This window comes from Sphaeramia orbicularis, chromosome 12 (assembly GCF_902148855.1).
Source record: "Sphaeramia orbicularis chromosome 12, fSphaOr1.1, whole genome shotgun sequence".
Taxonomy (NCBI): Eukaryota; Metazoa; Chordata; class Actinopteri; order Kurtiformes; family Apogonidae; genus Sphaeramia; species Sphaeramia orbicularis.
Genome location: NC_043968.1, coordinates 74,609,944 through 74,660,785, shown reverse-complemented (window position 1 = coordinate 74,660,785; position 50,842 = coordinate 74,609,944). Strand labels below are relative to the sequence as shown.

At 36.4% G+C, this 50,842-nt stretch overlaps 1 protein-coding gene and 1 long non-coding RNA gene across 4 annotated transcripts; both read left to right on the top strand.

The window, feature by feature from the left end:
- Nucleotides 1-16,037: 16,037 nt before the first annotated feature.
- znf532 (zinc finger protein 532) lies at nt 16,038-43,501 on the top strand. 3 transcript variants are annotated; one of them, XM_030149995.1, is made up of 12 exons: nt 16,038-16,288; nt 16,908-17,289; nt 21,144-21,440; nt 21,471-23,523; nt 25,287-25,468; nt 25,989-26,165; nt 31,520-31,682; nt 32,588-32,902; nt 37,645-37,757; nt 37,933-38,071; nt 40,419-41,024; nt 42,988-43,501. In XM_030149995.1, exons 3-11 carry the CDS (start codon nt 21,175-21,177, stop codon nt 40,944-40,946), a joined length of 3,936 nt encoding a protein of 1,311 aa, XP_030005855.1. In that variant the 5' UTR covers nt 16,038-16,288; nt 16,908-17,289; nt 21,144-21,174; the 3' UTR covers nt 40,947-41,024; nt 42,988-43,501. The 3 variants fall into 3 exon arrangements, with proteins under 3 accessions (XP_030005855.1, XP_030005853.1, XP_030005854.1); XM_030149993.1 differs by adding an exon at nt 17,509-17,545 and having other exon boundaries at nt 21,144-23,523; XM_030149994.1 differs by lacking the exons at nt 16,038-16,288; nt 16,908-17,289 and adding an exon at nt 18,304-18,705 and having other exon boundaries at nt 21,144-23,523.
- A 1,024-nt stretch (nt 43,502-44,525) lies between these two features.
- On the top strand, nt 44,526-47,044 carry LOC115430103 (uncharacterized). The gene is made up of 2 exons (XR_003936872.1): nt 44,526-44,954; nt 46,670-47,044. It is a non-coding gene; the product is annotated as an uncharacterized LOC115430103 (long non-coding RNA).
- The last annotated feature ends 3,798 nt before the right edge of the window (nt 47,045-50,842 follow it).

Here is a 50,842-nt window from a genome sequence, read left to right as displayed (position 1 = left end):
TTTAATTTTTTTGAGCAGATGTTAACTTTCCCTTGACTTCGCCCTGTGGTTCTATTTTGAGGCATGACAAAGTATTGCTGCTATGAACATGTGGGTTTGATTATTTTTACAATGTCTTCCCATTGGAAATAAATGCATTCCCTGTTTTTCACACTATTCTGGACATTTCCACATGTTTCTATGTGGGGGCTTCTATGAAACTGGGTTTATTTTAGTATCTGGGACTTTTCCAGCTTTTTTGACCCAATAATAAAAGGTAAATGTAGACATATTTCCCCCCAGGACGGACCTAATGATGACTTCAGATAAATGCAAAAAAAAAAAAAAAATACTCTTGCTCTGAGCCATCCCATAATTAATGATTTTTTAAAATTTTTTTTTAAATCAAATATTGGGTCCAAAAACAGGACCCAAATATGGACATTAAATCTACCAAGGTGTCAGTGAATTAGATGTGAAAACATGTGTGTAAATGGTCTTCTATAGACTATAAATAAAGACACTGTGTTAAATATGTGGATCCTAGTGGTTTTTCTAATCCACACATGTGGGTTTTTCATCAGTCTCAGTCTAATTCCAGGTTTTGTATGTAACCCACCGTGTCCACTTGGGTTACATGCAGAACCTGCCCATTGAAACACAAATAAATCGCAAATGATTTTGAAACAGCGGTCATTTTTGTCAAACACTCTCCCTTGCATAATTAGTTCAATTCCCAAAATGCACCAGTGAGAGAATAAAGAGATATTAAAAAAATTAGTTGTGTGCAATTTTCGTGTCCTTTTTTACTTGTTACATGTGGATTTTTGTATTAAATACACTGTAAAAAAAACAAAAAACAAAAAACAAAACGTTAAAAAAACAGTAATATTCCAGCAGCAGGGGTGCCGAAAAAATACTGTTAAGTAACAGAAAATAACCATCTCATAAAAATACAGTAATTTTCCATAATTATAATACATTTTTTTGTCCTAACTTTACATGAGATTTTGCTTTTTTTTTTTTTTTTTTTTTTTTTTTTTTTTACTTTTTAATGTTTAATAAAGAATATTTTCATGTATTAAAACAATCAAATTACCTATAAATATATATATATAAATAACTTTCAATGAGACTAAATTGTACAATCCACTGATAAATATATGATATATGATATCAGTGCATATACATGTTATACATTCACAAAAATACATTTATTCAACATTTTTGTTGTGAAACCTCCCATAATTACACAAGATATTTGTTAATTAACAAACAAGTCTTGTTAAACTTACAGAACAAATACTTCTTTTATGGTTAATTGTCAGTAATTTTATCTCTTTTATCATTATTATTATTATTATTATTATTATTATTATTATTATTATTATTATTTATTTTTTTTTTTTTTTTACAATATTAAATTTTAAATTAACAGTTTAATCTCATAAATAGAAAAGAAATATTTTTGAAATTATGATACATTTGCAAATGTATTTTAACTGTATTTTTCTATGAAAAAAGAAACAAATTCTTTTAAAAAATGGAAATTATATGGTTATTCACAGTTACAGGTTTTTTTGTGTTATTTTACATTTAACGTGTAAAATCACAGTCTATTTTTGTCATTTCATTGATATTTTCCTGTATCTTGAAAATACAGGAAAAATCTGTAAAATAAACACTGAACATTCTGTTAAATTATAGATTTTTTTTTTTTACAGTGTATAATGTTAAATAATATAAAAATGTGTGTCTGCAAATATTTATCTGAAAAATAGTTTCTCTTTTATCTCAGCAAATATTTATTTTTAAAATAGACCCAAAGTGCTTCCAAACTTGCTTCATAACATTAGACTACATCTAGGTTGAATTTTTAGCCCCATGTCCTGTTTTTAGGACCAATTTCATAAAAACACGTGTGATTCTTATGTTTTCTCAAACCTTTGAGTTATATGCAGTAATGTTATGAAAAAAAAAAGAACAAGCACATTAAAACCCTTTTTGCAATCATTTGAATAGGGTTGGTGTAATTATATTGCACTATTTGACTAAAAACCTTCCATCTCCTATAATATGCACAATGTAATAGATTTCTGATTCCCTGCAGAGTAAGACGGAAATGTGACCAATTATCCACTTATTCATTAGTAACAATAACAGCCACTTGTGTCTGATTGTCGGCCCTTGATCACCTGCACTAATGACGACTGACATTATTTCAAACATTTCAACTTAAACTCATTAGTTCTTAAGTTGGACCAAACATTATTCGATGTAGAAGTACTTATTACTCAAGAACCGGACTTCATGTACTTATCCTCCTTCCACTGAGATGTGTGTTTGCAGGAGAAAAAGCTGGTAATAGTCTGGTTAAAAGGGCACAGGGTTCAGTCCAGGCAGACAGACATTTAATTATTTATATCACAGGTGTCAAACATGTGGCCCGGGGGCCAAATCCGGCCCGCCAAAGGTTTCAATCTGGCCTTTGAAATGCAAAAATTACACTGAAGACATTAACAATCAAAGATGTTAGAATCATTTTAGGTCAGTTCAATCTAGAGTGGGTCAGAACCAGTAAAATACTATCATAACAAGTGTTCAGACAATGCAAACCTCCGCCAAGCACCCCGAACAGTGTGCATGTGTGGATCGACTACACTGGTCTACAAGGAAAATGCTTCCAGAATAAAAGGAATGAAATTTTACCACATGAGAGTCACTGATAAAGAAAAATCAAGTCAAAAATGCTGGTTGGCTGAACTTTCCAAGATACAGCCTTGGGTCAAAATGTGAAACTCAAGAATTAATGAGAGAATGGGTTTGACTCAAAAGGAATATTTGTCTCAGAGCTACAAGATCTACTTCAAAACACTGCACATTCGAATACATTCACTTTTGTGATTATTGACCATAAACTCTGTTGGAAACCACAAATAGAATATATCAAACGCAAAATGTCCAAGGCTGTTGCGATTCTTTATAAAACTCGCGACTTGTTAAACAAAAAATGTTTGCATATGTTGTACTGTTCACTTGTAATGCCATACATGTCATACTGTGTGGAAATATGGGGCAACGTGTATAAAAGTAATTTAGACCCGATAATTAAACTCCAAAAAAAAGCTATTAGAGTCATAAACAAAGCTGGTTATCTCCAATCAAGTAATCCACTTTTTGTAGAATCTGGTTTACTGAAATTTTTTGATATTGTATATTTAAAAACAATGGAATTTATGTTTCGCGTTAAAAGTAAAAACCTTCCTTTTTGTATTCAGAAAATTTTTAAGTTAAGAGAAGGACATTATAATTTAAGAGGGATGTTTGTGTTTGAAAAATGTAAAGTAAGAACAAACGTTAAATATCACAGTGTTTCAGTTATTGGTGTCAAGCTATGGAACGAATTGAAGGATGAAGTGAAATTGTGTAGCTCACTGTCGAGTTTCAAAAAGAATTTAATTGGTCAAATTCTGAAGGGCTATGAAAGTAATATGATTACAAAATGATTTATAACACTGAGTGTAGTATAATTTGTGTTTAAGTATTTATCTGCTGCAACTACGGGTGTAGACGCGAATTAAGGATGTGAATAGGAGAAGCAGAAATAAGCCTCCAGCTTCAGCTTCTTCCTTTTTCAGTTACAAAATGTGTTAATTTTATGTTTATTTGTTTTTTTTTTTAATATGTATGTGTTTTGTTTTGTTGTTGTTGTTTTGTTTTTGTTTTTTTAATATGTATATGTTTTGTATTTTGTATTAACTGAAATAAACATTCATTCATTCATTCATTCAACTTTACAGGTTCTATTTAGTGGAAGATTTATAAAACTATTATAGAAATGTACATAAACCAATATATATGTGTAATAGCACTTTATCATATACCTTGAAAACATCAGCAAACCGGCACTTTTGTCATTTATTTTCCAATTAATCTTATTAAAATATGTAACATTTAGCACAATGTAATTTAATGTCTGAAGCAAATCATTTCTAAAAAAATTGTAGACCAGTGCTATTTCTTTTTAAATTAAACAGTTTCCAGGTTGTTCCATACAGCAGAAAAAGTTGAAGCTTGGTACCAGTCATGTGTATGTCAAATTAAATTAAATTCCAATCAATATATGTTGAGTTATAATGAAAAATGTGTCATAAATGGGATTTTCAGTGTTAAATGTAAATGTCCACAGAGTCCACATTCCACAGTGGATGTGGACAATTTTGTGCCAGATACAAGATATTGTTCTAAGCTACGGGTGGATCAAATTGGAGGCTAATCGGAGTCGTTTTGAATTTTGATGAATTTTGGAAAATTGCTCAATGATGACAGATAGGAAAATTGTAGATTTTGTGACCTTGCTGTGACCTTGAACTTTGGCCTACTTGGCCCAAAATTTAATGGGTTCATTCCAGGGCCTAGGCCTATCTGTGGGTACAATTTGGTAAAGATGGTTGGAATAGTTGTCCCGTAAAGTTGCTAACAAACAAACAAACAAACAAACAAACAAACAAACACACAAAGCAAAGTAATCACAATACCTACTGGCGGAGGTAATAACCTATAAAAAATGAAAACTGCAAATTTTCCTCTTTGTTTTAGTTACATTTCACAAAAATATTTACATTTGCAGACTAGCCTTTTGCAAAAAATGTGAATAATAGAAATGTCTTAATAGATGTATGTGGAATTTTAAAAATATTCTCCCTGTTATTAAAAGTTGTAGATAAACTGTGATCTGTTCGTCGTGATGCACATGTATAAATGATAAACTGAGGCGTAATATTGTTAACATTGCATTGATTTTACTTACAAATTTTCAGGTTGTTCATATTTGTCCATGTTACGTTCAAGTACAGTTCATAGATTTAAACATTTTCATTACAGAATTTTACTTTTTTCACTCAAAAGTTCTTATCCTATTATTTAAATTATTTTACTGGTCCGGCCCACTTTAGATCATATTAGGCTGGATGTGGCCCCTGAACCAAGGTTATTATCGTTAACGAAAACTAACAAAATGACGAAAAGTAGAATTGTAAAAACATTTTTGTTAAATGAAATAAATAAAAACTATAATTAAAAGAAAAAAATGATAACTAACTGAAACTGTATTGTGCGCTTATAAAACTAAGTGAAACGTATAAAAATTATGGATAAAATTCCCTTCGTTTTCGTCTTTGTCAATGTTGGACTGATACGAAAGCGATTTATTTCGCTCTAGTAATTTAAGTAGCAGCACCATACGACACTTCACAGTCCGTCACTTCTTGTCACTTGTCGTTTAGTCGTCTTCTGGTCCCCACTCTACCGCCAACATGGACTAAAGTTGGGAGAAAGCACCAGAGTCCTGTATGAGATTTATGTGAATACGACAGCGAAGAAGATAAAAGATACAACAAACCTAAAATTAACACTAAAAAAGAAAAAAAAAAGAAACTAATAAAAACTAGCAAACCTGCTCTAAAAACTAATTAAAACTAACTGAATTAGAGAAGAAAAGTCAAAACTAAATAAAACTAAACTAGAATGAAAAATCCAAAACTATTATAACCTTGCCCTGAACTAAAATGAGTTTGACACCCCTGATTTATATTCTGTTTCAATTTTTGGAATAATAATAATAATAATAATAATAATAATAATAATAATAATAATAATAATAATAATAATAATAATAGCTTTATTTATATTACACCTTTTAAAAACAAAGTTTACAAAGTGCTTTTGACAAACAAGTAAAGGGCACAATAGCAAGATACAAGATGTAAGTAAAAACACTAAAACAGAAGCAACACAATAGGAGAGATGTGTACAACAATGCAGAAACATGACACTTCGAATAAATTAAATGAATCGGAATAAAGAGGGCAGGGATGACGTAACATGATGCTGTTAAATCAATGCAAAAATAAAGGCGTGAGATAAAACAGCATCATGTATGAGAATATAAACCAACAATCAAACAGGATAAGATTGAAATTTTAAAAATTTAAAAATTTAAAATTAAAATTAAAAGGGACAAACATCACATAAAAGCAAGTCTATAAAAGTGTGTTTTAAGAAGTGATTTAAAAGATGCCACCGATTCCCCAGGCCTTATCTCCTTCCTCGGGCAGGCCGTTCCAAAGTGGAGGGGCCCTGATGGAAAAGGCCTGGTCACCCTTAGATTTAAGCCTGGACTTTGGAACAGCCAGGAGCCCTCTGCCCCCCCGAGGATCTAAGGCTGCGTGCTGGCTCGTAGGTAACTAACATGTCATCTATACAGGGTGGGGAAGCAAAATTTACAATATTTTGAGGCAGGGATTGAAAGACAGTGTATGACCAATTAGTTTATTGAAAGTCATGAGAATTTATTTGCAACAAGAAAATTTACATAAAAGAAAATGTTTTTATTCTATGTGTCCTCCTTCTTTCTCAATATCTGCCTTCACACGCTTCCTGAAACTTGCGCAAGTGTTCCTCAAATATTCAGGTGACAGCTTCTCCCATTCTTCTTTAATAGTATCTTTAACCCTTTCATGTATACTGGTCACTACAGTGGACAGCTATTCTATAGCTGTTCTCTTGTATATTCATGGATTTTGTTGTTCTTTTCGTTGTGTTTTTTTTTTTTTTTTTTACACATAGCTTTATTAAAGTTTTACGACACTACATATCTTTTCTGACATGAACTGGTAACATTATTTAGATCTCTCCTGAGCATAAAACCCCAGAATCACAAGCCCTCCCCATAGTTTTCATACAATTTATCACTTAATTCATGTTTCTGTGCATCAAAAATTAAACGTGTGGTGTCCAGCTGAGTGGATATTTTTGCAACTTAATGAAAAATAGGTTCATACGAATTTTTTTTTTTCATATATATATTTTTTTAATATATTTTTTATTTTTTAAAATTATTTTTATTTTATTTTATTTTAATTTATTTTTCAGAAGAATTTTTTCAATTGCATTGTTTTTTTCATGCCTAAAGAGGAATAAAAACACTCAGGAAAAAATTTTGATTAAGGTTCTCATAATTCGTGCATGAAAAGGTTAAGAAAGTCTACATTGCTGTGTGATGTTCTATTGGTAGCATGTTCTAAAACGCCCCAAATAGCAGAATCCAGAGGGTTTAGATCTGGGCTAGAAGGCGGCCATAAACATGATTCCCAAAAACTGCTAAAGTTGGATTTGCAGAAATCTTGTATTTTCCTAGCTGTGTGGGCTGGAGCACCATCCTTTGTCCATACAAAATTTCCATCTGGGTAGTTTGCTTTAAGCCATGGCAATACCTGGTATCTCAGAGTCTTGTAGTAAGTATTAACATTGATTTTTTTCAGCAGCTTTGTAGAATTTTATGGCATTTTCTTTCCATCGGAAGCAACAACACCAAAAGCCATAACTTGAGCAGGATGTTTTGTTCTGAATGTCCCCTTAACCTCAGCTTTCAATTTTGCGATAAATCTGTCATTTCTGCGGTTCAGAACAGCATCGACAGTAGGGCTGCTCGATTATAGGAAAAAAAAATAATCATGATTATTTTAGCAATAATTGAAATCACGATTATTAAAAACGATTGTTTTTTAACCTTAAAGTTGTTTATTTTTTTCTTGCAAAACAATGTAAAATATGCTCTTTAAACATAAATAAAGCTTTTAAACACTAAAACAAAGTATGTTCACTTTTGTATGAAACAAAAAGATCTTTGAATGCAAATAAGTGTACTGTAAATTCAAGTATGTTTCCTTTTGTAAATAAATAGTGCACTGTAATTAAACTGCTATAGACTTGCCATAGAACTGTAGCAATAATAAAAAAAAAAACTCACGTAAAGTGCAAATTATAAATTCAAGTATGTTCAATGCAGTATGAAACATAGTAAATTCAGTGGCGTGCCGTGAGGTTTCAGTTAAGGCCTTCTGTATACATCAGCCATCAAGAATACGTACGTTAGGGTTATATGGGTTAGGTTAGGTTAATACGGGAGTTGCAGCGTAAAGAGATTCAGAGACTGAAGATTGCATTGCGGACGAAGTCGTTTTTATGCGTTTTAGTTTTTCATAAGATTATGATAACGGTGGCGGTGGTTAAACTTTAGATGGTTACAAAGGTTTGTTGTGTTACCAGTCGGTGCGGACACAACTACGAAACACTTTTTGCACGTGATGTGTTTTTGCTCTTCGTCTTCTTCATCAAACCCAAAGTGATTCCATACAATTGAATGTGACTTGCCTTTTTTGTTTACCAAGCACTTCTGCTGTGATTCTCCTGCCGTTTGTCCAGACCGCTAGGTACAACTTTCCTCTTGGGGTGGACCTGCCGGCTAGCTGGCAGCAGTAGCTTAGAGGGGGGCGGGGCAGAGCAGCTCATGGTAGCTTGCGTGCGCGTGAATTAAAACGACTCAAAATTAATTATCGTTTTTTCTCGATTACATAATTTTTGTAATCGTTGCGTGTAATAATCGAAATCGTAATTGAATTTCGATTAATTGCACAGCCCTAATCGACAGTGAAGATCTTTTCATCTGAAAAGATCGTTACAATGGAGGACTTTTTCGTGAACCATGTAATAATTTTCTTGCACCTTTCCAATCTCTTTTCCTTCATAGCTGTTGTCAACAAGTGTTTTGGTGTTCTTGTGTAAGATTTTAACTTCAAATCATATTTTACTGCATTTCTAACGGTCTTGTTGTCTACCTCAAGTTCAATTGCCATTTTTCTCATGGATTTGGTTGGATCCTTTAGGATTTTGGATTTGAGAGCTTTAATAAAAGCTTTGGTACATTTTTTTGTTGCTTCCTCCACTTCCAGACTTTCTCGTAATAGTTTTGCTCATAGTCATTCTCTTCTTTCCATTATAAACAGTCTTTATGGACACTCCAACTATTTTTGAAATCTCCTTTGGTGTGACGAGTGCATTCAGCAAATCACACACTCTTTGACGTTTGCTTTCCTGATTACTCATATGGGCAAAAGTTTCTGAAAAGGTATGGATAATAGTGTTAGGTATGATTATGACATCAATATATATTTGGTTTCAAAACAATTGACGTAGTGGCTGCTGAGAAAAAACAACTAAATGTTCATTGTAAATTTTGCTTCCCCACCCTGTATAACTTGGGGCCAGACCCATTCGGGCTTTAAAAGCAATCAGTAAAAAACTGGGGAAAATAAATAAATAAATCTATAAGATAAAGTCCATAATCTGCCCCTTTGTGTGCATCTGCCTGAGAATGTAACGGCTTCACGCACACCTCTGCATGTGTTTTTTGTGTCATCCTGCTGATAAGTGCACTGATTGGACAGATGGATGGACCGACAGCGCTGATCACATAACGTCTCTGATGATCAAACAAAGACCACAGACATGTTGAAGTAATTAAATGAAGAGCAGGATAACACCATCAGTAAAATTAGAAGTGCACTCACAGAGCGCCGTCCACTCTTCTTCTGCCTCCACATTATTAAACCACTAAAAAAAACTACAAATTAAGACCAATATTTTTCTCCATTTTGTAACTTGGTGTTGCTGGTTAGTGTAAATATCTGTAGGAACATGATAATTATTAACCCATAAAGGCCCGGTGTTGTTTTTGTGGCGGCTCTCCAATTAAATTTTCTCTATTTTTAACTTTTCTTAATTAATTCATTACCATTTACTCTGATATTATCCTCTGTAATTTGCATTTTTAAGTGAAAATCAGGTATTTTCTTATATTTAACCCTTTCATGGATACTGGTCACTACAGTGGACAGCTATTCTACAGCTGTTCTCTTGTATATTCATGGATTTTTTTTTTTTTTTTTTTTTTTGTTTGTTTTTTTTTTTTACACAAATCTTTATTAAAGTTTTAAGACACTACATATCTTTTTTGACATGAATTGGTAACCTTGTGTAGATCTCCCCTGAGTATAAACCCCCAGAATCACAAGCCCCCCCCCATAGCTTTCACACAATTTATCAGTAAATACATGTTTCTTTGCTTGAGAAATTAAACGCATGGTGTCCAGCTGATTATTATTATTATTATTATTATTATTATTATTATTATTATTATTATTATTAATAATAATAATAATAATAAATTTTATTGTGTTACTTTTTTATTTTTTAATGTTTTTTTTTTATTTTTATTTATTTTATCTATTTATTTATTTTTTATAAGACATTTTTCAATTACATTGTTTTTTTTTTGTGTGTTTTTTTTTTTCATGTTTAAAGAGAAATGAAAACACGCAGGTAAAAAATCTTGATTACGGTTGTCATAATTCGTTCATGAAAAGGTTAATGTACTGATTATGTAGATCAGGGCTCTCAAACTCATTCTCCCTCATGTTCCACATTCAGCCCAATTTGATCTCCAGTGGGCCAGACCAGTAAAATAATAACATAATAACCTATAAATAATGACAACTCCAAATTTTTTGTCTTTGTTTTAGTGTAAAGAAAAAAAAACCCCATTAAATTATGAAAATACTTACTTTTATAAACTATCAAAAAAAAAAAGAAAAAGATGTGAATAACCTGAAAAAACTGAAATTTCTTCAGAAAAATAAGAGCAATTTTAACAATATTCTGCCTCAACTTATCATTTCTACATGTGCATTATGGATCAGATCTACAAAGACGCTAAACACTGAGTAATAGGAAGGAAATTGTTAAAATTGTGCTTGATTTTCTTTAAACATTTCAGGTTGTTCATATTTGTTCAGGTTATTCACATTTTATTGTTACAGGATCATTTGTAAATGTAAATATTTTCATAATTTAATGTTTGACTTCCTGATGAAGGCTTGAAGCTGAAACGCGTTGAAGTTTTTTTAGGTGTAGATATGACCATGCCATGATAATAAAGGCATTTTAATGTTTAAAGAGAGTGCCTTGGATTTTTCTTCCAGTGTGATTAATATTATTTGTAGGTTATTTTGATAGTATTTCACTGATTTGACCCACTTGAGACAAAAGTAGGGCTTTATATGGTCCCTAAAGTAAAAGGATTGACTGTTAATATCTTCAGTGTAATTTTTGCATTTCACAAATTTATTCAACGGGCCAGATTGGACCCTTTGGAGGGCCGCTTTTGGCCCCCGGACCGTATGTTTGAGACCTGTGATCTACATGATCAGTGAATTAAACACAGGAAAACAGATGATTTTCATTGGAAAAAATGCAAAATTCTCAGGACAATATTATAATAAATGGTGATAAATCACTTTGGAAAGCTTAAATAGAGAGAAAACTGGGAACTGATGCAAAAGTCATTCTGGGTCCTTATGGTTGTTCATGTTATTTACATTTTCTAAGGGATTCTATGTAGATGTAAACACTTTCCTAATGTGATTGTACATTTTTCACTGTTATTATTTTACTGGTTCAGCCCACCTGAGATCATATAGGGCTGAACGTGGAACTGCACTACAATGACTTTGACAGTTCTGATCTGGATGATTGAGAACACACACCAGATGGCGCTGTGGGGCGAATTTAAGAAGCACACAGTCATGTTGTGTTGTATCAGCCACCTCAAGTCTTATGTTTTCACTTTTATAATTACTTTAAAGGGTGTTTTAGAGCTGTTTAGAGATTATGTTTGCATGTATGTATGTAATTTTACTAACAATTACTTATGGCAGTTATTGCAAATCTTCATATTTCAGTAACTTTTCTCATTTTCTGGGGGCACACAAACTAGTCATATGCAAAAATATCTCTTTTCAACTGTAAAAATAATGCCTGTTTTCATTCAGACTATTCATGCTTTTGAAATGTCACATGATACATTAAGTGTTCTGATGGCGGTGTCATGACTGTAATAATATTGTCTTTATGAAAAGTACCATTTATGAGAGAAGCCTTTCAACCAGAGTGTCAATTAAAACAGACACTTGCCCATTATGAGGTCTTTGGTGTTCGTCACAGTTTTTGTCTCAGTCAACTGGAAGCTGTCCAATCAGGAAGCATCCAATCAGCCGTGTCATTCTGTTACGCAACAAGCAGAGAGAAGGACAGGGAATGCAAATGACTTCTATTGTTACTTCTTTTTTTCCCAAGTCCGAGCTATCTGAGGTTGAATTGATTATTTTATTTTATCTGAGAAATGGTCAGAGCTGAAAAGTTGTTCTTTTATTTTATACTTACAGTGTTTCCAGAGATAATCTGAAATATTCACAAATTAAAAACAAAAACAAAAAAAACCAAAAAAAAAAAAATCATCACTAAGTCCATAAATAGTAAAGATAACTCACATTGTTTCAGTTCACACCAGGAAAGTTGTGAATAAACACTCATATTGACCTGAATTAATGTTACCCAGGCCTATGTTTGACCTTTAACCCATAAAGACCCAGTGCTACTTTTGTGACAATTCCCATATGAATTCTTCTCTATTTTAAGGGATTTTTAAAATGTTTTTATTTATTTATTTCGAATATGGAAATGGTACAAGCTTCCTGATTGCTACTAACTGACTTCTTTGCACAACATAATATAGAAAAGAAAATTCAAGGAAACAAAAAATAATAGTACACACACAAAAAAGAAAAAGTCATATTCGAAAAGGAGAGAGAAGAAGCATAACTTATTAGCTCTCATCCCTTTGTCTAAACCAGCAATATGTACTTATATATACACACACACACACACACACTGTGTATGTATGTATATATTTATTTATTTATTTATTTATCACCATTTATTTTACTATTATGCTCTGTTTTTTGCATTTTTAAGTGAAAATCAGATATTTTTCTATTTTTAATTACTGATCATATAGATCAGGGGTCTCAAACTCATTTTCTTCCGGGGGCCACATTCAACCCAATTCAATCTGAAGTGGGCCGAACCAGTAAAATAATAGCGTGACAGCCAATAAATAATGACAACTCCATATTGTTTTAGTGCTAAAAATAACATTCAATTATGCCAATATTTACATTTACAAACTATTCAAACAAAAAAGGATGTGAATAACCTGAAAAAAATGAAATTCATTAAGAAATGTGATTACAATTTTAGCAATATTCTGCCTCGACTTATCATTTATACATATGCATTACAGATCCGATCTACAGAGGCACAAAACATTCAGTAACAGGCAGAATATTGTTAAAATTGCACTTAATTTACTTCAGATATTTCAGGTTATTCACATTTTATTGTTAAACGATAGTTTGTTCATGTAAATATTTTCATAATTTAATGTTTTTTGCCCTAAATCAAAGAGAAAAAATTGGTGTTGTAATTATTTATAGGTTATTATGATATTATTTTTGAGTTTGATGCCCTAACTTGCAAATTCATCCCATGGGCCAGATTGGAACTGTTGGTGGGCCAGTTTGGCCCCCAGGCCACACGTTTGACACCTGTGACACAGATGTTCATAAAAGCTCAGATTAAAATTGAGGGATATTATATCAGAAACAGAGAAAACTGAAGAAAAACTGACTTATTCAGTAAAATCTCTCATTAACTGAACATAAACCCAATGTGTCCATCCACTGTCATTGATCCAACTCCATGGGTTTTACTGGTGAATGAATATTGTAGAAGCTGACGGTGTTTCCACGGTAACTACGGAGCCTTTGAACATCCAAATGGGTCATAAATCTCAAATATCCACATATTTGGGTCTTTATGAGTTAAAATACCTAATTTTAGAGAGTTCAAATGGAAAATTGTCACACGATTTTTCAGGACACCGGAATTAATTTCAAAAATGAACTCTGTGAAATTTAGAGGCTCACTTGGGGAACCACACCCACATATTCTGGACGTGTCCTCAGATCAGACCTTTTTGGGATGATATAATTGTTGCTGTGAACACAGTTTTCAACCAAACATTTTCTAAAGAATTAAAGTTTACTATTTTAGGTGTAATCCCAGAAAGTTTTGAAGGAAATAACCAAAACTAGAAAAACATTCGGAGAGCACAGACCTCCGCCAAGGCAGACCAGTCCCCCACCCCCCCGATCACCACCAAAATTTAATCATTTGTTCCTTGTGCCAGTATCAACATTTCCTGAAGATTTCATCCAAATCTGTCCATAACTTTTTCAGTTATGTTGCTAACTAACCAACAAAAAAAGCACTCAGAGCGCAGACCTCTGCCAAGGTAGATCTGCACCCCCCCTCCGATAACCACCAAAATTTAATCATTTTTTCCTTGTGCCAGTATACACATTTCCTGAAAATTCATGAAAATCCGTCCATAACTTTTTGAGTTATCTTGCTAATTAACCAATAAACCAACCAACCAACCAACAAACAAACAAACCCTGGCAAAAACATAACCTCCTTGACGGAGGTACATACCTCATGCGAATTTTTCTAACGGCAGCCATTAAATGCATCACTATCAAGTGGTTGAAACCTGAACCTCCCACATACAGTAGATGTTAACAGGATTTGGCTACTCTGTATGAATTTTAGTTGAAGTCTGAAGGAGAGCAAAAAACCCTGAATTAAACCCTGATATGGGAGTCTGCAGAGTGGGTCTTGCTTTTTCCTGGTACTTTGAATATCTGGCACCAAACCACATTATTCACCAAGGGGATGTGTGAATCTTGGCACTCTAATCCATGTTGTAAAAATATTGCATCTGGAGTATTAAGTTAGAAGATGATTTCACAGCTTTTTCTTCTCCTTTTTTCTTTGATGATATTTTGCGGCATCCATTGATCACTGCTATACTGTCTCCACACGCAAAACATACAGGCTTTTTATTGATTTCATCATTAACCCTATAACGCCAAACGTATCATATTTGATACATGAGTTTTGAAGCCCTCTACATGATCAGTGTGATATTTATATTCTTGAAAAACCTGATGTATACAATTAGATACATGCAATACACAGATAATCCACCAGGGGGAGGAATTCATTCACCAGAGGCCTTTCCAGTGACACTACAAGACTGTCATTAATGAGGAAGGAGGAAGAACTTTGACAATTTAGAAAAGGAATTAACAATTTGTCAGACATGTTTGTGTAAGATGGCGTCGCACACTGTTGTAGTGGCTCACGGCTCTCCTTTTCAGTGTTCTTTCTCAGTTTTATGCTACTCCTTTTTTATTGAAATCTATCATTTTTATTTTTATTCTATACATATGTTTGCACTGAAAGGAGCTGCTATTTAAAATCTCATTGTACATGTGTATAGTGACAATAAAGCTATTCTATTCTATTCTGTTCTATTCTATTATGTTTTTGTTTGTTCAGAAATAATAATATTTGAGCTTTGAGACCTGATGTTTCAAATATGATACTCCATGATCAATGTGATATTTTTTTCCTGAAATACCTGATGTATACAATTAGATACATGCAATACACAGATGATCCACCAGGAGGAGGAATTCATTCACCAGAGGCCTTTCCAGTGACACTACAAGACTGTCATTAATGAGGAAGGAGGAAGAACTGTGACCATTTAGAAAAGGAATCACCAATTTGTTAGACATGTTTGTGTTATATTATGTCTTTCTTTGTTCAAAAATAATAATATTTGAGCATTGAGACCTGATGTATCAAATATGATACAAAACTGAAACTCATACATGGAAATTGATATTTAAAAATAAAATGTTTTGTGTTGTTCAGAAGGACCAATAAAGGCTCCAGTTTCAAAGAAGTGGAATTTTCTGTCAGTGATTTAATGGTTCAGGCTTTACAGGGTTAAGCATCGCAGTTATTTTTTGGTCGTCTCTTTTGAGGATGCTGTGTTTAGAGGTTGGATGGCTCAGTTTTGGCTCTCGGGCCTTATTTTGCGCGTACGTGATGAATCTATCAATACGATTTAGTATATGAATAACTGACACACATTGAAAATCAGTCTCTCTATGTGATGTTTCCTCTTTCCCTTCAAAGTGTTGAAGCTAATCTCTCAAGTGGTAAACCCAGCGTGCTCCCGTCATCCAGAGGGAATCTGCCAGGTTTTCTCAGCTCTCCTTTGCTGCATACAGACAGCATGAATGGAGGCGAGCTGCCGTCACGTGACCGTGGCTCTGCGAGGGGTGGGGAGCGCAGCAACCTCAGCCTCTTCTCCTGCACTGAATCTGTCACACTGTAGACAGGCAGGAGGCACCATGGGCCTTTATTTTATTACTACATATACATAAATCCTACTGCCTCGCAGTTCATGAAATGCATTTGTGTTGTTTGATGAATAAATCTGGCATGCTTCTTTACATAATGAAGGCTAATTAGTTCATGCTGCAGTATTCATCATGGTTGCCTTTGGTAGGTCTGCCAGATCTATGGAGGACTGGTAGCAGGCCAGAGAGAGCCAGCCTGACCCTGCTGAAAGCCTGCCTCTGCAGTCTACCAGGTAGGTTATGAAAGGATTGATTTGATTGTGTTTGTTTACAACATCCCATCTATGTCACATATTTTTCATATTACTGTATTCATTGTGAATTACCATGTGTTCATTTTCATCATCTGTATTGTTGTGTGTTTAATAATAATAACTGTTAGAATAATCCTGTTCACGTTCATTTATGAAAAAGCGTGTGAGCACTTATAAATATGCAATTGGTTAGATGAAAATATCTTTTGTCTTACATAGCTGTATGTATGTGCAGTTCCAGATCTTTGAAATATAACTATGGATTACCAGCAAAGTATATGACACTCTGATGTTAAACAGCACAATAGATAGAGTAGAAGAGCGAGTAGATGGGCAGACGGACACTGACAGAGGTCAGGCTATTTATAACTGGTGATGTTGATGTGTAATGTTATCCATCCCCATATCAGCAAAATCCCATGTGAAATTTTACCACTTTTTTGTATCATTCTGAAGACCTAAAATGTGAACACAGTGTCCATACCTAGCCCTCATTATCCTCCCCTCCTGCTGCTTATTTCCTTTTCTTCCTCTTCTTTCTCCCCCACCTCCCTCTGTCTCTGTCTCCCTCTCTCTCTCTCTTCCTTCTCTGCACCAGCTGCTGCTGCTGCTCCAGAGCCAGAGTGGAGAGTCCCCTCACCCCCCTGCACAGACAGAGACAAAAGGCCTGATTCGCCTGCTGAACACTGCCCCCTTTCTCCATCCGTCCCTTCATGCACGGCCGTGGTGGTGGTGGAGGAGGTGGTGCTGTTGCTGGTGGTGGTGGCAGCGGGGGCTTCAGGAGAAAAAGAGGCCTGGACTGGGACTAAATCTAGGACTGACCCAGAGAAGGAGAGTGGGAAGAGTGGGAGGGAGGAGGAGGAGGAGGAGGAGGAGGAGGAGGAGGAGGAGGAAGATGGGGGCAAGGCAAGGCAGGTGCTGAGGCCTCCACAGGAAGACTCTCTTTTTCCTGAATATCTGGGGGAAAAAATCTGAAAAGGGTATGCCACATTTACCTCTATATATACATATATATATATATATATACATATATATGCATGGACCTGCATGTTTCTGTGTTTCTCTGTGGCAGCATATTTGGGAAGCAGTAGCATGTGTTTGATGGAGATCTGGGCAGAGGGAGGTGCATGAATGGCCTGTCCCTGCCCATGTCAGACTGTCTGTGTTGGGTTTGTACATCCCTTGTCTTTCTATCACAGCGCTGGAGGTAGAAGTGGAGGGGGAGCTGCATGAAAGGCAAGTTTTTAGTTTTTAATTAGGTGTCATAAATGTACAGTACCAGTGTGTGTGCATGTGTGGATGTGAATATGAAGGAGGTGGGGGGGGGGGGGGTCTTGGTGAGAAAAAAGGTCAAGGGACCAGACAAGAGCTTCTCCCACCACTTTGGACCACTTCCATTCTGTAAATAATCATGTTCTGTTTTCTGCACAAAACTCTTCCTTATATGATCTGAAACGTTTCATCCGCCATAAAATACTTTTGTTTTCAGTCATTTCCTTAACATCATCCGGTGTCCTTCTTCACGTGCATTATGGGTTGTGTCACCGTGGCCTAATCTTCCAGGCAGACAATCTCCTTTAACCTCATTCATCTATAAAATCTTGTGTCACATCAGTACGACTGTTGACGTGTAGCTGTGGTAAAAACATTGCAGTGTTTCCTGTGAGCCGTCTGTGTGTCTAAGGCCGTATTGCAGCGCAGTGCTTTATGCTGGGTGACCGGAACCAGCTGAAACCGGTTTGAGGCAGATGGAGGGCTGACAGGAACAATGCTGTGTCTGTGCTCCACTGAGGAATACAGAGGGGTAGCCCAGGCTCCTCCATGGCAGCCCTTCACAGTTCAGCCTCTGTGGCACAGGCTCAGACCCTGCTGCTGCTGTTGAAGCTGCTGTTGAAGCTGCTGCCGGCGGCGGGATGTCGTCGAGCTCTGCAGCGCGGCTCTCGGCGAGGGGAGCAAGGAGAATTGGGAAGGGATGAGGGCAGGGGGACGTGGCTGGCTGGAAGGCTGGGAGGCTGTGAATCTGCAGGCTAGAGCTTTCCCTGCACACACATACACACACATATACGCACACATATACACTCACACACACACAGGAGCATGATCTATCTGTTTGCATGTCTGAGGGCTGCTAGTGGTTCAGGGAATGACTAAGGAGGATCCAAACCAGGACCATCACCACCACTATTCACCAGATCCCTGGATGTAACCTGACCCTGAATCTGAATTGTGGGCCTTGGTTAGGAAGAAACAGGATTTTTTTTTTTTTTTTTTTCCCAGGCAGGGTGGGGTGGATGGCTTTTTTGTGGGTCAGTAGTGTTGTGACTGTTTGTTACAGGATGGAAGGAAGGAAAGAAGGAAGGTTTGGCTAGTGGCTGGAGAGGGACGGAGGAAACAGGGTGAGGAGTGGCTCATTCAACTGCATGTTTCCACTATTGTTGTTTTGCATTCACTTTACTCAGGTTGTAAAAGTCTTTGCACAGAGTGTGGATTTGAGGCACTAATGTCGCATGTGCATTAAACTGGTCTCGAGGATGGGGTCGCGTGTCGTATATTTGTCATATTTTCAGTGTTTAACCTTCATTTTGTTTCTACGCCAGGCTGCTATGGCTGTCATGGCTGTGACTAGCTGTTCTTTCCACTAGGCCCTCCTCTCCTCCCTGCTGCAGCCTCACACAGCTCAGCAGCCATTTTTCTCCTCACTGCATTCTCTGGCTTGCCCTGTTCTCCTCATGCTATTTTCATGACATTCACATAAACTTACACCATGACTCACTATAAATATCCTCTCATCTGGATATCGAATGATTGCTTATTGAAACCAAAGCTGACTCTAACAAAATATGGGCCAATGTGTATGTGTGTGTGTGTGTGTGTGTGTGTGTGTGTGTGTGTGTGCAGATGTAGCTGCATTTGGATCCATGAGCAGTGAGCTGGTTTAGCTGCACAACAGTTCTGTAGCTGTGTGTGTTTGGTCCCCTTCACCCACATACAGACACACTGCATTTCCATCTGATCATATTTTATTTACAATGCTTGCGTTTAAAAATAGTCTGGCTCATTGCTAAGCAGTGATATCCTTGTAAGTCTTGGGAAATTGTAAGAAACAGACATCATAAAAACTGAGAACATGTCTTGTTTGGTGTGAATAAATACAGTGGATACATGAAACTGTTCATTTTTGGATATTTTTATACCTCCATGATCAGCCCTGTCTCTTTCTCTTCTTCATGTTCATAATCATACTTCATACTAGTATTTCCATGTTATTCTCATGTCCAGAACAAGCTGATCAATATTAAAAATGTCTAAAAATAGACTACTATATTTGATTTGCTTCATATACCAAAAGTGCTCCGTCTGTTTGTCCAGTAGTGATAGGGACCTCAAACGTCATCAAACCTGAGGGTAGGCCATGGCTTTGTTCCAGATGCAGCTTAAAAAAAAAAAAAAGGATTAATTGATTTCTGATACTATTTTTCCTCCTATGTCAGTAATTACGGTGCAACAGTTCAAAGCATGGTAAATTGAAGACAAAAACATGCTTTGTTTAGAGGAGGGTTAATGCCACAAAAATGTCAAATCCATATAGATCAGCATGTGGTTCTCCTGTGTCTCTGTGAAATGTGTCAATAAAGTTGGCCAGCATTTGGAGTGAACAAGATGTATGTACAGTATCCTATACAGAGCCTGTTAATGAGACTTAAACATGGTTTGATTTAAAGTTAAAGGAGGCAAGAACACCCAGTCTGCTAATAAATAAATTAACTATCATGCCCCAGAAATCAGCAACTGGAGATACGCATGGTAAAATAGAAATATACTATAAATATACTACACATAAAATCCACTGGCACAGAAAAGCAGTTTAAACATTTATGGAGCATTACATATGAAATGACTTGCTTAAAATTATACATACATACATATATATATATATATATATATATATATATATATATATATATATATATATATATATATATATATATATATATATATATATGGATATATATGGATATATATATATGGATATATATATATATATATATATATATATATATATATATATATATATATATATATATATATATATATATATATACATATATATATATGTATTTTTTTTTCACCCATTAAGCATTTCACAGTGATACAACAGGATATATTTATAAGAAAATATATCAATAAAAATATGAAAATTAAATGTTTATATATATATATATATATATATATATATATATAACTTATTTATTTAATTATTTATTTATTTTTATTTTAAAAAAAAATTGTAACATTTTCACAACAAAATGTTACGATAGACTCAACACTGATTAACCTCCTATGACCCAGGAAATGTCAGCAAAGTACAAGCTTTTTTTTTTTTTTATTAAATAAGTGCCTATATTGGAAACATCATGATGCAACAGTTTTTTCAGATGTAGTTTTTAAAATTTTTATGGAATGTCTTTTGTGGTGGACAATTTTCTTTTCTTTTCCTTTCTTTTTTTGTATAAAGTTGTGAAACTCTTGTCTACAAATGTAGACAGAAAACCCATAGCTGGGTCTTAGGAGGTTATACCTTTGGAACAAGACAAGATTAGATTAGATTATAATTTACTTTTATCCAAATGCATAACATATAATATTCTTTATATTATTATGATTGTTAGTCTGACTTTCCCCATTAGTTTCCTGTTTGTCATTGTGAGTAAAAATTGTAATGTACCATGAATGGGTTGTTTCAGTTTCATTTTAATCACAGGTGTTATTCCTTGTGCAACTAACTGACTCAGTCAGAGTTCTCATTTTCCCTTCATTTTATCTCTGTTCCCAGGTGATCTCTTCATCGGAATTGGAGCAGGACCATGGGAGATATGAAGACACCAGACTTCGATGACTTGCTGGCAGCCTTCGACATCCCCGACATGGTGGATCCTAAAGCTGCTATTGAATCTGGACATCAAGACGACCATGATGGTCAGCTGAAGCAAACCGGTGGTGCAGTGACTGCCAGTGAAGATGACACCCAAAGCCCTTCAACAGGTCATGATGTAGGTGTTAGCGTTATTGTTAAGAACGTCAGAAACACAGATGCTACTGAACATGGTGGAAGTACTTCAGAGAAAGAAGGACAGTCACACTCTCACCCCCATTCTGTTGCACATGGCAATGGACGTCATAATGGCTTTTTGTCCACCATACCACCTGGTAATCATTACACAAAAAATGGATGGAAGGTTCCCAGGGAGGAAGGGCAATCTGTTAACCCATCATCTACCTTCAATCAGTTCAGCCCAATTTCCAGTGCTGAGGAGTTTGATGATGATGAAAAGATTGAGGTGGATGACCCTGTGGACAAGCAAGGGGGCCAGTCATTCTACAGATCAATTACTGCAAGGGAGGAACAGAATCCAAAATCACCTGTATCAGTGGACAATCTCTCTAAATCAAGAGCAAATGGGGACCTAAAACTTGATCAGAACAACAACAGCAATGAAAATCTGAGTTGTTCCAAGTTGAGCAGCTCACCTCCTGTGGGTACACCTGAGGAGGAAACAAAAGAAGCGGTCCTCAGTGAACAAGAGTGGAATAAAGGTGAAGAGCCACTGGGGCCAGTTAGTATGTCCAATATCTCCCCAGTCAAAACCAAATCTTCTGTTAAACTCTCCTCATGTATAGCAGCAATAGCAGCTCTTAGTGCCAAAAAGGCTAGTGCTGCAGACTCTGGTGTCTTGGATTCTCCAATGGCACGCAAAGAATCTTTACGTGTCAGTCCCCAAAAAGATGCCTGCGAAAGCACTCAAGCTTCAGAGAAGCCACATGATCAGGAGTCAGCACTAGAGATTGCAAAGAGGTTGCTAACAAGACAACCAGACAGCCCATCTAGTATCACAAGCGAGTGTAGCAGCAAAGGATCTCCATGCTCAAGTACAGACACCACCCCAGTAATCCCAAAGGTCAGAATCAAAACAATCAAGACTTCATCAGGACAGATCAAGCGTACTGTCACCCGAGTTCTCCCAGAATTTGAGCCTGATGGCCTGAAAAAAGCAGAAATGTCCAAAAGCCCATCTTTCATAGGGACCACTGGTGCAATTTTCTCATCTCCCACAAGGCATTCTTTGCCAGCGACAGTAGTCACCACCACTGGAGGCTCGTCTAATGAAATCACCAAGCAGATGACAATTAAACCTGTAGCGACTGCTTTCCTGCCAGTTTCAGCAGTCAAGACAGCTGGTTCTCAAGTCATCAACCTTAAGCTGTCAAACAACACCACAGTTAAAGCTACAGTCATCCCTGCTTCATCGGTGCAAAGCGCCAGCAGTGCCATTCTTAAAGCGGCAAATGCCATCCAGCAACAGACTGTCATGATACCTGCCTCTAGTCTGGCTAATGCCAAACTTGTGCCAAAGACAGTCCATTTAAGTAACCTCAATCTTCTGCCTCAAACTGTATCTTCTGCTGCCTGTGATCTCCAGCAGGCCCTCTCCTCATCCAAACAACCCCAGCAATCACAACAAGCCAAACAGCAGACCATTCTCTCTGGTCAGGCCTCAAAGAAAGTTTCGAGGGTTCAAGTGTTCACAAGCTCACAAAGTTCCGTGGTGGATGCCTTCAATAAAGTCCTGAGTAGCATAAATCCTGTTCCTGTGTATGTCCCAAATCTTTCTCCTCCAACCTCAGCCTGCATCTCTCTACCATCTCGTGGCTACAAGTGTCTGGAGTGTGGAGATTCCTTTGCTCTGGAGAAGAGCCTGACCCAGCACTACGAACGTCGGAGTGTGAGGATCGAGGTGACTTGCAACCACTGTGCCAAGAGTCTAGTGTTCTATAACAAATGCAGCTTGTTGTCTCACGCCAGGGGCCACAAAGACAAAGGGGTGGTCATGCAGTGCTCACATCTAATCCTAAAGCCAATTCCCGCTGATCAAATGATCGCCACTTTAGGCTCCCCCAGTATCACCAGTAGTGCCTCCACCTCCCAAGCACAAGCACCTACCAGTCAAATCTCTGGAAAAGTCGCCGGTGGTGGGTCACAAACTGCAGTGATATCAGCTCCATGTAGTGCTCCTGTTGTGGCAGCCATGCCTTTGGAGGATGACGCATCAAAACTCTGCAGGCACAGCCTCAAGTGCTTGGAGTGTAATGAAATGTTTCAGGATGACAGTTCTCTAGCCATGCACTATCAACAGGCACTGGAGTCCAATGGGCAGGTGTGTGGATGAATGTTATAAGATTCTGTTTCATTTACAAAACATTTATGCAGAGGAGCAACAATTTAGTTTGCTTGCTGCCGACACATGTTAACCCTTTAGGCATCAGAGGTTTACGAGGGCCGTTCAATAAGTTCATGGCCTCACCCAGAACAGAACAACACAGACTGATAATTTATATTTTATTTTTCAACATAATCTCCATTTACAGCAATGCACTTAGTCCGTCGATGTTCAAGCATCACTATCCCATCACGAAAGAATGTAACATCCTGTATTATAACAACCAGTATTTCTGGGTGAGGCCATGAACTTATTGAACAGCCCTCGTATACACATTTTTTTTAATATAAAATTTTTATATCAAGATTTCAAAAAGCTGTCTGTTACATTCAGTTATGTTGCTTTTTGCAATATTGCAGCTTTGTCACGTAAAGGGTCAATACGATTCATGGTGCTCTAGAACCAGAATGGTGAAACGTTATTTGAACTAAAATAAAACAGCTCTTTTTACTGGAAGAGTAATGCTACATATTAAAAGAGTCTCCTGACTCTGCAGTTTGCTTCTACAGAGTTTTATTGCATCTTTTAATCTCATTGTTTTTATTTTAAGTCAAGGAACTTTGGCTTACTCTTAGTGCTCCAATCATCATGGTTTCCAACGGTTGCAGGCAAATGTTTCAAGTGAAAAACCTCTAAGGAACTTATTGAACAATGCAGAACATGATAAACAGATGAAGTGAACAGGGGAGCACTGAGCAGGATCAGTTAGTGGAGACCAAAAAGAGAGCTAAAAAGAATTAATCTGGTTATCGGTCTGTTCAACTCTATGGCCAGAAACAGTAACTTGGCAACAAACATGTGGACGTTGCTTGATATGTGGATGAGCTACTGTTTGCTAACATCTTTGCCATATCAGATTTGTAGAATGACAGTATGTTCACATTTTATTTATGGACTGAAACTAAATGATAGTTACCTTTCTGTCATGTCACATTGTTTCATAGGAGCTAATTTAAAAAGTACATATTTAATTAATACTATAATATCAATATAATAGTACTAAAATATATGTAATTTAAAGGGCCTTCAAAGAAAACTAAAGTTAACCCTGTAAAGCCTGAACCATTAAATCATTGACAGAAAATTCCAGCTCTTTGCAACTGGAGCCTTTATTGGTCCTTCTGAACAACCAAAAAAACTTTTTTCAAACATCAATTTCCATGTATGAGTTTAAATTTTGTATCATATTTGATATATCAGGTCTCAATGCTAAAATATAATTATTTTTGAATAAACAAAAACATAATATAACAAACACGTGTAACAAATTGATCATTCCTTTTCTAAATTGTCGAAGTTCTGCCTCCTTCCTCATTAATGACAGTCTTGTAGTGTCACTGGAAAGGCCTCTGGTGAATGAATTCCTCCCCCCTGGTGGATAATTCGTGTATTGCATGTATCTAATTGTATACATCAGGTTTTACAGGAAAAAATATCACACTGATCATGTAGAGGGCTTCAAAAGTCATGTATCAAAAATATATGTTTGGCATTATAGGGTTAAAATTATCTGGAACATATCCCAAATAATAACAAATATTTCTTATAAAGACATGTCCTTGGAGATTTTTCCCAAACTTACATTCACAAACCTCTTCACACAGGTAGGCAGTAGATCTAAATGTGATTGGGTTGGCCTGATGCCTTAACACCCACTCTTAACTACCGATAATAAACCATGTTTTTGTCTGTACCCGCAGAAAACATGCACTATCTGCCAAATGCTCCTCCCGAATCAGTGCAGCTTTCTGTCACACCAGCGAATTCACCAACATAAGTCTCCTTACATCTGCCCTGAATGCGGTGCCAGTTGTCGTTCTGTCCACTTCCAGTCCCACGTCACCAAAAACTGCCTGCACTACACCCGAAGAGTCGGCTATCGGTGAGTCTGCATCAACTCTGTTATTAAAGTCCACTTTGGTAGAAATGACCCAAAAGTACCATTCAGTGAGCGCCATTGCTTTAATCATCACTTATGGCGTCATTTGTAATTCTAGTTATTAAAACACTGTGCACAAATCAGTCTGACAATCACAGTACATTTATTCACAATTACCGTTAGGAGGAAAATTTGAAATGTCATAGTTACAATGATATAAGACATTACTCATTATTTGACTACGTAAGCTGGTCCATCTTCCATGAATGTATTAAAAGAAGATAATGTCCCAAAGTTGAGACGATATCTACTCTGTATGTTCAATGCATAATAATATACATTAAATACTTGTATATCTGACATCACAGGCTGGTCCTTCTTTAATCTCAGACGTACACACAGAATCTGCACAACATCTAATTTTCTCTCCTGGGTTGATGAAGACAGTTCTAAATTAAAAACCGTTTCTGTCAGAGGAATTAGTGTCATCCTTTTCCTTTGTTTGTATCCCTTCTTTTTCCAGCTGTATCCACTGTAGTGTGATCTTTGCTGATGTTGCAACTCTCAAGTCGCACATCCAAAGTACTCACTGTGAGATCTTCTATAAATGTTCCATCTGCCCCATGGCCTTCAAGTCTGCACCTGGAACCCACTCCCACGCCTACACTCAGCATCCAGGAGTGAAGGCAGGAGAACCAAAGTAGGTCTACAAATACTGGATAAGAGCTTTTACTGTTTAGTTTTAAACCTGATAAAAACTACATTCAGTGTCCTGTTTGTTGCATGTGTCTTAAACTACTACAAGTCATCCACTATATGGACAAAAGTATGTGGACATGTGGAATTCAGGTGTTTCTTTTCTAACAGGGGTCTGGAATACAAAACAATAATGAGAAATATCAGAATCAAGATGATTATTATTAACGAAAACTAACAAAATGACGAAATTGAAAAACATTTTTGTTAACTGAAATAAATAAAAACTATAATTAAAAGAAAAATACGACAACTAACTGAAACTGTATTGTGTGCTTACAAAGCTAACTATATAACTATATATTTAAAAATTATGGATAAAATTCCCTTCATTTTCGTCTTTGTCAACGTTGGATTGATACGAAAGCGATTTATTTCGCTCTAGCAGTTTTAGCTAGTGGCACCATATGGTACTTCACGGTCCGTCACTTGTCATCACTTGTGGTTTACAGTCGTCTTCTCGTCCCCACTCTACCATGGAGACTAAAGTTGGGAGAAAACAGTAGAGTTGGTATGGGATTTATTTGAATACGACGGTGAAGAAAATAAAAGATACGACAAAACTAAAATTAATACTAAAACTAGACTAAAACTAAGCATCCATCCATCCATTATCTGCCGCTTATCTGGGGCCTGGTCGCAGGGGCAACAGTCAAAGCAGGGATGCCCGGACTTCCCTCTCCCCAGATACCTCCTCCAGCTCTTCCGGGGGACCCCAAGGTGTTCCCAGGCCAGCCGAGAGACATAGTCTCTCCAGCATGTCCTAGGTCTTCCCCGAGGCCTCCTCCCGGTGGGACATGCCTGGAACACCTCCCCAGGGAGGCGTCCAGGAGGCATCTGAAACAGATGCCCGAGCCACCTCAGCTGGCCCCTCTCGACACGGAGGAGCAGCGGCTCCACTCTGAGCTCCTCCCTGGTGACTGAGCTCCTCACCCTATCCCTAAGGGTGCACCCAGCCACCCTATGGAGGAAACTCATTTTGACCGCTTGTATCCGGGATCTTGTCCTTTCGGTCATGACCCAAAGCTCATGACCATAGGTGAGGGTAGGAACGTAGATTGACCGGTAAATCGAGAGCTTCGCCTCTCGGCTCAGCTCCTTCTTTACCACAACCGACCGGTACAGCGACTGCATCACTGCAGATGCTGCACCGATCCGTTTGTCAATCTCACGCTCCATCCTTCCCTCACTCGTGAACAAGACCCCAAGATACTTAAACTCCTCCACTTGGGGCAAAGACTCTCCGCCGACCCAGAGAGGGCAGACCACCTTTTTCCGGTCGAGAACCATGGCCTCGGATTTGGAGGTGCTGATCCTCATCCCACTCGCTTCACACTCGGCTGCAAACCGCCCCAGGGCACACTGAAGGTCCAGGTTCAATGAGGCCAACAGGACAATGTCATCTGCAAAAAGCAGAGATGAAATCTTGTGGTCCCCAAACCGGACCCCCTCCGGCCCCTGGCTGTGCCTAGAAATTCTGTCCATAAAAATTATGAACAGAACCGGTGACAAAGGGCAGCCCTGCTGGAGTCCATCGTGCACCTGGAACAGGTCTGACTTACTGCCGGCAATGCGAACCAGACTCCTGCTTCGGTCATACAAGGACTGGACTGCCTTCAGCAGAGGGCCCCGGACCCCATACTCCTGAAGCACCCCCCACAGGATACCAAGAGGGACACGGTCTAACGCCTTCTCCAAATCCACAAAACACATGTGGACTGGTTGGGTGAACTCCCATGAACCCTCGAGCACCCGATGGAGAGTGTAGAGCTGGTCCAGCGTTCCGTGACCGGAACGAAAACCGCATTGTTCCTCCTGGATCCGAGGTTCGACAATCGGTCGGATCCTCCTCTCCAGTACCCTGGAATAGACTTTCCCCGGGAGGCTGAGGACTGTGATCCCCCTGTTAAAACTAAGCATTTAGAAAAAAATGAAAACTAATAAAAACTAGCCAACCTGCTCTAAAAACGAATTAAAACTAACTGAATTAGAGAAAAAAAAGTCAAAACTAAATAAAACTAAACTATAATGAAAAATCCAAAACTGTTATAACCTTGGTCAGAATATAGTTTAATATTGGGATCAATATCATTGCATTGGTTAGTTTGGGTTAAATTGTTATCTTTGTTTCCAAAATGCCTCAGAGATGGTTTTTAATTCATTTCTCTCAACACTGATTTTTTTTTATTCATGACTATGACTCTAAATGTTCTTCCTCTAAATTTCTAAAATATTTTTCATGCTCTGACTGAAAACAATAATTGTCTACCACATCTAACCATCTACTTTCTTCACATCTCACTTAATATGAAAAATCTCCCATTAAACTTTAAGAAAATATTAATGTTTGTAAACTATATAGACAAAAATATTGGGACACATCATGTCTACAGCTGTAAGTTGTCCTGTTCATGATTTCTGATATATAAACATTAATATTAATAATTAATATGATATTTATCCCAATATAAAACTACTTTATGATATTTGTCATTATTGTTTTGTATCCCAGACCCCTGTTAGAAAAGAAACACGTGTCCACATACTTTTGTCCATATAGTGTATGACTTGGGCAATTATGCTATGAGGCTAACGATATGAAAACATTTACATGTATTTTTAATTCCGGTGTGTGAACCTTAAAAATTGCCATCTTCTCTGACTTTCTTTTACCCATGTAGGTTTATTTTTCAAACATGCAGGGTAGCCAGATTGGGATTTAAAAAAAAACTTTGCTTAGGGTTGGAAAAACAGACTAGAAAGGGTGAAAATCAAACAGATAAAGAATGGAAACATACTCATCAGTTTTACCTCTTGTTGGATATTTAACCTAGCCCTAAACCTGACCTCCTTCTAATGTTGTCTGTTTAGTTACATCACCTGTATTGTGTGACCTATTTCCTTTGTTTGTGGAGTTTTGTTGAGTTTTATCTGGAACGCTGATCGCTAAATGATTACTCACAACACTGACAATTTCCTCAAAGGGCTTACGACCAAATCTGCAAAGATGGGCTTGATAACAACCTTTAGACTGATGTTTTTGTGGAGGATTTAGGCTGAATTTTCTGTGAAAATCCTAAAGGTAGCATTTATACTCAGTGCTTTCAACACCAGTTTCTGTCAACTTAGAACTGTGTTTTTCAACCTTGGGGTCGGGACCCCACGTGAGGTCGCCTGGAATTCAGTGAGGTCGCCTGAAATTCCTGGTAATTGAAAAAAATAAAAAATAAAAAAAATCAACTTACTAATAAAAAATATATGGTGAGTTGAGAGAGACATTCACAATACATAAAAGACATGACAAACTGTGAGTGTGAAACTGAAGCACTGTGGTACTGTTTATCTGTCAAATGTTCATTGTGGTCAGTTTCAGATGCTGCAGCTCTTTCTTTTTTTTTTCTTTTTTTCTTTTTTATGGGCTCAGCTGGCCGACAGGCAGCTGTCTGTACTGATAAGGCAGCAGCTGACACCAACTGTACTCCCTAATTTAAAGTTTATATAAACCAAGAACACATGGAATAACTGTATGTTGTTTTTGTCAGTTAGCTTAAACCAAGGATGCACTGGTTGGAGAGTTATGTAGACTTGGCTGTGAAAATATCCCAAGATGCACTTCGTACTACTCTTGAATGCTACAGCGGCTTCTGATAACTTAATTACCTCCGCCAAGTGTGGAGGTTATGTTTTCTTCAGACAAACAATACTGTTTCGGGACTTTAGGGCAGTGATTTTCAACTTTGGGGTCAGGACCCCATATGGGGTTGCCTGAAATTTCAAATAATTCATAAAAAAAACAAAACAAAACTAAAACTTACTAATAAAAAATATATGGTGAGTTGAGAGAGACAGTCACAATATATAAAAGACATGACAAACTGTGAGTCTGAAACTGAAGCACTGTGGTTCTGTTTATCTGTCAAATGTTCATTGTGGTCGGTTTCAGATGCTGCAGCTCTTTCATAATTCATAGTCTGAGTTCTTGTTTGTTCAGTATTAATTGTCAGCCTTGTAAATCCAAGTTGGACTGACTGTACATATCCTGACCAAGGAAAATCAAATTCTCACTTTGTGCAGTAATCTACACCTGGCTTTTCTGCCTCCGTCCAGAATAATATACATTATACAGACTAAATGTCCTCTAAAATTAACGTCTATTTGCAACATATTATGGCAAACATGATTAACAATTAATTTCTGCAAAAAAAAAAAAAAGAGTCTCCGTTCTGGGGTGACCAAAAATTTGTGACGTTGAAATGGGGTCACGAACCGAAAAAGGTTGGAACCACTGGGTTAGAAATACAGCGTGTCAACAGTTCCCAGTACAGTACAAATAATAGACTGTTTAAGCACATGGACAAACAGAAATCTGACACAATGGACCATTAATCTGGGACTTTTGATGTTATGCATAAAATGTAAAAGTTTATTTTAAATACGCTTCTATATGTTAGCATACCACGCACGTCTTGAAAAATTACTACCTTACATAGAAAACGAAACACAAGTATGCTCATCTTTTCACACAGTTACACAGTAACGTTACCCAACACCCATGTCTAATGAATTTTCTGAGAACAATCATTTTTGCTGCTCCGTCAGTAGAAGGATTTGGGGATTTTAGACATGGTGGCTTTACTTGAGATTGTTTTTTTCCATTTGGCAACCTTTAACTGACATCCATCATCAGCACAACAGATAATTCAGGTGTTCAGGAGCAGGTGTTCACTGTGGGTCGGGCCCTGGGTTAGCTCTAATGAAAGTCAAATTATGGATTACACTGGTCTACAAGGAAAATGCTTCCAGAATAAAAGGAATGAAATTTTACCACATGAGAGTCATCGATAAAGAAAAATCAAGTCAAAAATGCTGGTTGGCTGAACTTTCCAAGATACAGCCTTGGGTCAAAATGTGAAATTCAAGAATTAACGAGAGAATGGGTTTGACTCAAAAGGAATATTTGTCTCAGAGCTACAAGATCTACTTCAAAACACTGTCTGCACATTAGAATTCATTCACTTTACAGGTTCTATTTAGTGGAAGATTTATAAAACTATTATAGAAATGTACATAAACCAATATATATGTGTAATAACACTTAATCATATACCTTGAAAACATCAGCAAACCGGCACTTTTGTCATTTATTTTCCAATTAATCTTATTAAAATACATAACATTTAGCACATTTAATCTCTGAAGCAAATCATTTCTAAAAAATTGTAGACCAGTGTTATCTCACAAAACACTTATTCATTTGATGATTCATGTCCTTTTTTTGTTCTTTTGTCTGTTTTTCAGGGTGATCTACAAGTGTTCTATGTGTGACACTGTGTTCACTCTACAGTCTCTGCTCTACACTCACTTCGACCAGCACGTCATTAATCATAAAGTTTCAGTGTTTAAATGCCCGGACTGCTCCATGCATTATGCACAGAAACAACTCATGTTGGACCATATAAAGGTAGGAATAAAGCAGCTATTTAGGCTTAGTTTGATAAACAAGGCCATTTAGAAAAAAAATAAAAGCTTGGGTGGAAAATTGTGAGCATCTAATTTATTGAAAGTTAATCTCATGAATTTATTTTTGGTAAAGTGTTATTATTATTATTATTATTATTATTATTATTATTATTATTATTATTATTATTATTATTATTATTATACAGATTTTTTTGTGATCTGGCATTATATAAATAAAATTTGATTGATTGAGTGATTTAATTGGTTTTCCCCTGTAAGTCGCTTTGGAAAAAAGCGTTTGCTAAATGCATAAACATAAACATTATTATTATTATTATTATTATTATTATTATTATTATTATTACCTCCGCCAAGGAGGTTATGTTTTTGCCGGTGTTGGTTTCTCTGTTTGTGTGCAAGATAACTCAAAAAGTTAGGGACGGACTTGGATGAAATTTTCAGGAAATGTTGATTCTGGCACAAGGAACAAATGATTAAATTTTGGTGGTGATCGGGGGTGGGCCCACTGATCGGCCTTGGAGGAGGTCTGTGCTCTCCGCATGCTTTTCTAGAAAAGAGAGCGCAGACCTCCGCCAAGGCAGATCAGTGCCCCCCCCCCCCCCCCCCCCCCCGATCATCACCAAATTTTAATCATTTGTTCCTTGTGCCAGTATCAACATTTCCTTAAATTTTCATCCAAATCCATCCAAAACTTTCTGAGTTATCTTGCACACGGAGAGACGGACAAACAAACAGATAGACAAACCTCGGGGGGGGGGGCACTGATCTGCCTTGGCAGAGGTCTGTGTTCTCCGAGTGCTTTTCTAGTTATTATTATTATTATTATTATTATTACAATTTTCATGCTAATCAGATTCTAAATTCTGCCTCACGGCGCCTTTTCAGACTATTCATGGTACCCTGAAGACCATCGAGGGACCACCAAATTTGGGCATCAACCTGCCCCTCAGCACCAAGCCCACTAATAACAGCACCTGCAGCAACAGCCCTACTAATAATAGCAACAAAGACGGAGGAAGCATAAATGGTCAGGACAAGGGGGAAAAGAGGTCATCTCCCTCACGACTAAAAAAACCCAACAGTAACTGCCCGGCGGAGGCGAAAACCCCTCCCAGCACAGGATACACATGTGCAGACTGCAGCACCGTCTTCAGCTCCAGGGAAGTGTACGTGGCACACATGAGGCGCGAGCACGGCAAGGTACATGTTTGGAACTGTGATTCTGTTTGTCATGTAACTCCAGTGGATTCTGTTTGTATTAAAGGCTCAGGTCATAGTCTTTAGTGGCATCTAGAGGTGAACTTGTAGAGTGCAACCAAATAAACACCCCTCACCTCATTCCAACTACCGGTGGCCGTTAAGGTGTTTGCTCCTGGAGGATTCTGTAAATTGGCTGAAGAGTCAAGTTTAGACCAGCTCTAAATGTAAAGTGTCATAAGATAAGTTTTGTTATGATGTGACACAATATAAATGAAATTATATTTGAATTGATTTGATTTAAAACACAGAAAAATCCTCTTTAGTCTTTGGCCCAATCCCAATTCACCCCTTGGCCCCTCCCCTTACCCCAACCCCTACCCCTTCGGCCCTTGCACTTGGCACTACCCTTTGAAATGGAACTGCAAGGGGTAGGGGTTGAAACATTCCCCTATGAAATGGGATAACCCTTCGCGACCTGTTACGTCATCAGCAGTCATTGACGCCGCAATTAACAGATGCGACAACTTTGTTTCTGAAAGTATTCATCATGCCGTTAGTAGCTCTGTTGCATAGCCATTGGGCATCTTTTTACGGCTATCAACTATAAATCGCAGAAATACGTATATTTGTGTGTTTCTTTCATCACACTGCTGCACTGTTTTTGCTGTGTTTTTGCTCCATCTTGCCATTGATTTGAACAGCATTATGGGAAATTTCTCCTACCCCTCCGTTCGTATTGTGGTCCTGGAAAATCTCCATTTCGAAGCCCAAACAGCCCTCCACTTTAGCCCTTCCCCTCCAACTAATTGAGAATCAGGACAACACTACCCCTTCACCTGAATGTGCTAAAAGGAGGGGGAGGGGTTAGGGGGAGGGGCCAGGGGGTGAATTGGGATTGGGCCAAATTCTTGTCTTGTTTTGTCTTGATGGGGTGGCCATGGCTCAGATGGTAGAGCGGGTCGTTCAATAACTGAAGGGTTGGCGATTCGAATCCCGCTCTGTCCCAGTCATGTTTTGTGTCCTTGGGCAAGACACTTCACCCTCCTTGCCTCCAGTGCTGCTACGAATGTATGAAGGAGGGGCTGCAGACGTGAATTGGCAGCCACGCTTCTGTCAGTCTGCCTCAGGGCAGCTGTGGTTACATATGTGGTTTACCACCACCAGAGGGAGAATGTGAGAGTGAATGAATAATGGATCCACTGTGCATGCTTTGAGTATGCATTCATAGAAAAGTGCTTTATAAATCTAATCCATTACACTGGTCAACAACAAATTTATTGTTTAAGTTTTTTGAGCTGATTTAGGATAATTTTGGTGTGCTGAATCCAAAAATCACATTAATTTCGCTCAATCAGGTCAACTTTCTGAACTATGCTACATATTGGCTTTTTAACATTTTTGCTTACATTTATGGGCATTTTCACATCATATGACACAAAATTTTTTCATATTTCTTGCAATAAACGAGTTCTGAAGATTTTACTTTTGCCAATTTATGATTAATGTTTTTTTTAATATTACAGGTGAATGAAATGGCTTCGACTAGAAGATCTTGCAAAAATAAGCCTGACGTATTCTGCTACATCTGCGGTGAATACACCATTGTACCTAACAGCAATCAAGTCACAAGTTTCATAAAGTGTGCTTACCAATCTTATTTTGGTATTAAACTTGGTGACCAAGATAAAGTTTGTGCGCAGATTGTGAGAAGATCAAATTTTTCAAAATCAAATTAGCAAAAAAAACTTGACCTGATTGAGAAAAACAGATGTCATTTTTGGATTTAGCGGTGCAAAATGGTCCTAATTCAGTTGAAAAAACCTAGACAACTTGCAAAAAACATTTTTTTGTGACCCAGTGTTATTATTATTATCTGTTCAGAGTGACTGCATTGTGCTATATGTGTCATAATATTTAAGGTGTCTTGTGGCCGGCATGACGCTGTGACTCAGGAGATAGAGCAGGTTGTTTATGAACCCAAGAGTTGGTGGTTCAGACTCTGGTCCACATGGGGAGATATCGGGCATATACTAAAATTTGTGAGCATTTCGGAGGCAGTGTTTTCTCTTCCCTTTACTGAAGAGTTATTATGTTAACTCAGTAGTTCCCACTCTTTTTTGGCTCGTGACCTCATTTTAACATCACAAATTTCTAGGTGACTCCACATTTTTTTTTGCTAAAATTAATTTGTTTTTTAGTATGTAATAGTTTGCTATACTATGATGCAAATAAATGTTAATTTTAGAAGACATTTAGGCTATATAATATAATGTATATAATGCACCTTTTTGGTGTCTGCTTCTCAGTTTCTCCTAGATGTCTTAGTGGGGCCAGGTGGGCGAAGAAATCTTTCCATACTTTGTTCGGTCCAGTTTTCTGACTGTGACTGTGGCAGGTTGAAGCATAGTAATGCGCGTGGTCACATGATTGGGTCAATCAAGATATGCCCTCTCAGATATTATATCCCGCATTTTATTTGAATTTAATTTTTTATTAGGAAAAGTGTGCAGTGTTGAAATATATATTGAATCATTAAAAAATATTTTTTATTAGTAATTTTTTTAAATCAATGACTAGAAATTTCACGCGACCATAATTGAATTCCAGGTGACCCCACGTGAAGTTGTGATGTTAAGGTTGAAAAACACTATTAACTAGTCACAAAATGTTTCTGTTGCGTCATCATCGTCATCTTCCTCTTATCCGGGTCTGGGTCTTGCGGGCAGCAGCCTCAGCAGAGGAACCCAGACAGCCCTCCTCCTCAGCCACTTCCACCAGCTCTTCTGGGGGAATCCTGAGGTGTTCCCAGGCCAGCCCAGAGATAGAAACCCTCCAGCGTGTCCTCGATCAGCCTCGAGGGAGGCGTCTGGGAGGCATCCTCACTAGATGCCTGAACCACCTTTACTGGCTCCTCTGGATGTGGAGGAGCAGTGGCCCTACTCTGAGTCCTTCCCACGTGTCTGAGCTCCTCCCCTTATCTCTAAGGCTGAACCCGGCCAACCTGTGGAGGAAACTCATTTCGGCCGCTTGTTTTCTCAACCTTGTTCTTTTGGTCACTACCCAGAGCTCATGACTATAGGTGAAAGTCAGAACATCAGTAAGCTCCCTCTAGTTGTACGCCAAATATGCCTTTCAGTTGTCAATATAGAGTCATAATATGTTTGTTATTGTTGGATTTTTCAGCTTCTGTGAGCACAGACACTTTCTGTGTGATTTAGTCGACTGCGTGACTGAATATTTTTATTGAAAAATCAAACAGGAATAAAAAGTTCATATGTCAATATACATTTAGAAAATTTTGTTAGTGTCATAAATTGATGTAATATTTGGAAATTGAAGTGATAGTAACATGTGATATACTAGAAGTACTTAGAGAGCGCAGACCTCAGCCAAGGCAGATCAGAGCCCCGGATTTGGATGAAAATTTCAGGAAATGTTGATACTGGCACAAGGAAGAAATGATTAAATTTTGGTGGTGATAAGGGTGGGGGGCACTGATCTGCCTTGGTGGAGGTCTGCGCTGTCTTTTCTAGAAAAGCATTCGGAGAGCGCAGACCTCGGCAGATCAGTGGCCCCCCACCCCTGATCACCACCAAAATTTAATTATTTCTTCCTTGTGCCAGTATCAACATTTCCTGAAATTTTCATCCAAATCCGTCCGTAACTTTTTGAGTTATCTTGCACACAGACAGACAGACAAACTAACGCTGGACAAAACATAACCTCCTTGGCGGTGGTAATAACGTACATTATAATAATTAACATGGTTAACAACTAACAAAAACAACAGTACATTTTACTATAGACAATATATAATTAGAATAGACATGAAAACACTGTTTCAGAGATGCTCACAAATGATTGCAACTTTTGGTATCCGCTGAGATGTCGAACTGTCTTTGAGCAAGACACTGACCCAAAGCTGCTGTGACTGACTGTTGTGTGTTTGTGTGTGTTTGTGTGTGCAGTGGGTGAATGTGCCATCAAGGTACAAAAGCCCTACAGAAACCCAAGTCCATTTACCATCAAATGAATATAATTTACCACTAAATGTCAGTGATTTTATTGAGGTGTATCTTACTGAAATGCTCTAAGTTCACTCCCACAGTGTGGTTTATATGTTTAATGCTTTCATAGTTTTTAGCAAAAACAGAATTGCTGGATCTGCAAAGTACAATAATAAGTCTTGCTGTTGTTTTGATTAACAAACACCTAATGGCCTACGGTGGCCCTGAAGGGCAAACCACAATGAAAAACTGTAAAGCACACAAGAAAAAGAAAGGCACACAAGAAAAAAAAAAAAAAAAAAAAAACGTGCACAAGAAAAAGAAAATCATGCAAGCAACAAAAAAGCCCTTCTGGAAAATTTTCTTTTTCTTGTGTGTTTTTTATTCTTGTTTGTGTGATGTTCTTTTTCTTGTGTGTTTTTTTTCTTGTGTGCTTTGCAATTAGTCATTGTGGTTTTTCCTTCAGGGCCACTGTAAATGGCAGATAATATAAACTTTCCATTTAAGTGAATAGTAACTGGTACTGTGTAAATTTGGCATTAGAACATGGCAGACTGTGTGGAGGTGACCCACTCTCCCTGTAGATATAAACTGGTCATTTTGTGATACCAAAAACAAAATCTAATGTTACACATTCATGTCCAGCTTCTAGGTCCTCCTAAATGTACACAGTGAACCTTTAACACCCTCATGATTGTAACATGGTATCTTATCCACCCTCTTCTTCTGTGTCAGATCCTGAAAAAACATCCATGCAGACAGTGTGATAAGTCCTTCAGTTCTTCTCACAGTCTCTGTCGTCACAACCGCCTCAAACACAAGGGGCTGAGGAAGGTCTACACCTGCCCGTGAGTTTGGATACACATCCTTTTTTATATTCTAATAAGAAATAGGCATTACCGATTGGTTTGCATACAGTTCTTATATCCTGAATATGCACTGACAGAGAATGTGAGTGTATATAGCACTGAAAAGAAGAAACTTGTAAAGATTTTAATTGTTGTTTTTCTTGTACTTTGATAGACACTGTCCAGCAGTCAGTCAACCGTTCACTAAAAGAGTGCTTCTGGATCAGCATATTCAGCTGATGCATGGAGACAAAGACCCAGAGGGGAAGACTCTCAGTCCCAGTCACATGGAGCCACTACCTGACAAGCAAACGGTACTGAATTTGTCAAGAAACGGCATTAGGGCACCGCTCCCCTGTCTCACATGAAGAAGACAATAGGAATCACATCAAATCATTTCACAAAATCATGAATATTTAAATAAACGAGCTATACATGATGCAGCCCATGAGTACCATGTGTAATCTGCATTCATGTGGAGTTTAAAAATGTGGGGCGCAAAAATTGGCTCTCCCTTTACAAAAATTATATATATATAGATATAGATATAGATATTGATTGATTGATTGATGTATTTATTTTGAATATGAATCTCAAAACAGAAGAAAATAAATAAACAAAACACTTAAACATAAGACATATAATACATATTTAAAAAGGAATGAGAAGAAGTATAAACTCCCACCCCTTCTCCTTAAATAATTAATAACAATAATAATCTTCCTAGTCTAAGCATATCTATACGATATACTATAATATGACTGATACTTATTAAATAATTTGGTTTCTAGCTTTATATTATTATGAACAAATATAATATGATTCACATAAACACATAATACAATAACACATATATGTAAATGCATATTCATATAACAAATATACACACAGACACACACACACATATATATATATATATATATATATATATATATATATATATATATATATATATATGTATGTATGTATGTATGTATGTATGTATGTATATAATAATAGACTGTCATTATAAATGGTGCATGTGCAGTAGACCCCCTCCAATACAAGAGGTAGGAGAGCCTTAAGCACCTCCCACAGGAGTAAAAGTCAAATGCCGAAAAGTACCAAGACCTTCCTCAGAAATGGAATGTCATAAGATCATCTAACTTTTACGACTTGTGAAATACTTTTTCAAATGACCGCGACAAAATGATGTACATCCACTATATATTAATATATATCAGCGGATAGATCAGTAGGAAATACTAATGACTATGATGTGAGAGGCTGGGGGTTTGAATCCTGGCGGAAACAGCAGCCGCTTTTCCATTGACCCTCAAATTGCGCAAATATAACTTGCACATAAAAATACTACTAAAAAAAAAAAAAAAAACAGTTTCACCAAAACTCTTGTTTTTTGATTAAACATTTTTGTGCTGGCAATAGGTGGTTTTTCAGGCATAGCACAATTGTTATGTCACACAAAACTGCAATGGAAAGACCTTTTTCCATAACTAGAGTCACGTGAATTAAAAAAAACAGATGTTGACGGATGTTACAACAAGCGAAGAAGAAGAGTTTTAAAAGAAACATCATATGTGCGGACATACCAAGAAACCCAATCATTTTTTAATTTAGTATGGGATAGAGGGGAAATATATAATAATAATGAATATATCTGTAAATCAACACAATATTTACGTTTGTCACCATGTTTATGGAATGACTTCTCGTGTCATTTCACGATAATAAATAAACAAATCATCACATTTGTGATTTAATGGAAAAACCGTCATTACACACTTGTTTTTTCGACATTTAGTAAATACCGGTAAAGTTTTGTGCAGATGTCCAATGGAAAAGTGACAACTAACGTCATTTAGCTCATAGGCTAATATGTATTTTTTTTAATGCCATGCGATATACCTGTCCTACCTTTACCCCTGGTCTAAATGCGTTGTCCAACTATCAGTGGAAAAGACACTTGTCAGGGACATTTAACATTTAACTATAGTTTGAAATTTTGAAGGACAGACGGGTGACATTTATATATAAAAAATACATGACTGAAAACACAAAGGCCTACTGTATAATTTTTTAAATAGTGGTGCATGTGCATGTGTATCCTAGTGGTGATATGTGGTTATAGTACATCCAAAAACTGATTTGCATACTGCACCCCCTCCAAAAAATAACTTCACCAGGCGCCACTGGTGCAGCAGTATAACAGCATATTAGGGCCACATGAGAAAATAAAAACATTTGTTATTACGAGAACAAAGTCGATAAAACTTGTAGTTTTATGAGAATAAGGTCAAATACAAAAAGAATCATATTTTACGAGAATGAAGTCGTGATATTATAAGAATAATGTCATATTTCGAGAATAATACAAGAATAGCACTTCTTTTTGCACTATTGTGAATTTATTTTCAAGATATTACGACTTTAATCTCATAAAAGTATGACATTATTTTAGTTAAACTATGAGTCTTTTTTTTTTTTAATTACGACTTTATTGTGATAATATATATAACTTTATTCTCCTAGTGACAAGTGTTTTGGTTTTTCCTGTGTGGCCCTAACACGCCGTCGTACAGCAGTAATTTGTGAGTGTTTTCTAAAATGTTTTCATCCCAGTCACCTTACAGTCTTTTCTTTTCGTCTTAATCTCCTCGACAGGCCCTCAGCCCAAAGAGGAAACCAGAGGAAGACGAAGGGTCCCCTTGTGTGAACTCCAGAGCCCCCGACTCGCAGCCGCTGAAAAGACTCAAAGTGAACATCCTCAAAGTTCACAAGTGCGCCGTCTGCGGCTTCACCACCGAGAACATCACCGCGTTCCACGAACACATTCCCCAGCACAAATCTGACGGCTCATCCTACCAGTGTCAGGAGTGCGGCCTGTGCTACACCTCCCACCGCTCGCTGGCCCGACACCTCTTCATCGTCCACAGACTGAAGGAGCCGCAGGGTCTGGGTCGATACAACGGACGAGGCAAAGGAGACGACGAGAGCCAGAGAGAGAACCAGTTAGACATTACGGACGAGAACAACGACGGGACGCCAAATACCAAATGTAAAGTGTGCGGCAAGATGTTTGAAACTGAAGGAAACCTGAATACTCACATGAGGACGCATGGAATGGCGTTTATAAAGTCAAAGAGGCTGACCGACGTGAGAGGAACACACGCTTCAACCATTCCATCTTAAGCAATACTGCTGTGAACAATTTATACAATTTTTAAACTGTTGCAGAAAACATACAGTCTGCTTTGTTGTGATTCCAATATCCTATATTAGGGTGGTCCAAAAAATTTTTTTAAGATTCTCTGGATTAGAACCCTGCATTTGGTTCTATATCTGGCCAAATTACTTCGGTCCAAATTTTATGCAAATTAATTAATATTCAGAGGTTGCACAAGACACGTGAAGATTGCTCCATATACTATAACATAACTAGCCAAATGAATAAGGCGTATTAGAATAATTTGTAATTTTATTCTCAAAATCAAACTGCAACTCGCATAAAAATGTTACTTAGAAAGTCCAGCAGCCACTGTCGCTTTATTGAAATTACAAAAAATATTCCTGTGTTCTTTGACAACTTGGAGCCAGTACTGTTTCTGATCTTCATTTTTTGTTCGGCTACAGCTGAAGTCTTGAATAAGCTCCACCCCTTTTTCAGCAACATCATTGACAACTTTTCTGGAATGCACAGCTTTAGCAACTTTCTAAAAGTCTGCATCATCAGCCCAGTCTTCTGGAGGAATTCTGAAGAATGTTTGTGACAGATCCAAAGTTTCAAAGAAACGTATCATGCTGGTGGTGACAAAATCACTGATCTGCTTCCCTTCATAATCTGCTTGATTAAGGGCATCCCAACGCTTTAGTAGAACCGAAAGAACCTTCATTTTCCATCATGTTGTGAACCATCAGCTGCTTCTGCTCTGGTGTCACACTGGAGTCCAAGAATTCCACATGTATTTATCTGTTAACAGTCAAAAATAAGCATTAGTAAAAATTATACTTCTCTTTTTTCTTTTGTTCAGACAAGGTATAGTTTTTAGATGTTACCTGCTTGACAGTTTCGGATGATGCTTCTAAGGAAGACTGGAGTTACAGTCGGAACTGTCAAGCAGGTAGCATCTAAAAACTATACCTTGTCTGAACAAAAGAAAAAAGAGAAGTACAGGGTGACACAAAAAAACGGGAACTTTTTAACAATCCAATAAAACCAAGAGTGATGGAAGAAAAATATTTTATCCATAGTAATTGAAACCTTAAAACATGCCATTTAAGAAACAATGATGGAATTTTCATTTTTTTTAAAAATTACTTCCTGTAGATGGCGTCCTCCTGTACGAATGCATTCTTGAAATCTGCTGTTGAGATTCCTCATTGACCGCTGCAACATCTCAGCTGGGATACTGTGAATTTCATCCTGAATTCTGTATTTTAACTCATCCAGAGTTCTTGGTCGAGTCGTGTACACTTTACTCTTGAGATAGCCCCACAAGAAAAAAATCACAAACGGACAAATCTGGTCATCTAGGGGGCCAGGAGTACGAGCACTTCTTGGTCGTCCTGTTGGTTTCTTCTTTAGGGCAGATCCAGTCTCTTCAAAGTTATTAATCCAACATTTTATCGCGTGTTTTGATGGAACAGCACCATGACGTCCTAAGTTGTAAAAACGTCGGAACTCCCTCTGCGCAGCTGTCAAACTATCACCGTTTTTATAAAACATTTTTATGGCTAACGCACGCTGTTGCCCGTTCCACTGATCCATGGTTACTAAAATGGGGGTGTGTTTACTTGCTCAAGGTCACTGTCTCACAGTGCTGCCACTTGCTCATGTCTGCCAATACGCACTTCAAAAATTCCCTTTTTTTTGGGTCACCCTGTATAATTACATAAACAGAAGACAAAATGAACGTCATTAGCCTCATGAGTAAAAATTCCAGGAAATTAGCCTGGTATATGCCTTATTTAATACATATATTGCTAGATGACGCACTCAAACCTTGGTTTTGCGCGTACTGCTGCTTCTCTTACAGGTCAGCTCGGCTATGCTGAAAATGCAAAATTAGTCAGTTTCCAGGAAACTTCCAGCAACTTGTGCAACCTCTAAAACATCTCCTTTTTCTTCCAATTTTTTTCCTAAATCATCTTTTGAATGCCAAAACCTAACGCAGGGTTCTAATTGAGGTTATCTTGAAACTTTATTTTTTACCATGATTGTTGGACCACCCTAATCCTATATACATAATGTACATGCAGAATACTACAATATGTATACTATATACACACAGTAATGCATATGTCAGAGTCACTTTAAGTGTCTTCAATTAAAGTGAGCAAGATAATTTTTTATATACATATAGATGTTTCTATAGGCGTTCAATAGATCTTTTTTATAGAAGAACTTTTTATTTTGAACAGTTTCCATTGTTGTCTTCTCTGTAGAACTAGATAATCTATAGGTATATTGTTGTAATGGGACTATATCTTAGTCAGCAGTGTTCTGAATGTCAATGCTGCTAATGTCCAATGAATGTCTCATAGAATAATAGAATATATACATATAAATATAAATATATATATATGAAAACTGTTGAAATCTCACATTTCCCCACTACACATCATATATATATATATATATATAGCTGAAGTCTCCATTTTCAACTTGGACGTTGAGTGGGAGGCATGTTTTTAAAGGCATGAATGGCTTCGTTCATGTTTCCGTCCCTTCTTTACTCTGTTATGATCAAATGTTGTGAAGCCGATAGAGTTACTTGAAAATTTTGGAGGTAAATTCTCATGTGGATATGTGATCATATGTGGGCACTTACAAATATATGTCACACATAAAGAATGAGGACAATCAGTTCAAGCCACTTGCATTTCTATCCAAATTTTTGTCTTTGTTTTGGTGTGAAAAAACCCATTAAATTGTGAAAATACGTACTTTTATAAACTACCCCCCCCCCCCCCCCCAAAAAAAAACAAAAACCCTGAAAAAAAATGAAATTTAAATTAAAAAACATAAGAAAATTTAGTGCAATTTTAACAATATTATTCCTCAACTTTTCATTTCTACATGTGCATTATGGATCAGATCTACAAAGACACTAAACACTGAGGAACAGGCAGAAAAATTGTTAAAATTGTGCTGAATTTTCTTTAGACATTTCAGGTTGTTCATATTTGTTCAGGTTATTCACATTTTAATGTTACAGGATAGTTTGTAAATGTAAATATTTTCATAATTTAAAGTTATTTTTTGCTCTAAAACAAATAAAAACATTAAGTTGTTAATTCTAGATTTTTTTTTGTGGCTTAATTGAAGATTTTTTTACTTAATTGAAGATTTTTTTTGGGCTTAATTCAAGATTTTTTTTTAAACTTAATTGACGATTTTTTTTTACTTAATTCAAGATTTTTTTTTTTTTTTTTTTTTTACTTAATTGAAGATTTGTTTTGGCTTAATTCAAGATTTTTTGCTAAATTTGAGATTTTTTTGTCTTAATTGAAGTTTGTTTTTTTTGGCTTAATTGAAGATTTTTATTTTTATTTTTTTGGCTTAATTGTAGATTTTTTTTACTTAATTGAAGATTTTTTGGGGGGATGAATTCAAAATTTTTTCCTTAATTCAAGCTAAATTTTCTTTTTGCTTATTTCAATTCAAGACTGTGGAATTTTTGCACTTGGCAAAAACATCCCAGGGGCCAAACTGGACCCTTTGGCGTGCCACATTTGGTCCCCGGGCCGCATGTTTGACACCCCTGCTCTAAAGTTTCCTACAGAGGTAATAATTCAAACAGCTGATATCGTAAAACCATTACATTAAAAGGGCCAAGTTGAAGTTCATGCTGAAAAGTAAATCAAACCTTCACAGTGTCATTCCAGTCTTAATATAAACATGGCAGCTCTTTGTGATAATAATTCTCTTACAAAATTGTACATTTAAGGTGAAACACAAAGCACTTGCCTTTTGTAAAATCAGTCTTCTGTCAGTCGAGACTTTAAAAACTTTAAAAACCTCTTTAAAAGTGTAATTTTGACCCTGCATTTCATGACTAATGTCAACAGTTTTTTTACTTGAATTGATGGTTGTTTGGTTTTAATGTGAAAATCCGAATGAATGTTCATGATAGGTTTGTACACTGGGAGAAGATCCAAAGTGAGAATGTAAATCAGAAAACTACTTGTAAAACTACGGTGGCCCAGAGGTGCAACAGCCCAAAAAATGATCCACTATAAGAAAAAAAGAGAACAGCCCAAAAAATTATCCACGATAAGAAAAAAAAAAGAGAACAGCCCAAAAAATTATCCACTATAAGAAAAAAAAAGAGAACATCCCAAAAGATTATCCACTATAAGAAAAAAAAAGAGAACATCCCAAAAGATTATCCACTATAAAAAAAAAAGAGAACAGCCCAAAAAATTATCCACTATAAGAAAAAAAGGAGAACAGCCCAAAAAATTATCCACTATAAAAAAAAAGAGAACAGCCTAAAAAATTATCCACTATAAGAAAAAAAGGAGAACAGCCCAAAAAATTATCCACTATAAAAAAGAGAACAGTCTAAAAAATTATCCACTATAAGAAAAAAAGGAGAACAGCCCAAAAAATTATCCACTATAAAAAAAAGAGAACAGCCCCAAAAATTATCCACTATAAGAAAAAAAGGAGAACAGCCCAAAAAGTTATCCACCATAAGAAAAAAAGGAGAACAGCCCCCCCAAAATTATCCACTATAAGAAAAAAAGGAGAATAGCCCAAAAAATTATCCACTATAAGAAAAAAAGGAGAACAGCCCAAAAAATTATCCACTATAAGAAAAAAAAGAGAACAGCCCAAGAAATTATCCACTATAAGAAAAAAAGAGAACAGCCCAAAAAATGATCCACTAAAAGAAAAATAAAGAGAACAGCTCAAAAAATTATCCACCATAAGAAAAAAGAGAACAGCCCAAAAAATTATCCACTATAAGAAAAAAAAATAAAAATAAAAAAACATCTAACTTCAACTTATAAGTTTTAACTTTTTGGGCTGTTCTCTTTTTTATCTTCTAGTGGATCATTTTTTGGGCTGTTATCCTTTTTCTTATAGTGGATAATTTTTTGGGCTGTTATCCTTTTTCTTATAGTGGATAATTTTTTGGGCTGTTATCTTTTTCTTATAGTGGATCATTTTTTGGGCTGTTCTCTCTTTGTTTCTTATAGTGGATAACTTTTTTGGGCTGTTCTCTCTTTTTTTTCTTATAGTGGATAATTTATTGGGCTGTTCTCTTTTTTTTCTTATAGTGGATAACTTTTTTGGGCTGTTCTCTCTTTTTTTTCTTATAGTGGATAATTTTTTGGGCTGTTATCTTTTTCTTATAGTGGATAATTTTTTGGGCTGTTATCTTTTTCTTATAGTGGATAATTTTTTGGGCTGTTCTCTCTTTGTTTCTTATAGTGGATAACTTTTTTGGGCTGTTCTCTCTTTTTTTTTTCTTGTAGTGGATAATTTTTTGGGCTGTTCTCTCTTTTTTTTTTCTTATAGTGGATAATTTTTTGGGCTGTTCTCTCTTTTTTTTCTTATAGTGGATAATTTTTTGGGCAGTTCTCTTTTTCTTTTTCTTATAGCGGATAATTTTTTGGACTGTTCTCTCTTTTTTTTCTTATAGTGGATACTTTTTGGGCTGTTCTCTTTTTTCTCATACTGGATAATTTCTTGGGCTGTTCTCTCTTTTTTTCCTTATAGTGGATAACTTTTTGGGCTGTTCTCTTATTTTTTTCTTATAGCGGATAATTTTTTGGGCTGTTCTCTCTTTTTTTTCTTATAGTGGATAACTTTTTGGGCTGTTCTCTCTTTTTTTTCTTACGGTGTATAGTTTCTTGGGCTGTTGCACCTCTGGTCCACCACATAAACATAAAACCCTTCAGAGTTCAGTGAAATGAACCAGACCTGTGAAAGCTGTGAGGCGCTGTCCAGAAGATATCTTTTCCTTTTAATTTCTTTTCAAACCTCCCAATAGTTTCAATCCCAGGAAAAGCCCCTTACTCACTTTTGGACGGTAGTTTTTCTACAGTACTCTGACAATAAGAGTTTGTCTCGCGCTGTAAAACTGCATGTGAGAAGCAGTCTGTGAATTGTTTGTGGGTTAGAATACTATGTCTTGCTGCTGCTGCTGTTTTTAGACATTTCTGAAGCTCGTGTAGAAAGTTGTTCTTTATGTCAATAAACGATGAAATGTGTTATGGGGGCGGGATCTGATGTCGACTGCACATGAGACATCAGCTCTTCCCATAACAGAATATCAGAAATTCTCTTTTGATCATTCATACTCATTCTTATTTAGTCTAATTTATATTGTGTGTGACTTTTACTTTACAAGAGAGAGTCAAGAAGTTCTCAGACGAGCGCTATGGGGATGAAACTTGGATCTACCAGTTTGACCCAGAGAACAAAATTCAATTAAAAGAGTGACATCCACAAAGAGCAGCTGGAGGCAGAGAGAGATGAATCAATCAATCAATAAATCAATAAATAAAAAAACATAAACATGTTACATTTGTGCGAGAACTTTTTAACTCTCCCTCATATGCAGACTAAAGCACTACATGCATAAATACTACTGAGAATAGAATAGAATAGAATAGAATAGAATAGAGCCTGAACCATTAAATCACTGACAGAAAATTCCAATGCTTTGAAACTGGAGTCCTTATTGGTCCTTCTGAACAACCCCCCCCCCCCCCCCCCCAATTTTTTTTTTGGTCAAATATCAATTTCCATGTATGAGTTTCAGTTTTGTATCATATTTGATACATCGGGTCTCAATGCTCAAATATTGTTATTTTTGAACAAACAATAGAATAGAATAGAATAGCATTGCATAGCATAGAATAGAATAGAATAGAATAGAATAGAATAGAATAGAAAAGAGCCTGAACCATTAAATCATTGACAGAAAATTCCAATTCTTTGAAACTGAAGTCCTTATTGGTCCCTCAGAACAACCCAAAAAAAAATTTTTTTTTGTCAATATCAATTTCCATGTATGAGTTTCAGTTTTGTATCATATTTGATACATCGGGTCTCAATGCTCAAATATTGTTATTTTTGAACAAACAATAGAATAGAATAGAATAGAATAGCATAGCATAGCATAGCATAGCATAGCATAGCATAGAATAGAATAGAATAGAATAGAATAGAGCCTGGCCCATTAAATCATTGACAGAAAATTCCAATGCTTTGAAACTGAAGTCTTTATTAGTCCTTCTGAACAACCCACCCCCACCCCCACCCCAATTTTTTTTTTCTTCAAATATCAGTTTTCATGTATGAGTTTCAGTTTTGTATCATATTTGATACATCGGGTCTCAATGCTCAAATATTACTATTTTTGAACAAACAATAGAATAGAACAGAACAGAACAGAATAGAATAGAATAGAATGGAATAGAATAGAATAGAATAGAATAGAATAGAATAGAATAGAATAGAATAGAATAGAATAGAATAGAATAGAATAGAATAGAATAGAATAGCCTTTATTGTCATCATGCTGCTCCAGTCATTATATTAACAAAACACCAGTACTACAGAAAGAACAGAGCAAATACAAAATTCCAAAAACTAAAAAGAAGATACAAAAATAGAATATCAATTTTACAATTTTACAAAGTAACATAAGAGTAGAGCTTAGTGGAATAAAAAATAAAAATGGACAAAATATGAAGAGATGCAAATTTCAAATGTACTGATTATTAGTTCACAGTATTATTTTTTAAAACAATTTTTTTTTTTTTTTTTGCCAAATCTCTTATGCTTCTGTTATGTTTTGTAGAAATCACATTATATTGTTTAAGTGGCTAAGATGAATATTTAGAAGACGTGAAATAGCGGATGAAGTCCTTATGGCCTAAACACCACACATCTTTTTATCTAAAACTATCTTTTTCTAAACCTAAAGCAGTACTCTGCATTTATATCTTCATAATTTCTCCTTTTGTAAAGTTATTTTTCTTTGTTTTTCACTATGCCAAAAGAAAATAAGAAGAATTGAAACTTATGCAGATGTTAGACATCTCTGATATAACGCTGCGCTTAAAGATACTGGGAAATTTTACTGAACTTTTACTTTAATACAAATAATTTTGTAACTTCTGCAATTACTTTCATACATAAGCATTAGCTGATCAACAGTTTGCATTCATTCTTATCATGCTGGATTTTCATTGTTGGCTAAAAGCATCTGGATTTGAAGAACAAGCACTCCCTCTAGTGGCCAGTCTGTTGTGTCATTGAGTTGTAGTTACTGAACATTGTGTGGTCACTTGAGATTATCAGTTCTACTTAAAACACACTGGGTTAAATAAAGGTTGCAGACTCAGAGAGGATGTTTATCTTTGTTTTTTTTGCAAATGAAATAAACCATGTTTTCACTGATCAACATCCAACTCCTGGAACATTCTCAGAAAAGTTGGGATAAGAACATAAGACAGAAAAGTTAACAAAACACACAATTAACACCGTTTTGTCACATTGTACAGTGAAATAATAAGAATAAATCATTTTGTCATATGTTTTTACCCACCACTAAGAGACTGATCCAAACATCTTAGCCACCGGTCACTTTGAAAACATCAAGTGTGTGTGTGGTCAGTAATTTAACCCTTTAAGGACTAGAGTTACAACAGGCTGCCTAGATTTCTTTATGTTGTTTTTGCAGTAAAAGCACCAGGAAATGTCTTTTTTTGCTAATGCTTTTGCACCTTTTTTTCCAGGAAGAATTTAACTTTCATTATCTGTCCATTAATTATCATTATTATATGTAATAAATACTTAGAACTGTGTGTTATAGTCATATAAAAAAAAAAAACAGATTTGAATTTTTATCATAATTGCTATGAAAAACAACCGTAAATGTGGGTAATGAAATTTTATGTGATTATTGAAATAGACTTTCAAGTATTTTACATGTTCTCACACATTTTTGTTTGTCTAGAACGTTTGTGTGTCCATGTTTCTGTTTCTTATTTTTTTGTTATTTCTGGTCATCAATGAACTGAACAAAACTGAAAAAATATGGATAAAACCATTGAAAAAATCTGAGAAACTCAACAAAAACACGACAAGACACAGTAGCAGAAGAGCCTAAAACAACACTATCACTAATACATACAATTATTTACAAGAATTCACCACAAAAACAATTAAAATGCTGCTAAAAGTCATAAAAAAATCCTCCATCTCTCTCACTGACTGCACTCTGCTGCTCTCTGCCCACTTCCAGCTTTCAGATGACATTTGGATTGTCTAAATAGCGTAAATGGTTCAGGAGTTATGGTCATTTGAATGATGGTAGATGTAAAAATGTGTCACCTGACACACAGTCGGGGTAAAGGGTTAATACGTTTACACCCTATCCACATACGTTCATTTCACACATAGAAACAGATACTTTTCATAGTTGTATGAACCCAACATGTTTGGGAGTTAAACTCTTTGCTCTTTTGCAACATATTTTTTCATAAATTACCTTCCTGGAAAAAATCTAAATCTTACTAAGTGTATTTTTCTCATTTCTGGTCCAAATATCTCATCACACTTAAAATAAGACAGAATCACCTAAAGAGGAACTTTTCAATGAGATATAAGAACTGATTTTTAGACAATAGATCTGGAAAATCTGATTTCAAGAAATCTTACCAAGATAATTTTCATTTGTTCCAGTGGCAGATTTTTTGTTCAATTCAAGATTTTTTTTTTTTTTTTTTTGCTTAATTTAAGCAAAAAAAAAAAAAAAATCTGCCGCCGTCAGTAGGTAAATCCAACATTGATATAAATCAGCCACTGGGACAACATTCAGAGTGCAGAATGCACTGAATTTACCATATACATGAAGCATACTTCGGTTTATTCTTTTGTGCATTTTACTACCACAGTACTGTGGCAACTGATGGAAGAAACGACAAATTAGTGATAGTACATAGTGTAGAATAGGAATTATTCTTCTAAATACTGGGCGGAGCTACATGTTAGATGTGGCAGTGTGTCATGTGACTTCTCAGTCCTGTGTCAGATACCACGTAGTGGAAACGCAGCATAT

Excerpts from the sequence above, each read along its gene's own strand:
- znf532 (XM_030149993.1), top strand. The coding sequence starts at position 21,175 with ATGGGAGATATGAAGACACCAGACTTCGATGACTTGCTGGCAGCCTTC. Across the intron at positions 25,469-25,988 it reads ACCCGAAGAGTCGGCTATCG|CTGTATCCACTGTAGTGTGA; the intron begins GTGAGTCTGCAT and ends TTCTTTTTCCAG. Across the intron at positions 37,758-37,932 it reads AGGAAGGTCTACACCTGCCC|ACACTGTCCAGCAGTCAGTC; the intron begins GTGAGTTTGGAT and ends GTACTTTGATAG.